Genomic DNA, 72,089 nt, shown 5'->3' on the forward strand with positions numbered 1-72,089 from the left:
CGTCAAAGGCAAAGGCAGAGGCAGAGAACCACTCGCAAATGGCAACGTCATGCAGCTGTCCCGCCACAGCACAGCATCCATTGCCACTACCCCATGGATGCCACCCAGTAGTAACTTCATTTGCAATGCAAACAGCAAAGCTCCCACTCAGAAAGCGGCAGGGCAAGACAGAAGGTGGGACGTTGGCTAGCGCTGCTTGTGTAATCAAGTAATTACAACAGCCACCAATGTTGGCGCCATTAAGGCAACATCAACTCACGAAGGCCCCCAACTCATTTATCTAATGTTAAAGTGACTTTTAAGACCCAACCTCATCGCATCTCACCTCAGAGACAATTGAGTGGCTCTCCGACAGACCTCTCTGCCACTCAAATCAATCAATGTGCCGTCCCCCAATACCAGAACCAGAACCAGATCCAGACACCCCCTTCCATGACTGAGGAAACTTTACCGTTCTCATAACTTATGCCTCCTCTGTCGGTCCGCACTCGCTCGTTTAGCAATTCGCACAGTTATTATTCCTATTTCCGGTTCAGGATTTTCGTTGATTTTTATACCCGATACTCAAAATGAGTATTGGGGTATATTAGATTTGTAGTAAAAGTGGATGTGTGTAACGTCCAGAAGGAATCGTTTCCGACCCCATAAAGTATATACATATATTCTTGATCAGCATCAATAGCCGAGTCGATTGAGCCATGTCTGTCTGTCCGTCTGTCCGTCCGTTCGTCCGTCCGTCTGTCCGCTCAAAGACTATAAGAGCTAGAGCAACGATGTTTTGGATCCAGACTTCTGTGATATGTCACTGCTACAAAAATATTTCAAAACTTCGCCCCGCCCACTTCCGCCCCCACAAAGGACGAAAATCTGTGGCATCCACAATTTTAAAGATACGAGAAAACCAAATTCGCAGAATCGTAGAGAATGACCATATCTTTTAGACTGCAGAATTTGAATAAGATCGTATTATTATTATAGCCAGCATCAAGAAAACAATTTCATTTTTTCTCGCCCTGTCTCTCTCTAAAACACACGTAACACACCGCTTATTTTGTTTGTTACTTATGTCTATGTCACTCATTTGTTTGTTAAAGCTTTGGGCTTGCTTGCCCTGCTAAACGCTCTCTGCCAGCTCGCTCTTCGCTATCTCCGCTTTGCGTCTGCCTACCGACGTCGGCCGAGCGAAGCTGCGCTTAGCGATCGGAGCGGCAATGTAAAGGGCAGGCAAGCCACACTTGCAATTTGGATGTCACGCATTAAAGAACATATCGTAATTTTATTTCTGCGCCGAGTTTTATTTAATTCGAAATAATTAGTCGGCCGATTGGGGATAAAAAACATTATCTCCACATACAATTTGGTGCCCCCGACGTGATCTCTGAGTTGCAGTGTCAATTAATAATCATTCGCGATCGACATTTGTTAGCCCTAGCAAATTTTCGGCGGTTAAGCACAATTCGGTGCTAAAACACACTTACATACACCTACATACACGCATTGCTGGCTATTAATTTCTCTGTCGCGACAATTCGGTCAGTGCAGTGCGGTAGGCAGTGCAGCGATCTCACTAATACACACAAGCGGAGTACAAAGCGGAATCGGACAGCTCGCACAGCCGCACAGCTAAAGGCATTAGCTGTAATCCCTTTGCTTTCGGTTCCCACGTTTATACGTATACAGGGTGTCTTTTTCGGTCGTGCTGAGTGACTCTTTTAAAACCTCAACATGGCAGCACCTGAGCCTACCAATGTCGCGAACGCAGCAATGCCGAGTGATGTAGATTTCTACAAGCACAAGGCCGAGTCCATCGCGCGCCAACTAAAGGCCATGGATCGCTTTCTCACCAAGGAAGAGCTTGCCGAGTTAGATGAGGCAGAACTTCAAGCTCGCTTAGAGCAAATCGAGCGAATGAATGCGGATTTCGATGCCGCTCAAACGAGCCTTGAAAGGCTGGATTTCCTGCAGTTAGCCCATGATGCCCGACTGGACTTTTCGAATGTTTATGTGAAGGTTAGGTCCAGGCTGTCGCGGGAGTTGATGGCTGCTCGCACGGTAAATGTTGCCAATTCAACGGCTCGGCATACTCTCGAGGGGAATTCGTCGTTGTTCGCCTATAAAAGTATAGGCCGTTCTCGAATGCCCGAGTTGCAGCTTCCGCGATTCGGGGGGAACTACATGGATTGGCCAGAATTCCACTCGATGTTCTCGACAATGGTGCACAAAGACCATCGTATACCAATCATCGAAAAATTCCAATATCTTCGTGGATGTCTAGATGTTGCTGAGCTGGATACGATTCGTTCCTTGGAACTTTCTGAGGAGAATTACGACAAGGCGTTGAATTTACTAATGTTGCGATTCGATAATAAACTGTTACATTTTCAGGCACACGTCAAGGCTATTTTCGGGCTGCAAGGGGTGGAGAAGGGCTCGGCTATCGGCTTGCGCGCGCTCAGCGACAAAATCAATTCGCACTTGCGTGCACTTCAGACCTTGGCGACCCCGCAGGAGATATCCGATGGGTTGCTGATCTTCATCATAGGCACGAAACTGGACCACAAAACAAAGGAGAAATGGGAAGAGAACTTGCCGACGTCAGGATTGCCTCGGTGGTCAAGCATGGCCTCATTTCTGGAAGCGAGATGTCGGATGCTGGAGAATTTTGGATCAGCCATGGCAACAAGTCCTAGTCAACAGGTGGGAGAAGACAAACCTGTCACCCTTATCACCTCCAGTAACGACCATCCTAACCCCATATGTAACCATTGTAATTCCTCCGAGCATTACATATCTAGATGTCAGGCATTCCTGAATCTCTCTGCGTTTGAACGATACAAAGAAGCAAAGAAGAGCCGCTTGTGTTTGAACTGCCTCAACAAAGGCCATGAATTGCAGAGGTGCAGGTCAGGACTTTGCAGGCATTGCCAGGCCAAACATCACACGCTACTCCACTTTCCATCGGGAACTGGTGCTTCATCTTCCTCTTCACCGGCCGAGGAATCGATCCAGCAAGAGGCCGAGACTGTGCTTCTAGCAAGCGGGTGTTCTAGCCCTCCCCCTCGATCCAGAAATCTCAGCCTAGCCAGAACGTGTTGCTACCTACTGCCCTCGTCCATGTAACAGATCGTTATGGAGCACTTATCCCATGTCGTGCCATTTTGGATTCTGCATCACAGGCAAACTTTGTAACATCTAGACTTGCTGATCAGTTGCAGTTGGATCATCGCTCGTCTTATGTTCACATCTCTGGAATCGGAGATTCCATTCTACCTTCGAGCAAGTCTGTACATATAGTTGTACAATCCCAGGACGCAAGCTATCGAGCTTCCTTCGCTGCAATTGTCACCAACTCAATTGCGGAAATGCAGCCTAACTTCGGCGTAGACGCAAAGGATTGGCCATTGCCGAATAATCTAAAACTAGCTGATCCTAATTTCTCCAAGCCCCAACGTATCGATCTGTTGATAGGTTCTGGTTTGTTCTTCGATTTAATGTGCGGCGGACAGATTCGACTATCAGCCCAATTGCCAACATTGCAGGAGACTAAACTTGGTTGGATAGTATCAGGAAGCATTGATAGCTCGGAGAATAAGCGTGCAGCTTTAGCCGCTTTTGAAAATTCCTCGTGCATCTCTATTGACGATTTTCGACCCACAACGCTGGAGTACCAAAACTTAGAGCAGCATTGCAGGAAGCAGCTGCTCGAGTGCCAGGTGAAAGTGGAAAAACTGCGATCGGAGAATCAGGAACTGCAGCGCGAACTTTTCCATATATTAAAAACCTACATATCCACGCTAAATGAAATTCAACTTTCAACAATTTCTACATTGCCAAATTTCCTGCCATTCTATGCAATTACAGAGGTTCCCGATGATCAAGACGTAATCACGACAAGCCGCCTTCGTAAAGAAGCGCCGATTGCTGCGTTCGACGATCATCCCAGCGTAGCCGCCAGCTGCGCCCAAGCAAGCATCTTCAAGAGGGCCGTTGGAAAAATAGCGGTTCTGCCCCTTCAGGATGGATCTGTTGAAAGCCTTTGCCTTCCAACGGGGGGTGAATGTTCGGAGCAGAACCCAGCCGATTAGCTGCTTGCCAAATAGCACCTAATTCTTGGCCCTCAGCCGCTTATTTTGTTTGTTACTTATGTCTATGTCACTCATTTGTTTGTTAAAGCTTTGGGCTTGCTTGCCCTGCTAAACGCTCTCTGCCAGCTCGCTCTTCGCTATCTCCGCTTTGCGTCTGCCTACCGACGTCGGCCGAGCGAAGCTGCGCTTAGCGATCGGAGCGGCAATGTAAAGAGCAGGCAAGCCACACTTGCAATTTGGATGTCACGCATTAAAGAACATATCGTAATTTTATTTCTGCGCCGAGTTTTATTTAATTCGAAATAATTAGTCGGCCGATTGGGGATAAAAAACATTATCTCCACACCTCCTTCCGCCCCCGCAAAGGATGAAAATCTGGGGATATTATCAAATCTCAGAGACTATTAAGGCTAGAATAACCAAATTTGGTATCCGCACTCCTGTTAGATCTCACTTTAAAACGTATATCTCAAAATTTCGCCCCACCCCCTTCCGCCCCCACAAAAGACGAAAATCTGTTGCATCCACAATATTGCACATTCGAGAAAACTAAAAACGCAGAATCATAGATAATGACCATATCTATCCGATTGCTGAATCTGGATCAGATCAGATCATTTTTATAGCCAAAAGGAACAAATCAATTTGCACTGTCTACGCAGCCCCCGACGTTACGCTCAGACTGATTTTCTGTCTCTCTCGCACGCACTCTTTGTCGTTTCGTTCAATATTAGCGGCGTCTGCCGGAGGAGAGACATACTGACTTAGTATCGGGTATAACTGTAGAATTGCGGTGTCCTCTGCAACTCACAACATTCCCCCTCGTTCCTCTTGTGTTTGGGTCCAGTCCAAGCCCAGAACTCTGGCGTCTCTCTGACGCACCGCAACCTCTACCGATCCCTCCTCTACCGATCCCTCCTCTACCGTACCGTTCTCGGCATCAGTAAACAGTCTACCAAACCATTCTCCTGCGCTGGTAAATTGATACTTTTTATACCCGATACTCAAAATGAGTATTGGGGTATATTAGATTTGTGGTAAAAGTGGATGTGTGTAACGTCCAGAAGGAATCGTTTCCGACCCCATAAAGTATATATATTCTTGATGAGCATCAATAGCCGAGTCGATTGAGCTATGTCTGTCTGTCCGTCTGTCCGTCTGTCCGTCCGTCCGTCTGTCCGTCTGTCCGTCCCCTTCAGCGCCTAGTGCTCAAAGACTATAAGAGCTAGAGCAACGATGTTTTGTATCCAGACTTCTGTGATATGTCACTGCTACAAAAACATTTCAAAACTTCGCCCCGCCCACTTCCGCCCCCACAAAGGACGAAAATCTGTGGCATCCACATTTTTAAAGATAGGATAAAACCAAAAACGCAGAATCGTAGAGGATGGCTATATGTTTCAGAATGTAAGATCTCAACCAGATCGTATAATTATTATAGCCAGAATCAAGAAAACAATTTCATTCTTTCTCGCTCTGTCTCTCTCTAACACACAGGTTTCATGGTCGGTTTTGCCAATTGCAAAATATGAGTTCAAGGATCTCAGAACCTATAAGAGCCAGAGCAACCAAATTCGGTATCCACACTCCTGTGATATCGGACCTTGACCGTTTCGTGTCCAAATTTCGCCACACCCCCTTCCGCCCCGCAAAGGACGAAAATCTGGGGCATCCACAAATCTCAGAGACTATTAAGGCTAGAGTAACCAAATTTGGTATCCGCACTTCTGTTAGATCTCACTATAAAACGTATATCTCAGAATTTTCTCGAATGTGCAATATTGTGGATGCAACAGATTTTCGTCCTTTGTGTGGGCGGAAGAGGGTGGGGCGAAATTTTGAGATACACGTTTTATAGAAAGATCTAACAGGAGTGCGGATTCCAAATTTGGTTACTCTAGCCTTAATAGTCTCTGAGATTTTTGAATATCCCCAGATTTTCGTCCTTCGCGGGGCGGAAGGGGGTGTGGCGAAATTTTGAAACAAACTCGTCTCGGTCCGATATATTTGGAGTGTGGATACCAAATTTGGTTGCTCTAGCTTTTATAGTCTCTGAGATCTAGGCGCTAATGTTTTACTCTAAGCAAAGCCGCCTATGCTACGTGTGTGTTAGAGAGATACAGGGCGAGAAAAAATGAAATTGTTTTCTTGATGCTGGCTATAATAATAATACGATCCAATTCAGATTCCGCAGTCTTAAAGAAATGGTCATTCTCTACAATTCTACGTTTTTGGTTTTCTCATATCTTTAAAATTGTGGATGCCACAGATTTTCGTCCTTTGTGGGGGCGGAAGTGGGCGGGGCGAAGTTTTGAAATATTTTTGTAGCAGTGACATATCACAGAAGTCTGGATCCAAAACATCGTTGCTCTAGCTCTTATAGTCTTTGAGCACTAAGCGCTGAAGGGGACGGACAGACGGACAGACGGACGGACGGACAGACAGACAGGGCTCAATCGACTCGGCTATTGATGCTGATCAAGAATATATATACCTTATGGGGTCGAAAACGATTCCTTCTGGACGTTACACACATCCATTTTTACCACAAATCTAATATACCCCAATACTCATTTTGAGTATCGGGTATAAAAACGCAGAATCATAGATAACAACCGTTGTGAGTTGCTGCGGACACCGCAACTCTACGGTTATAACCGATACTTAGTCAGTATGGCTCTCCTCCGGCAGACGCCGCTAATATTAAACGACACGACAAAGAGTGCGTGCGAGAGAGACAGAAAATCAGTCTGAGCGTGATGTCGGGCGCTTCGTAGCCACTGCAAATTGATTTGTTCCTATTGGCTATAAAAATGATCTGATCTGATCCAGATTCAGCAATCGGATAGATATGGTCATTATCTATGATTCTGCGTTTTTAGTTTTCTCGAATGTGCAATATTGTGGATGCAACAGATTTTCGTCCTTTGTGTGGGCGGAAGAGGGTGGGGCGAAATTTTGAAATATATTTGTAGCAGTGACATATCACAGAAGTCTGGATCCAAAACATCGTTGCTCTAGCTCTTATAGTCTTTGAGCACTAGGCGCTGAAGGGGACGGACAGACGGACAGACGGACGGACGGACAGACGGACAGACAGACATGGCTCAATCGACTCGGCTATTGATGCTGATCAAGAATATATATACTTTATGGGGTCGGAAACGATTCCTTCTGGACGTTACACAAATCCACTTTTACCACAAATCTAATATACCCCAATACTCATTTTGAATATCGGGTATAATAACATGGGAAAACGCTCTACAAAACAGCTCGCCCCCTGCATCAAGCCCCCTCAACGGCTCACATGGCGACATACGGACAAAGTTGCCAACAACAGCAGCAGCAGAAAGCGACTTTAATTGATTTGGTAACAAAAGTTGACTCTCCTGGCAAAATTTTTGATGGCCAGCTACAAGGGCGCCCGACCAGGTCCTTCTAATTGCAATTTGTTCTGTCGCCCATGAGGGCTCTTCAATAACGATTTATGTGCCTAACATTTGTTACATAATGTCGATAAATTAAGGCAACGACTTTTCCGACAGCGACAGGTTGAATCGTTCATCAAATGAAATTTAATTAGCAATCACACGGCTGTCTGTCGATTATATGCTCTACAAGTTGACTTGACTGATGGATGAATGATCGATGTGGTAGCGCTGAGAATAATAACTGCATGTTTCATAAACATTACAGAAAGGACTCTCCTGCTATGTATCTACCTGTCGGGAAATGCTATTTCTGGCCCAATATCTGATTGGCTAACCTGTAGACCGATTCCCCTTACAGATTACTTTTATTTTATACCGATTTGGGTCCAATTTGATGTCAATAGCTGCTCTGTCACTACAAGCTAGCGTTCAACCGATCAATACTATCCCATATGCATTATAGGGCTTTTCCAACTGGCGCTATCCCATTTGAAAGCAGTAAAGGAAGCATTAAACTAAGATGCAAGCTGCAATATAAACATTTATCTGATATTACTACAACAAATGGTATTAAGTTCAATTTATCAAACCATCTGACCTCGAGCGAAAACAACTAAGTAACAGCGATGCCCCACAAAGGAAGGAAACTTCAATGAGTTGCGAATTTTCCCGGAAGTTAGTGGCGATTCCAGTACGACACTTTAAATGCCACCGACTGACTGAACTGGATTAATTCATTAAAATACTTGTGTGGCGAAGGGAGATCTTGGTTTGATGCGTCGGAGAGCTGGTGTCTGTTTGATTTATCGACAGTCTTTAAGTGCTTGCTAACAGAATGGATTATTTTCCAGTTTTTCAGCGTAGAACGGATAAGAACTGTCAATGTAACAAAGAAGTGCACATGGAATGGTCTTTTCTTTCATTTTTGCGACTAAGTCAGCAAAAAGAGCACTAATAATCTTCTTGGTTCGGCAACTTGATTTTTAAAGCACCTGTAAATACTTTGCCGATTATGCTGCCAGCAAAGTTGTGTTTTTACTTTTCTATAGTTTGGAATTGTTTTAGTTCTAGAGTTTGCGCACATTTCCTTAACCGACAACCCGAAAGTTTTACGCTCAGGATTGTGATGTAACGATAATCCAAAGAACAACCCTGTAAACTACAAAACTTTCATAACTTCAGGAAAAGCGTTTTGTGGAAAGTGACTGGAAAGATGCCCCTGCCTTTGAGCACGTTTTATATATAATGTACTTGAAGAAACTGAAAAGCTTATGAGGATATTATAAACACTATTTGCATAGTGTCTATCCTCTAGTATTCCTCGTCGTCGAGGAGCGTCGGTAGATACCACTAATATTTTCTGCACGTTAATTTTGGAAAAATCACTGTCCATCGATTGTATATTCTTCCCGTAATTTCTTGACAAACCGCGTTTCATCGAGGGTTTTTTTGTTGCTAGGACAATCGAGGCGCGACTCGCTCCCTAGTGTATAATTATAAGACATTTTAATCTGGGTGTGGTCTCATTATTTCATTGCGAATAATGTGAGACTATCAGCTGAATGATATCTATCTAGAATCTAGATTCTGGAAGCTAACTGCTATGGAGGAATATTCAAAGCAGCCAAGCTTACAGTTTCAGAGCAGCCAGCTTCAATAGTTTTAGAGCAACATGTTTCATTAGCCATAGTTTTCATAGTTGTATTACTCTCAGGAGAAGTAGACTTGTTGGAAAAGCATATAACTGAAATATTTGTTGTAATGCATCAAAGGGCAATAGTATAGTGTATTATCTATTATACTAGCTATCAAATTTCTTGTGTCATAAGCTGTAAGTCCTGTCAAATCAATATCCTTCCAATGCGAACCAAACACGAATAGATTTCGAACGGTTATGGGCATATCAAGCATATGGTAAGAATCCCACGATACACGTACACTCTCTACCTGAGGGTAAGTAATTTAGCATTTGCTATTATGCTTACATGGCAGCAATATGTGTGCCTGTGTACTCTGCACTCGCATCTTGTACTTACCGAAACGATTTATAAATGCCGACGTAATGCGCTAAAAGCCAAGCATATTAAACCAGTTTTCAGATGTGGCCTGCCTGCCACATCGTGGCACTGCCAGTGGAAGTGGCAGAAGAACTGAGAGGTACGTACGGTAAGACCATATATCTGCGAGGTTTTTGGCACTTTTGGGGCAAGGCAAGAAAAGTTGAGCTTTGCGAAAAGGGTTTATTTATTCTAATTGGAGTTTTCGGCTTAGGCCGCAAAATCGCATAAATTATTAAAGCCAGATGAGATGAGTGTTGGCCAGAGATGGAATCAGATGTTAATTGTTTTGTGGAGCCACATGGCAGTTCTCCCAGTAGCCGTAGCCCCCATATGACATACATCTCTTCTGTGGAGGCAATTCTCACCTAATCAACCCCTGTGCGGCACTATCTCACCTCTCATCCCCTGTCCTGGGCGCCGTGTCCGTGTCTCTCTTATCTGGAAGCATATTCATTATACGAATTATGTTCATGTCTCGGATTGGCATTCTTTTGGGACACATTCGAGAAAAATTGGCAATTTTTGAAATCGGAAACTCTGCAAAAAGTGCCAGAAAATAGGGGAAAAAGAAGGAAAACATCAAAGAAAAAGGGAAACAACAACAAAAGGCCACAGGATTTCCAATCGTTTTTATTGAATGTTTCCGAGCGAAAAGAAAACCCAACGTTGGACGAACGAAGGGACGGACAGACTGGCGATGGCGATGCTGCAATCCCGTAGTGGCCGTCGCGTCGTGTCCGTCGCATCCGTATCAGCGAGAAACCCAATATAATCTTTTATTTCTTTGTCTCTCCAAGGGTCGTCGATGGGATGCCTGGGTCTGAGTCTGTGTCTGGGCCTGGTCTGCGATGCCGAGGATTTTTCATTTTAAAGACTTTGACATTTTTTTCTCTGGCAGAAAAACGGTGCGACGGAATTGGCAGATTAGAAATGCTCGAAACGCAGCGTGCGACTCTCTGTGTGTGTGTGTGTTCCGTTTCCACAGTGGGAAAAACAGGAAGAAAGCCAATGTTTTTTTTTTTTTGGTATAAATTAGATTTTTATTTTTCTGCTTAGTTTTTGAGTAAAAAGGATTATATAAAATCGTATTTAATGGATGGTATTTACACTTAGGATTAGCTCAACTTTTGCCGGAGCACTTAAATATATATTTATATGATTATCGCATCTGCATAAATCGATTCTGAATCGCTGTCTTTTTTTCTGTATACATCTGTTCGATGATAAAATTATCAATATTTAAATAGGTCTATAGCCTAGGGGCTCGGATGGATGTGGCATGAGCCAGCTACCCCGTTCTGGGGTGGCATGGTGGTTGCTTCTAACAATAATTAGGGCGGGGAATTGGTTCTGGATCTGGTACTGGTTCTGACTGGAGAACGGGGTGGCGTACAACTAAAAACAAAGTCTTTAAATAATAATTAGAGCTTTCCAGGAGGCACTGCTGCTACTGCTGGTGCTTCTGATGTTGCCTCTCCTTTAATAATGGCCATCTCACACCTCGCTCGGACTCCCTTCAGCTTCCGCCTCAACGGAAACGAGGGGTATGGACGGGTGGCGGCTGCGGTTCACTTTCTCTTGGTGGCAGACGCGAGGGGTGCGGCGGGGGTGGCCGCCGTCTGCTGACGTGGACTAGCCCCACTGCCGGCCTTGGCTAGCGATGATGGCGTGTGGCTGGATGGGGCTGTAGCCGCTGCAGTCAGCTTTCCGTTGGGCAGGGCTGAGGTCTTGGGGCTGGCTGCCGATGTAGCCGAGGAGGGGCTGGGCAGGTTGACGGTGGGCAGCATGGGCATGATCGGCTTGTGGTCCCCATCGCCTGCCTGGCCATTGGTCGCATTCTTCAGCTTCTGAAGGTAGTCGTTGAACGCCTCGTTGCCCGCCCGCTGCATCCGCGTGAGCTGTTCCATGAGAACCGCCTGTTGGTAGTTGTACATCGCCGGGGAAATGTGCCCGATCTGGGCAAAGTTGTACAGCATATTCGACTGATTGGCGGCCGCTTGGGCAGCCTGGGCCACCTGAGCCCGGATCAGGTTCTCCTTGATGAAGTTGTTCAGATCCATTTGACCGGCAGCGGCCGCGGCACTGGAGGCGATGCTCAGCGGGGCGTTTAAGCCCGGCAAACCGGGATGAGGCATAAGTTTTCCCATTTTCCCTTGGACACCACCCCCCAAAGCGGCGGACGAGGACGGGGGCGGTGTGGAATTCTTGTTTGCCTTCTTGCCACCCGCCTGTTGGCTCTTCAGCGGAGGACTCGGCTTCTGCGCCGGGTGACTGCCGTTGGGAAGCTTCTGGGGGGGCGGCAGAAAGACTGCTGCTCCTCCGTTGGGGGACTTCTTGCTGGTAGGCAACTTCTTGGCGCCGGTGTGGACCTTGCTTTGGGGCTGGCTGAAGTTGAATGCGGGCCCCAGGCTGGGCAGCTTGGCGGCCATGTCTGGGATCTGTGCGTTCTGGCGAGGCAGAATGGGTCGGAACTTCTTGGCCGCCGGATCACCGTTGGGATTGGTTGATCCTGGTGCCGACTGTCCTGCCAACTTTGGTGACTTGTTCTCGCTGGCGGTGGGCGAGTGGCTTCCCATCTGGGCACTGCGCTTCTCCGGACTGGGCGTCTTCTCGCTATACGCCTGCGAGGGCGTCAGCACGGTCTTTAGAGGCGTGCCCTTGCCGCTGGCGGGGGGCGATATCTTGGGGGTGTGATCCCTCGGGGAGCGGTGGAAGGCGAAGAGGGTGGCGGGGCTGTTTGCGGCAACTGTGGCGGCGTCATACGCGACATCAGTGGTGGAGTGCGTCCGGGTGCGGATGCTGGCGGCGACTGCCGTTTCTGGGCCTCCGTGACGCTGGCGGCTGACTTCTGTCCCTGGTCCTGCGGCTGGTCCGGCAGTTTTACGATCTCGATGTAGTTGTTGACGGGACTCGTGTGCTTCGGATGCGATCCGTTGCTGGCCGACGAGGAGTCGCCGTTGTCCCTGGAGATTGTGATCGACAGCGAGGAGGGAATGTTGATGTTGCACGAGTTGAGCAACGACTTGACCTTCACCTGTTGCTTCTCGGGCGCGTCCTCGTGGCTGGGACTGGCGCCACGCTGGAAGGCATGGCCGGAGGACGGAGCTGCTCCCGCCGGATTGGTGTTCTGGTCGGCCTTCGTGGGCGGTGATGGGAACAGCGACCCCGACAGCAATACCCCGCCGCTGCCGCTGCCGCCAACACCACCACCGAGCATGCTCTGCAGGTAGCCTCCGGCGGTGGCCTGGCTCGGCTTGGTACTTGCTCGCCGCGTGTACTTGTAGGTGGGCATCGTGGGGATGTTGTAGTTGGGCACGTACTGCGGCGAGCTGGGCGAGTAAATGGGCGAGTTGGGCGTGTACATGGGCGTGCGGCATCCGTGCGGCGCCTCCCGGCCCTTGGACTTGCTGGCATTGAACAGGGCCAAATTGAGGTAGTTGTTGGCCGCCTTGTTCTGGCTGCCATTGGAGCTGGGAGCCGGATGGGGTTGCGGTTGATTGTTGAATCCCGTCTTGACGTGGCCTCCGCTGGTGTGGCGTGCTGCGTGGGGAGCTGCAGCACCTGCCGGTGGCGGCGGTGGTCCCATCTTGGAGTCAGCCTTGGGCCCGTACACATGCGACTTGGCCGAGGTGGTGCTTGTGCTGCCTCCAATCGACTTGATCTCGGTGCCAGCGTCTTTCAGCAGACGGTTGACATCGTTGGGAATGTTGGCGAACGGATTGGGTCGCGCCGCCTTGGGCAGAATAGGGTGGTAGCGCTTGGCGATGGGCGTGCGGTTGCCCGGAGCCGCCATCTGCATGACCGGGTGGTGGGGCGAAGGCGGAGCGAATTGTGCCGCGAGCTGGGGCTTGCGTGACGCCAGCATAGGGGGCTTTGGCGGTGGCGGCATGAGCTTCTCCAAGCTGCCGACAAAAGGTGGCGGCGTGGTCGGAGTTGGCGGATGCGAATGAGAATTGGTGGCGGGCAGACGAATCTTGAAGTCCTCGCGAGGCAGGGGCGGCGAGAGCTTCGGCTTCTTGGAGACGGCCTTGACGGGTTCCTTGATCTTGCGATTTGAGGAGGCGATCGACTTGGGTGCCATTCCGGCGGGCGGCCTCCTCAGCTCCCTGTCCTCCAGGGTGCACTTGGACCCGCCGCTGTGATGCGAGTGGGACGCGGACCCAGAGCCAGAAGCAGTCGTTTTCGGAGGGGTAAGCGCTCTGTGGCTGATGGGGGACCTCTCCGGGGACTCCACCTTCACCTTGATGGGCGTCAGGGCAAAGGACTTGAGGAACTCCGACTTGGGATCCTCGTGGAAGGAGCTGCTGGCCACGCAGCGTGGACTCAAGGTGCTGACACCGCTGGGACTGAGGATGCGCTCGGTGCGTATGGTCAGCGGAGGCACCGTCAGCGGGCTGGGACTCTTACGCCTCCGATCGCTGCTGCTGCTCGAGGACTTGGGACTGCCGTCCTTGTCCTTGCTGCGGTTCTTGGAGCGCGACTCCTTCTCCGGTTTCAGCGGCTTCACGATCTCCTTGCGCTCCGGGTCGGACATGTTGATGATGGTCACGCTGTTGTGCTTGGACAGATCGATCTTCAGCTTGATATTGAGCTCCCCGCTGGGCGATGGACAGGAGGAGGAGGAGAATGGAGTGGTGGGCGTGTGATGATTGCTCTTGGCGCTCGACTTGGAGGACTGCGGCGAGTGGCTCTTCTCGCGCTTCTCCAGCATATTCCGGTTGATGATCAGCTTGAGGGGCTGCTCGCTGGGCACACGGATCTCCTCCTGCAGCTCCTGCTTTATGCTAGCAGGCGGCGATACCGGAGCTGCTGTGGGCGAGGTTTGCTCTACCTTCGGCGCTTCTGGCACCGGCGTCGGCTCCTGCTTCACCAACTTCAGGGGAGCTGGGAGCATGCGGCGTGGCGGGGGCTTCACCTGTCGCTGCAGCGACTCGTACACCCTGAAGTAGAAGCGCATGGGCGCGTCCCGCTTCCACGTGTAGATGTACGCAATGTCCATGAGGGTGTAGTAGTCCAGCAGGACGATCGTCTTCACCTTGTACATAATGTCGATGCTGAAGCGCTGCACGTCGATGTCGAACTTGTCGTAGACGAACTTCTTGAGGTGGCTCACCCGACACATGGCCGGACACTGGAGGTACCTCGGACGCAGGGACTCCACTTCTGATTCGGTGCTAAGTTCACTGTTGGGCCAGAGAGGGATGAAAGAGAGTGGCAGAAACCATAGATTAGTGGATGAACGGGAGGGGGATGCGGATCTGGCGCTATATATAGGACCATATTGGTGCTGATGAAACCTACCCCAACTTCGCGTATTCCAGGGACAAGGACATGTTATCCGTGGGGCCGAATATCAAGTGCTCCGTATCATCGCCCCGCTGCTCGGGCGTGGCCAGGGCTGCCTCCTGCGGCCGATCCTTGTAGAAGGCCCGCTTCCGCATCAGCTCCCGCTCGTAGAGGCCCGGCACGAGCTTGTAGACGATCGCCTGGAGCGTGGTGTCCGATCTGCAAGGATAGGGATTAAGAAGACAACGGTTACAACTCGGTTTGGTTCACTTCGATTCATCCTGGTGCGTGCTCATTGGAATGGAAAGGACTGTGCGACAAAGACATAGGAGAAGGAGAAGGAGTAGGGGCAGGGGCAGAAACCAAAGTCGAAAAAGTCGAAACAGAGGCACTTCCTTGGCGCGGAAATGAGAACACACAAAGGGAGGAAGGAAGAGAGACAGGACAAGAAGCGCCCGTACAAATTAGGCGGCAGATGCAATTTTCTATTGCTTCAATGGCACGCAACAAAAACGCTAAACGAGGGGGAACGTTGTGAGTAGCTGCGGACACCGCAACTCTACAGTTATACCCGATACTAAGTCAGTATGGCTCTCCTCCGGCAGACGCCGCTAATATTAAACGACACGACAAAGAGTGCGTGCGAGAGAGACAGAAAATCAGTCTGAGCGTGACGTCGGGCGCTGCGTAGCCAGTGCAAATTGATTTGTTCCTTTTGGCTATACAAATTATCTGATCTGGTCCAGATTCAGCAATCTGATAGATATGGTCGTTATCTATGATTCTGCGTTTTTAGTTTTCTCGAATGTGCAATATTGTGGATGCAACAGATTTTCGTCCTTTGTGGGGGCGGAAGGGGGTGGGGCGAAATTCTGAGATATACGTTTTATAGTGAGATCTAACAGAAGTGCGGATACCAAATTTGGTTACTCTAGCCTTAATAGTCTCTGAGATTTGTGGATGCCCCAGATTTTCGTCCTTTGTGGGGGCAGAAGGGGGTGTGGCGAAATTTGGACACGAAACGGTCAAGGTCCGATATCACAGGAGTGTGGATACCAAATTTGGTTGCTCTGGCTCTTATAGGTTCTGAGATCCTTGAACTCATATTTTGCAATTGGCAAAACCGACCATGAAACCTGTGTGTTAGAGAGAGACAGAGCGAGAAAGAATGAAATTGTTTTCTTGATTCTGGCTATAATAATTATACGATCTGGTTGAGATCTTACATTCTAAAACATATAGTCATCCTCTACGATTCTGCGTTTTTGGTTTTATCGTATCTTTAAAAATGTGGATGCCACAGATTTTCGTCCTTTGTGGGGGCGGAAGTGGGCGAGGCGAAATTTTGAAATATTTTTGTAGCAGTGACATATCACAGAAGTCTGGATACAAAACATCGTTGCTCTAGCTCTTATAGTCTTTGAGCACTAGGCGCTGAAGGGGACGGACAGACGGACGGACGGACAGACGGACAGACATACATGGCTCAATCGACTCGGCTATTGATGCTGATCAAGAATATATATACTTTATGGGGTCGGAAACGATTCCTTCTGGACGTTACACACATCCACTTTTACCACAAATCTAATATACCCCAATACTCATTTTGAGTATCGGGTATAACAAGGAGAGGCAGCGCCGCAGCAGAGAGGAGGGGGATGGAGAAAAAAAAAAAGGGGAAGGAGGATAAGGAAACTACAGCTATTGCTCCTTGGCATGTGCTGCTGCTCGACGATGGTGACGATGGTGATAGAGCGATGTGGTGTGGCATGTTGGTGGTGCGGCGGTGTGGCGGTGGTGGAACACAGGAACTCTCGCATTAAGTCGCCTTTCAAACAGCTCTGCTCGCTCTCCTCTTCTCTCCGGCCCATGCAGGCGCTCACTTCAATCATTCCTCACACACACACACACACACACATGCAACCAACGAAAAGAAAAAGAATGAAGGAGAGTGGAGAAACCCAAAAAGGTCTTAAATGGAATAGAAAGATGAAGAGATGGAATAAGAAGATGAACGCGAGGGAAAGGTGAGCTACGGCGCAGATGATAAAGGGAGGGACAGGCAGGCGCTACGGAAGGGAAGGTAAGGGATCTAACCATTGAAGGGCACCGATCTGCCAGACTGCTCTCTCATTATCTTATTCGTAGACCTCGGAAATGTGATATCTCTGCAATCAATCTATCAGTATTTATTAACCTCCGAAATTGGATTGGATTTAAGCCAGCGATAGACATCAGTGAATGATCAAACAAATTAGAGATACCAAAACTTTTACCTCTCTGCCCCTCCCAGGGGCAGCTCAACTTCTTTTTCTTCTTTTTGTCTTTTTTTTTGTATCGCACTCAATCATTTCAATTCCCATGCCACCCACTGTCAGGCGACTTCTTCAACTTGAAATAAAGTTTGAGCTCTTTCAACTTTTATTTACTCTCTCCCACACTCTAGCTCTCCCGCTCTTGCTCACTTTCAGTTTTAGCTTCTTTCGGAAATCGCTCTTTCACAAAAAGAATACCAATGCACGCAAGAGCAACAACAACGAAACAGAAGCCGCAACTCTTCGTGCTCCCTCTCTCACTCACACGCGCTCTCTTCCCCTGCTTGTTGTTTTTCAGCTGTCCTGTCCCTTCGTCGGTGTCGGCGCTGCGTGGACGTCAACGTCATTGTCGTTTGCCGTCGGCGAAAACTGAGCGCAAGACCCGCCCGTTAATTATCTTTGCCGTATTTCGATTTGTTTTCTTGGAAATGCGAGTCGTCTTGCGCCGCCAGTTGTCGTTGTTGTTGTTGTTGTTGTTGTTGCTTTTTCTGCTGCTGGAAGTTCTGCGTCTATTTTCCTTTCTTTCTTTCTCTTACTTCTTCCTCGTTTTGGCAGTTTATATCAGATGATTCTGCTGGCATTGTCTCTCTTCGTCAGTGCCTAAAGGTAGTCTACGGCGGCGGAGACAGCTATGAAAACATGGCCGAGGCCTGACACAAATACGGTGAAACCACAGTGGAGGGGAAAAACGTATAATCTTGGTACTACGGAGTATATGTATAATTTTATTTACAGAAGAAATTTGTAGAAGAATTGCAGTAAGGCTTTCTATGAATTAGTGCATCTTCCGTCTACACAGATTCCTGTAGAGATCCTCGAAACCTCTCCAAAGCCTAGAAGATCTAAGAGCGGTTCTATTACTATGAGATCTATGAGATCTATAGCACCCAAAATGAGTGGAAAAGAAGCATGGAATTCAGTTGAAGTAATGCCTTATTCAGAAGACGCTTATTCCCGCCATTTGGTGGAAATCTAGTTTAGAGTGACAAATATTTGTCCCCCACCTTTGTACAGTGAACGTTCGATAATAAGCAACAACAACAAATAACCCAAAATTGTTCTGAAACTATCTAGCGATAACCGAGTGCTGTTTATCTATCTTAGCCGCTAAGAAACACTACCTATCCTCGTACGCGTAGAGACGTAGAGAGTCTTCGAGTATCGTCTGAAATGTCAGACACTACAACTCGTATTATTTTGACCGTTGCTGTTGTTGTGCCCCCCTTCCCACAGTGCAAGCTTTATTTGCTTTTACAGCAAAAGGCGAGCTTTATTTTGTTGTTGTTTATCTTTTCAATGACAAACTGAGTTCGAGTGAAACTGACTTTTCTTTTGTGTTTCGCTGCTTCTGCTGCTGTTTCTTTTTATACCCGATACTCAAAATGAGTATTGGGGTATATTAGATTTGTGGTAAAAGTGGATGTGTGTAACGTCCAGAAGGAATCGTTTCCGACCCCATAAAGTATATATATTCTTGATCAGCATCAATAGCCGAGTTGATTGGGCCCTGTCTGTCTGTCCGTCTGTCCGTCCGTCCGTCTGTCCGTCCCCTTCAGCGCGTAGTGCTCAAAGACTATAAGAGCTAGAGCAACGATGTTTTGGATCCAGACTTCTGTGATATGTCACTGCTACAAAAATATTTCAAAACTTCGCCCCGCCCACTTCCGCCCCCACAAAGGACGAAAGTCTGTGGCACAATTTTAAAGATATGAGAAAACCAAAAACGTAGAATTGTAGAGAATGACCATATCTTTAAGACTGCGGAATCTGAATTGGATCGTATTATTATTATAGCCAGCATCAAGAAAAGAATTTCATTTTTTCTCGCCCTGTCTCTCTCTAACACACACGTAGCATAGCCGGCTTTGCTTAGAGTAAAACAATAGCGCCTAGATCTCAGAGACTATAAAAGCTAGAGCAACCAAATTTGGTATCCACACTCCTAATATATCGGACCGAGACGAGTTTGTTTCAAAATTTCGCCACACCCCCTTCCGCCCCCGCAAAGGATGAAAATCTGGGGATATTCACAAATCTCAGAGACTATTAAGGCTAGAGTAACCAAATTTGGTATGCAAATAAATTTGCACTGGCTACGCAGCGCCCGACGTCACGCTCAGACTGATTTTCTGTCTCTCTCGCACGCACTCTTTGTCGTGTCGTTCAATATTAGCGGCGTCTGCCGGAGGAGAGCCATACTGACTAAGTATCGGGTATAACTGTAGAGTTGCGGTGTCCGCAGCAACTCACAACGTTCCCCCTCGTTTCCTTTCCCTTTCCGTTTCCCCTTCCTATGCCCCTTTTTTGGGTTAAACAATAAACTTTCGCAATAAATTTAATTGGAGACTTGAGACTGCCTGAATACTGCGCGACTACTACTTCTACCAATATGACTGGGGCCACTAAAAATTCATGGAAAGCAGAGTCAACCAGCCAGCCAGCCAGCCAGCCAGCCAGCAGCATCCACGGGGCACAAAAGACACTTGTTTGCAGTCAACCTTGCCTCCTCCCCTACCCGTAAGGCACTTCACACCATTTGGCCAGGGACTCAGTGCCAGGCAAAGCAACGAAAAGGTTCATCCATTCACCTGTTCTTCATTTCGTCTGCCCCCAAAATATCGCCTCGCTTTGAATTTGTATTCATTATCTTTTTGTGTGTTTGTGTGTGTGTGTGCAACGGGAGAGATTACAACGTGCGGCGCTGGAGGCAGGCGGCAGCATTGCTTGGATTGGGGGGAAACGTGAGCGTGCCACCAGCGGGTGGTTTTCTGTACAGATTCCCATTAAAGTTGGTGCTGCAGCTTAAATAGATTCTGCCACATCTCCGCCTGGTTGCCTGCCTTCTACACGAAACGTGTTTTTCATTACGCAGCCACATTCCCGAGTAATAAAGTTAACCACAGCCAAAAGTTTCCACAAAGGTGGGGGATTCCGAGAAGTGTCTTGTCTTAGTTTATGCCCCACTTTGGGGCCAAAGGTTTTTTGATAAACTTTTCTGCTTGGCCACCGCTTCTCAACCACAATTACCTACCACGCCCCCCACGCCACGCACCAACAGGCAACCCGTCAAACGATACGGAAAGTTGTGGGGTTCGAAGAAACTACTACTCCGATTCCACAATCCACCCACTGGCAGTGGTTTTCCCCGGGGAAAATCAATCTCTAAGTGAACTAAAACGGAAATGTTCCCCCAAACCCCCCCCCCCCCCCCCCCCCCCCCCCCCCCTCCAGACACTTTTAGGGAGGTCCCGCATGACAATGAGTGGAAGTACTTTGCCAGGAGTCAAAAGCTAATCAGTGAAGCTAACGGAACGGAACCAATGGAAAACTGGAAACAAAGATAACATGTCAAAACTCAACTTGACGCAGCTTTTCCATGAGATATTGGATTCTATCAACTGAATTAAAAACACCAATGTATGTTCATGTGTACTTCCCACAAAGCTCCAGAGGAGTCTATACAGTATACAAGATGCAGATCTATATATATAAAGCAGATTTCAAAGAGTTTTGCCAATGCCTGAGCTTCCTTTTACATTCCCCCATGCCTCATTCCCTCGTCAAGTGGCAGACATTGGCTGGCATCTTCCAGGCATCTTCCAGGCACCCACCAGGCTCCTTCTCCATCTCCTATCCATTCCATTCCATTATTGTATCTATCATCTAATCGGTGTTGTCAAAGACAGACAACACGACGAACGACTCTATCTGGGCACGCTGAAGAGTCTACTCACTTGATATTCGGCTTGGCGTTGTTGATGACCATCTCGCACCGTGGACAGAAGCGATCCTTGCGCAGGTGATTAATGAGGCAACTGTGGCAGACTGCAAACAGAAAGAGAAAAAGTACATTAGTAGGGCTCTCAAATAGTGCCATTGAAAGAGGCAAATTAGGATGGGGGTCTGTGAATCGGCATAAATAAATTGTACAGATTTCTGTTTCCCAACTCCAAGTCGTCCTCCCCCCAAATTGAAACGATTCCAATTTATGTAAAAACATTTCTGCTGCTCCGCTTGCTCCGCCACTCTTCGCCCAAGCGCCCGAGCACTCTACCTTCTGGGCAAAGGAAACGCAATCAAGGCTCGCTCCCACCCACTCACACACCCACCCACAGTCATGTAGCCAAAAGGAAAAGCAGGGAACACACACAGAATATACAGAGGCAGAAACGAGCCAAGAAAAAATTACTGCAAAAAAAGTTGTTTTGACTTTAATGCCAATGCCAGGGTCCTGCACGCTACAACTGTCACCCAAGAACCAGAGACCAGCATGGAACAGGGGTCTCTATCTCTTTCTCCCTCTCCCAGTCTCTCTCGCTCTCTTTCTTTTGGCTTGTTACGCTTGTCCGTCAGTTTTGGTCCAATACCGAAAATGTAATGCAGGAAGGAAATTCGCAACAGTCCGTCTTTTGGTGGGGTGGCAGGCAACAAAAAGAAAGCAGAAAAAAAACAGAGAGGAAAAAAAAAGGAACTCTGGTCATGTTGCTGCCCCGAGTGAGATATGCTGCTACTGCTGCTGCTGCTGTTGCCACAGCGACTGTGAGACTGCAGCAACGAAGGCAGCTGTTGCCTGCCGCCACACACGGTCCACAGTACACACAGTACACAAGTCTAGAGTCCAGGTTTGCCCTCTGGGCCGAGAATCCAGTCCATGTCCAGTCCAGTCCAGTCCGGGGCGTTTGACAGTTAGATGGGACTCCCGGGTGCTCTATATATCCGTCTGTCTGTTTCTCTTGTTGGCTGCTCCATTTCGTTTGAGTCTCCCTCTCATTCCCTCCGCAACTCTCTGGCTGTCTGACCAACAGATTTAAATGAGCCTGACCAAATGTATCCACGGCCACTGTGTGTCCATTATCAACACATTGGTTTCCTAGATTTACGAACATCAAAAGGAGGAAGAGGCGGAATAAAACGGGGAGGAGTTGCAAAATTAACCTTACGTCGCTAAAAGGGGGCCACATTTAATGGCTGAGAGAGAGAGAGAGAAAGAGTGTGTGTGATTTATGGTTATATTCTTTAGTTTTATTGGTTTAATTCCTTTCTGGGAACGCCAATGTCTTGGATTATTGGTGATTTCGGTAACTTATAGTCTCAGAAAGAATTACTGGGAGGAAAAGGATCCCCCAATCTGTTCCAAGAACTAAACCATCTTCAAAAATAAATCTTTTAAATAATATTCTTCTTTCCCGAAATAATGTCATTTTTTTTGTTGATAATTCTTGAAAAATCCTTCAAATATTTGTATATATTTTTGGGTTATTCGCGGTTTTGAAGGTACATTTTAAGAATGTGTTAGCCATGTTTAAACGGGATGGATCCTCCTCTCTCCTCATCGAATGTCCCACCACAACAGTTGCCTGCAACGGTTTCCCAATCAAGAGTCAAGTACTTAGCCCTACTCCCTGTTTCCCTCCTTGCATGACTCGAGCCGTTAATGGGCCCACAAACTTATCGCCCGACAACATCTGCGTGTCGTCTGTGGCACGACACCACCCCGCGTTCACCCCCCTTTCGGCAAACATAACTCATCGCGGCGAAGAAATTTGCCGAGTTTCCAGACAGTTACAGGAGACAGGGCAGTGGGAGATGTGTGAGTGGAACGGGCTTATACTCATTCTAATCAAGGCAGAGCGATTAGGCGATGCAGCACGACTAAGCTGAGAGGGAATTCTGCTTCATGGAGGGACAGAGGGGGGGTTGGGGGATGGGGATACTTACAGGAGTGCAGACACTCGACAATTGTCGTGGCATTGATCAGGTAGCCCTGGCACAGGTGACAGATGATGTGCGGATTAACGGCAGTCAGCAGGACTGGTCGTGGCGTTGTTGCTGTTCCCAGATCGGTGTACCCCGGTGCTGCCAAATCGGAAGTATCTGCTGCCTCCTCGTCAGCGGAGGCGCCACCATTGCTGCTGGCATCCTCTGATGTGGCCGTTGTCGTCGACCAGGCCGACGATGAGCAGCATGAGGCGGAGGAGGAGGCGGCCTCGACTGATTCGACGACATTAGGAGTAGTTGCCGGTGGCGTTGATTCCTTCTTGATGTTCTTTTCTAACATGCTTTTTGCTGATGCTACTGTTGCTGTTGCTGCTGCTGGCGTTGCTGCTGGTGTTGCATTGGTTGTTGTTGTTGGTGTTGCAACTGTTGCTGTTACTGCTGCTAATGTGTTTTCACTTTTTACTTTAATGCTGCTGACAGCAAAAACTTGCTGCTGCTGCTGTTGCTGCTGCTTCTGCTGTTGTTGCTGCTGCTGCTGTTGCTGCTGCTGCTGTTTCTGTTGCTGTAGCTGCTGCTTCTGCTGGCATTGCTTCATTTGCATTTGCATTTTATCAGCACTTGTCGACGTCACATTTGTTGCAGTGGCAGTGGCAGTGGCTGTTGCTGCAGTTGTCGTTGTTGTTGGCGCTTTCAGAGACAAAGCCAGCTTTTTGCTGCTATTGCTGACAGTGCTGCTTTTGGCTGCTGCTTTCGCCGCTGGCGCTGGAGCTGGCTTTTGTGTGTGTGCCATTGTTGTAGTTGCAGTTGCAGTTGTTGTTGCCGCTTTCGACTCAGGCGTCATCATAATCATAATACTCGTTGCCTCGAATTCGCTCGTGTGTGTTGCACAAGCGTCAATCTGGAAAATAGACAAAGCAGAAAGTTGAAATTAAATGTGAAATGCGAAATGGAAATTTGTTAAGCGAGCGAGGAGCTTTCATGCAGATTGTAAACAAAACCAACGCCATGGCAAGAGCTTTAAGCTTTAAGGACGGACCCAGAACTCTCTACGATCGGATTTCGTGCTCTGTTTTCCTAGGAGATTGGAACCCAGAAACGGCTGTTAATCGGAATAGCTGGAAATCGAAGCCAACTGTGAGTCAACAGCTGATCGAATGAAGAAAAGCGATATCAGGGCATTCTGTTATCTTTGTTGGCCCACAAAACAGATCCAAAACCAGACATCCAAAGCGGTATTTATGCAACATTTAAAGTCAAAACAATGGCCTCAAAGGTCCAAAGAGGCACTAAAGAAATAGCTTTAAGGCAGCAGAGGAGGGGAGGGCAGGGCACAAGCGGGGGAGGGATTTTAGAGGTAGACGAGGTGGTGTGGTTCCTTGTTCTGCCGCCCCTGACATTAAACAATATGTAAGCCATTATATGCAATCAGTCGATGGATGCGGGGCCTCCGATAATGGATGTGTTGCTGTTTGGGCGCCTGCATAGCAGTGTTGCCATGGGAATGTTTTCAAATATTGAAATCCACAGCACTCGGGGGAGCATTGAGCGCGCACAGACTCCGACTCCGACCACCACCGAAAGGGGTGAAGGGATGGTCGAGTGGTGGGAGTGAATGGCTGCCCAGACACCCGGAGTGGCAAATGGCAGTGGCAAGTACATGGAAAATGTATTCCAAACAATTTCAAGCTGTTTTTGCATTAACGCCCCGTTAAAAAGTCAAGGTACGAACACGAAAACTTTTCCCAAAAACTTTTTCAGTCAACGAACCGAATGCGAAAATCATACCCGAATGGGAAATTGGAATGGGAATAAAACTGGGAATGGAAATGGAAATGGAATATGAATGAGAATAAGGAAGCGCAGAGTGGAGGAGAATAATAGACCTTGTGTCCGGGCGAAGCCTCTTTAAATCCTTTTTACAGCAAAATTTAAGAGGCTGGCTGCCGACACAAGACTTTAACCCTTCCTTCCCATTCCCATGTTCTGGTCCCATTCCCACAATATATACAGGCGGCTTTTTGTTGGCGGAGGGGAGAAGAAACGCGCGAGTTACCAGTTCGTCCTTCTTCTTTTTGTAGATGGTCCTGGTCGTTCGTGTATGGGTTTATATTTCTGTCTTTTCCAAAGATTGGTGTTTGAGTTTGAATAAAGTATGACTGTTCGGGTTTGAGTTCCAAATTGAAGTGTTCTGAGTTTATTAATTATGTTCTTAGGAAGCCTTCGCAGAGGCTTTGAGTTTAGTACATAAGGCATACATAAGTATAAAATGTTGCAACGGGCTAGCGTATGTGAAACCGCCGAGTCGGCATTATGCCGGATGTCGGGTTCCAGTTTCGATGTTGTTCATGTTAAGATGTGTAGGCGGTTGTTTGTGCCGCGGTATGTAGAATGTTGCAACAGTCAAAGTGGTCAAAGTGTTGAGCTGGACATTACAATGTCCGGGTTGAATGACATAGTCGTTCAGTGGAACATTGCCATGGCCCGAGGGGGTTTAGGTGGGGGTGTCGCGGTACCGTTATCGGTAACTCCTCCCCCCTTAACTTGGAACGATGGCCACAATGAGGGTATTGCCAACGAAGCCGTGGCAGGAGTTACAACGGAGTCCAGGCTGGCGGGTGTGAAAGTTATTGTTCTGCGTTTGAAGATCCATACGAGGGTTGTGGCTATGAGCAGGATTACGATGAGCACATAAACGGCTGTCAAGTGTGCAGTTGCTTGGTCTCTTAGTCGGATAACCTCCAGGCTGTTCTCCAGATCGTTTAGGTGTAAGTCTTGAAGGCTCAATTCCTTATTTGAGGTTAATGTCGTTAAGTTTTGAATATGTGGCATGTTGATCTTAATTTTGTCTGCTATGGTGGTGGCAGCGTCGACATATTTGATGCCGTCCGCGGAGATTGAGCAGTTCTCGTAGTGGATGACCATGGAGCCGCTGAACGTCTTGTCTGACATGCAATCGGACGTAATATTTACATTCTTGGCGTTGAAGATTAGTAGTAGACCCTTTATTGGTACGAATATTCGCGGTTGGTTTCCGCCGTTGACGATATTGCAAGTCGCTTTGTTATTGTTGAGTAGGTTGATTAGACAGTCTGGATTTGTCGGTGCTGTCGGGGTTTCACATACATGCAATTTGCCCAGTTTAATACAAGGTGAATTTAAAATCTTAATTTCTAGCTTATTTCTAATAATGTATTGTGGGAGAATTACAAATTTTGTGTTGTTGAACGGTAAGGGTATTAATCGGTACAATTGGTATTGTTCCTGTGATAGCATGGGTATTTTAATTTTAAAAGTTAGAGTTTTGTTTACTGTTGTTGATTCCAGTGAAAGTATGTTATACATTTCATGGTCTAATTCTATTGTAATATTTTGTTGTGACAGTAATTGTTTAATTATACCCGATACTCAAAATGAGTATTGGGGTATATTAGATTTGTGGTAAAAGTGGATGTGTGTAACGTCCAGAAGGAATCGTTTCCGACCCCATAAAGTATATATGTAGTAGTTTAAGTTGCTTGATGGCAACGAGTAACATTTATTTGATAAGTATGTTGGACTTAAAATTATAACAGCGCCAAGTTTTACAAGTATGTTTGTGACTAATTATATGCGTGTACGTCTGATGCGTGGCTGAACTGACAACTGACTGATCTCTCTCTCTTGCTATCGGCTCTCTCAGAGCCGATTACTGCTCTATCCCGACGACACGACGAAAACACGACCGCTTCGTGTCTCTCTCTTTCGTTCGTTTCCTACATTCGGCTGTCCTGACGGACCATTCGCCTCGGATGGGTCTAGCCAAGGTTTCATATATTCTGAAACTGTAGAGGTCTTATAGGGACCCTCAGTATCCCCAATCTTCTCGACTTCGTACCTTCCATGATTCTTTACCCTAACCACCTTATACGGCCCTAGATACTTTCCTTTTAGCTTTAATCCAGTACCATACTGAGTACGCTTGATAGCTACTAGCTCATTAACCTCATACTGTCTATCTAGTTTCCTTTTTAAGTCAAAACTCTTCTTGTTTTCCTGCTGTAACCGTGCAATGTTTTCAACTACTTCCTTTCTAATTTTTTCGCGGTCCTTGTTCAACTCTTCGATAAGTGATTCTTCCAATATTTCTTTTATTTTTGGATCCATTCCTATACGCATGTCTAGCCCAGTCAATATCTTGAAAGGTGTTACCTTGGTACGTCGCGGCTCAACACTGTTGATCATTTGCTGTACTTTTCCTAGATGCTTATACCAACTACCGGAATTACCCTGACACAGTTTCGACAACATAGGCACCACTATCTTGTGCATCCTTTCGACTTGACCATTCCCACGTGGATCGCCTGTGGCAATCATTAAATGCTGTATTTTCTCTCTCTCACAATATTCACGAAACAAATTGGACATAAACGCTGCACCCCTATCCGTCACTATTCTCTTCGGATTACCAAAACTAGTCCCCTGAATTTCCAAACACTTAACGACCTCTTCAACACCTGTACTACGTGTAGAATATAACCAAACAAACTTAGAAAATCCATCAACGACAACCAGTATATAATTGTACTGTTTTTTAGTCATTTCCATTTGTCCAACGTGATCAATGTGATACGTTTGTAACGGCCTATCACCTTTGTCTATTGGTTGCAAATAACCCTCACGTTTTCCTGTCTTTTCATTGACAATGATACACTCGACACAACTATTTATTACGCGCCATACTTTGTCTTTTAACTTCGGAATATAATACGACTTTTCAATGATATCTTGTGTCTTTTTAACTGAAAAATGTCCTTGCTTATGTGCTATTGATATAATCTCATTTTCCAACTGAGCTGGTACTACGATAAGTTCCTTATCCGGATCCTTAAACAAAATCTGATTCTGAATATAATAATCCTCATATTCCTTGTCCTCCACAATACTTTTAACAGCCTTAACCCAATCGGCGGTTAGCTGAGCTTCTTTCAAACGATTAGCTATACTTTCGGTCACCATAAAACAAGATACACGACTCAACGCGTCAACGTGCCTCATCTTCGTTCCTGAGCGATGTTCTATAACATAATTAAAATCTTGTAGGTACATGGCCCAACGTGCTACTCTCAAAGGAACCTCTTTCTTTTTGATCGTCATTGTAAATGCATTACAATCTGTGACAATTTTGAACTTTATACCCAAAACGTATACACGCCATTTCGCTAAAGCTTCGATAATTGCCAGAACCTCAAGGTCATAAGCAGGATATTTCTCTTCACATGGCTTAGTCCTACGGCTCATATATTGAACTGGATGGAATTGGCTGTCTTCCAAACTCTTTTGCAGTAACACGGCTCCATACCCCCATTTTGATGCATCAGTATGGATTTCTGTCTCCAACTTAGGGTTGTACATTTCTAAAACAGGTCTACTAATCAATGCTACCTTTAGTTTTTCAAACGCAAACTGATGTTTCTCCCTAAATTCAAATTTAACATCCTTCCGCAGCAGAGCTGTCCATGGTTTTGCAATAACAGCTTAACCCTCAATAAACTTTCGGAAATAAGAAGTCAATCCTATGAAACGCTGCACTGCTTTTTTATCAACTGGCACTGGGAACTTTTCGACTGCCCTCGTCTTCTCATCACTTGGTCTTATCGTATTCTTTTCTATTATACACCCCAGAAAATTACCCTTCTGTCGTAACAGCTGACACTTTCTCCAATTTATACGTAGCCCATTCATTTCCGCTATCTTCAGTACTTTTCTCAACTTTAACAAACTCTCTTCTACATCTTGACTACAAATAATAACGTCATCCATATAGACTGCTGCTTCATTATTCTTTACCAAATCTCTCAACACAGCCATTATAAATCTGGTAAACACCGCTGGCGAATTTGAAATTCCAAATGGTAAATATAAAAATTCTAACTGACCATTCTGAGTCACAAAAGACGTATATTTTTGAGACTCGACTTCTACAGGCACATGGAAAAAACCATTCGTTAAATACAACGTGGTGAAATACTTTGCACCCTGCAGTTTCTCCAACACTGTATCCATATGTGACATTGGAAAGTTATCGCGAACTATTTTCTCATTCAGCTTTCGGTAATCACAGCATAGTCTCTTGCTACCGTTCTTTTTGGGTACCAACACTACTGGTGATGCATACTCCGATGTACTTGGCTTTATAATCTTCTGAGCCAGCCACTGTTCCACTTGCTTGTCCACGATTTCCTGTTCACACAATGGTAATCGTCTCGGATGCTGGAAAACTGGTATCTCATCCACTAATACAATTTTCATTTTTATCGGCGCTTCTACATTTCTCTGAGGTTGGTACTTTCCTACCATACCCCTAACCTCTCTAGCATGTACTTCACTGAGATGACCAACATCAATTGAAAACTCCTTCTCAACTTCGTCAATACTTGACATGCAAATGCCTTTATATTCATTAAACTATTCCACGCATGAGGACGATGCTACCTGATCAAGTTTCTTATCTTTATCCTCGCCACAAACTCTACGAACAAATCTTGTTCCTGTCTTAGAAACTTGCATGTCAACATGATCCAGAATAGTCCTTCCTAAAATGGCTTTAAAACCAATATCCTCGTCTGGAATGACATGAAATTCTACCTCCATTTCAATCTCATCGATTTTCACTGGTATCGAAAAGCTACCAAAAGTTACAACTTGACTATCTCCAATACCTGTTAAACATTTCTCCTGGCCGATCAGTTCAAGATTTCCAAATTTCAAAAATACCCTCCTGCGAATTAAACACAAATCTGCTCCAGTATCAATCAAACCTTGGAATACCAAATTCGCGTACTTAATATCCTTTAATTCCAAACCTGATGGAGTGAAAATACCTGTCTGCTTATCAACGACTTCCTTATCTCGAATAATGTTCGTATTCGATCTCTTTTCTTGTCTGGTTTCGACCTTGACATTACAGCTTGCAGCACGGTGTCCTGGTTGGCCACATTTGAAACAACAAAAATCATTTTTGGGACAATCTTTCCTCAAATGCGATTTGTCTCCACACTTAAAACATTTCCTAAAATTCTCTGCCATCGACCCTTTCACCGAACTCTCACTTTTATTACTCAGCGGCCAATTCTTACTCATCGGCTTGGATCCGCCTCTAGCTTTCTGGTAAACATCGATCTGAAATTTAAACTCCTTTAAGTTTCTAGCTTGGTACAGCATTGCCTTACTTGCCCTAGCGTCTGGTATACCATTCACAAAATATTCGATTAAACTCTCTTCATCTAGTTTAATTGGCTTGGCTATCTCCATTAACGCATACAAAAACTCATGCAACGACTCTCCTTTTTTCTGCTGGCGCTTTTGCAACATTCTATGTACTTCTACGGACGACAGTTTAGCACTAAACTCATCCAACAGAGCTGCCTTCAACGAATTCCAGTTACGAATATCACGCAAACTACGAGCGAAAGATTTTGCTGCACCATCTAACAACTGCTTGGCATAAATGAATAATTGTAATTGACTCCATTGAACAGTAGCTGCGCATTCTTCTAATTCCTCTATCCATTGATTGATGTCGGGGTTATTAGAACCAGAAAATTGTGACACACTACCTTCCACGTCTTTTAGCGTAAACCAAGATTTATACTCTGCCTGTCGCGTACCTGGTTGAACTGCTACGGTATCATCCACTGCTGTTACTACGGACTCATCCTCTGACTCTTCTTCATCCGTCGTCTGCAACGCAAGCTCTCTTAACTTCTCTCGCAAATCTGCGACTCTCAGTGTCATTATCTCTTCAACATGCATCGTGACGATTTAAATACAAAATAATTGATATTAGCTTATATCTAAGAAAATGTAATTAAATCAACTTAAACAACCTTATTACTGCTGGCCTGTTAACAATTTTCTAGTTAACATCGACTCCGAAAACGCCTTTAAAGTCGTCACTGTTAGCGAATCGTCGGTGCTTCTGCTGTTACAAAATGGTCGTCTCCTTGCTGCTTGTCTCCTTGTAGCTCTACCCTCTCAGACGCAATGCACAACAACAACAACGAAGGTTTTGATTCTTGCTGTGTTTGCTGCCGTCTGCCGTCGTTTTGTCGCTTCTGCTCTCTTTGGAACGAACGCGCTCAGATTGTCGTCTCTGTGCCGCTTGTCTCCTTGAAGCTCTAGCCTCTCAGACGCAATGCACAACAACAACAACGAAGGTTTTGATTCTTGCTGTGTTTGCTGCCGTCTGCCGTCGTTTTGTCGCTTCTGCTCTCTTTGGAACGAACACGCTCAGATTGTCGTCTCTGTGCCGCTTGTCTCCTTGTAGCTCTAGCCTCTCAGACGCAATGCACAACAACAACAACGAAGGTTTTGATTCTTGCTGTGTTTGCTGCCGTCTGCCGTCGTTTTGTCGCTCCAGCTCTCTTGAATGTCTGCTCACACTAATGCGCCTTCTTCGACAAGTGTCTCTCTCGCACTTATAGGCCAGACTGCAATTCAATTTCGCACCGCGACCGATCTCTTGTGTCACCAGTCTCGTGTTCGCCAAAATTTCCAAATACACGCACAAATCTCAATTGCAAATGTTGTTGTCTTGGGCTTATTTTCGGACGAGCCCCCAATTTGTAGTAGTTTAAGTTGCTTGATGGCAAGGAGTAACATTTATTTGATAAGTATGTTGGACTTAAAATTAAAACAGCGCCAAGTTTTACAAGTATGTTTGTGACTAATTATATGCGTGTACGTCTGATGCGTGGCTGAACTGACAACTGACTGATCTCTCTCTCTTGCTATCGGTTCTCTCAGAGCCGATTACTGCTCTATCCCGACGACACGACGAAAACACGACCGCTTCGTGTCTCTCTCTTTCCTTCGTTTCCTACATATATATTCTTGATCAGCATCAATAGCCGAGTCGATTGAGCCATGTCTGTCTGTCCGTCTGTCCGTCCGTCCGTCTGTCCGTCTGTCCGTCCCTATTAGCGTCTAGTGCTCAAAGACTATAAGAGCTAGAGCAACGATGTTTTGGATCCAGACTTCTGTGATATGTCACTGCGTTAAAAATATTTCAAAACTTCGCCCCGCCCACTTCCGCCCCACAAAGGACGAAAATCTGTGGCATCCACAATTTTAAAGATATGAGAAAACCAAAAACGTAGAATTGTAGAGAATGACCATATCTTTAAGACTGCGGAATCTGAATTGGATCGTATTATTATTATAGCCAGCATCAAGAAAACAATTTCATTTTTTCTCGCCCTGTCTCTCTCTAACACACACGTAGCATAGGCGGCTTTGCTTAGAGTAAAACATTAGCGCCTAGATCTCAGAGACTACAAAAGCTAGAGCAACCAAATTTGGTATCCACACTCCTAATATATCGGACCGAGACGAGTTTGTTTCAAAATTTCGCCACACCCCCTTCCGCCCCCGCAAAAGACGAAAATCTGGGGATATTCAAAAATCTCAGAGACTATTAAGGCTAGAGTAACCAAATTTGGTATCCGCACTCCTGTTAGATCTTACTATAAAATGTGTATCTCAAAATTTCGCCCCACCCCCTTCCGCCCACACAAAGGACGAAAATCTGTTGCATCCACAATATTGCACATTGGAGAAAACTAAAAACGCAGAATCATAGATAATGTCCATATCTATCAGATTGCTGAATCTAGATCAGATCAGATCATTTTTATAGCCAATAGGAACAAATCAATTTGCAGTGGCTACGCAGCGCCCGACGTCACGCTCAGACTGATTTTCTGTCTCTCTCGCACGCACTCTTTGTCGTGTCGTTTAATATTAGCGGCGTCTGCCGGAGGAGAGCCATACTGACTTAGTATCGGGTATAACCGTAGAGTTGCGGTGTCCGCAGCAACTCACAACGTTCCCCCTCGTTTCCTCCTCTTTTCCTTCTCTTTTTTTTATTATTAGCAGTTTTGTTTATTCGTTCATTTGTTGGTCTTTATTGTGGCGGCTGTGGAGGAACGTGTAACTTGATCCCTCCACTATGTACTTTAAAAATAGGAAAAAGAAAAAAATTAGTGGTGGATATTTTGTACATATGGGACGGACGCTGGGGTTGACTTCAACTGAAACTTCACTTGAAGTCTCTTATTTCATATATTGCGCCGCTCTGGCTGTGTTTGTAGATTCTTTTTAATTGTTATTATAACTATACACAGCGACACTTGTATATATATGTATATATTTTGTTGCATATAGATTCCTCTTCTCCTTTTCTCTTTTTTTTTTTACTTGCGGTGATCGCACTCGATGTCCGCATAATAACACTCTTTATTTAATGTTTTAGTTAGTATAACGGCAATGATCTACGCTAGATTTTTTGCACAGTGGTACGTATATATGTATATAGTTAAATATGCGACACTTCAGTTTAAGTTTTAAAAAAGGTTTTATTCTTTCACTTAAACTTAGCGTACATTGGTTAGTTATTTCCCCGACGATGACTGAGGTCTGATGTCTTGAACGGAATTAACTTTGGTTGAATTCTCCGACGGTGTCGCGATTGACGTTTGTCTTGAACAGAACTGAGTTGGCTTCTTAGATGCAGACTATTTATATTATGATGCTCGGTTTGGGATTCGGATTTGGATTCGGAGGCGTTGGCTTCGACTTCGGCTTCGGAGATGGAGTACGTGACTCGATCGATATGTGGGAAAGGCGGCTTTTGATGAAAGGCTTCCGCTGCGTATGATCGGTGTTGCATTACTTGGGGGTGGCTGAGAATAGGGCCTCTGATTGGTCAGCTAGGATGGTGTGATTCTTGAGAATCGATTAGTAATTGGTCTCTGAAGAGTGGCGTGATTCTGGTGCGGCTGGATTCTAGTGCGGCTGGATTCTAGTGCGGCATCTATTGTTTTATGTTCAACGTCCTGTTTAGGGTGTTTGTTTACATTGCCTGCAATCAGCTACGCGTGGTCCATTTCGAGCGTGAGATTGTTTATGAGGGTTCGAAGCTGAGGGTGTCGTATTGTTTATAGTATTGTGGGTGCAGGGTAATAGACATAGACAAGGGTATGCGGAGCATGGACTATAGATATGTCACTCCCCCATTGTTAGATTTAAGCCTGTCCTCAGGCGATTATCCTTGGATATAGTTCAGGTGCGTCTAAAACTGTGCCTGCTGGGGATTCCTCGTCTTCGTCTAAGGGTGTTTCTATGTGCGGGCGGTTTTAGGCTTATTGCTTTTACTTAGATTAAACAATTTGTAGCTTAATCCTATTATGATTATGACAAATAGTAGTATTAAGCTTACATGTAATACATTATTTAATCGCGTATTTTCTATTACGATTTCTTTGGTTTATTGTTGATGTAGATGCTTTGTGCAAATTCTGGTATGGAGTTGGATATTAAGAATTCATTTAACTGTATACTGCAATTATGTATTTTTATTAATGCGTTACCTTCTACTTTTATTTCTTGGTTTAGGCAATCTTGGTTTAATATAGTTTTTGGTAATTTCCAAGTTAACAATATATTGGGTTCTATGAAACTTATTTGAAAGTTTTGGTGTGCTTTGGTGTATGGACATTTTGTTTCTAATTGTTTGACTATTCCTGAAATACATTCGTCATTTATTTTTCGTTTTGATTCTTTTTCATATACCTCGTTTTCTAGAACGTAATAATTGTTTTGCGTTAGGTCATTGAGGATGTTATTATCTTCATCTGGATATGGGACAATTTTAAGTATAGGAATATTTCTGATCTCTCGTGGGATGTTGGAAATTATTAGTATTTCGTTAGTGTCTGATTTCAACCAGGTAGATGTTTTGATATTTAATAATTTCTCTGAATCGATGTGTTTCAGGCAATCCTGCCTCAATAATTTTGGATTAAAGATCCCTAATCTTGTTAGCTGCATGCCTAATTCAATATCCTCTATGTACTCTGTAAAATGTTGAAGGTTTAATATTAATATCTCTAGTTGCTTATTTTTATCATTATCCTTGTTTAATTTATTGACAACTTCTATGCCAGAATTTACTGCTTGAATTACTAAGTTTCATTCGTTAGCTTGAACACTGTGGCTAGCCAGATTGTTTATTTTCCCTTCTAATTCGACTTTATCATCTTGGTCTAATGTTCCAAATATATATTTATATGCCTACATATTTATATGTGCCTACTGCATTTATAAGGCCTCTTTTGTTTCTTTTGGCTATTTTGATGCCGTTGAATTCACGTTGCAATTTCTCGATTAAATATTGAACTTGGATTACGTTATTAAATTGGGTTGCCTGTTCTAGTAAACTCTGATATGTTTCATCTGTTCTTGTTATATTAATTGTTAGATAATTGTATTCATAATTAATGGGTATGTTAATGGTATTTGTTTTGAATATGAGATATCCATTCCTTGAGTTGATGGGATCTATCTCTATATTCTGTCCGGAAGACTGTAGGACGGTGAACATTAGTAAGATTATAATCTTAATCATGTTGTAGCTCCGGATTCCCAGTACTCTCTTCGGGTACTCTTCAATTATCGTATTTACTTTTATTAGATTTTTTCTTTCTTTTGAATTTCGTTTTATAGTGGGTGATTTTCCTCCCTCTATTTTTCTCTTCAAAGTGCTTTTCGTCTACCTGCCTAATTTCCCCTGTTCTTTTGAACGGGTTGGTTGTTTTTGTTTTAACTAGGGGTGCATTCTTGTAGCGTGGGTCTACTTCAAAGTCGATTCTATCGTTATTCAAATGATTGATCTTCCCAACTTTATTCAGTTGGGTGTTATAATCTGGTAGTCCGGCGTACAGGAAGATATCGGCTTTTTGTAGTATTATGAACCGTTTTATGGTTATAAGTGTATAGAATTAACTCGAATTTGGTGAGCTTGTTTTATATGTTATCCTCACTTGAAATGATTCTTAATTTTTCATTGATCGTTTTATGTAGTCGTTCTACATCAGAAACTCCGTTTTTACTGGTAGTGATTTCGATTTTCACATTTCCCGCGTTCAACCATGCTTGCAATGCTGCGCACATAAAGGCTGAATCTTAGTCGGCTTTAATTCCCTGTGGCTTGCCCATTTCGTTAAAGACTTTTATGATGGCTCTCTTGGTTTCTAACCAGTCACGACTCTTAACTTCTACAAGGGTAGCGAATTTAGAATATACATCAATGCATGATAGGAATTGTTGATTGCCTACCAAATAGAAATCCATGACATACTTTTCTCTTATATTTTGTATTTCAGGGGTGATTTCGAAGGTTAGATTGGTGTTACGATGCTCTGTTTTAGCAACGTTGCACGTAGGACATTCATTGATAATATTTTGGATTAACTTTTGATAATCGGGGTAGTAGAATTTTCCTTTAAACCAATTAGTGGTCTTTTCGATACCTGGGTGAAGTAGCTCTTTATGATTCTTCAATATTTGTTCTTTGAATTCGGAGTAGTTCGGAATATTTATGAGTTTGGTACTGGATTTAATCAGTTTAGTGAAGTGATTTGGACTGATTATCTCCAGGAATGCCCTTTGGAAGTCTACTTCGTTATGGAAATATAGTGCACTCTTTTTGGTACACACATATTCCTTTATTATATCTTTTGCTAATGATTCTGTCATTTCGGTATATGTGATTTTTATCAGTATCTTGTGGAAATAGTGGGATTTTTCTACCTTATCCTCATTACCTTTAATCAGTTTTATTTGCCTATTATAGTAATTGATTGGTCTCTCTGTAAGTGGAATATAATTTGTATTATCTTCTTGCGCGCTATGGACCGTTGCACAATCACTATTAATGGTTTCCCCGAGTAGGTTTTCGTTAATCTTTACTCTTGATAGCGCATCGGCTACATGGTTCTCTTTTCCGGGTAAATATTTTATTTTGAAGTCAAATTCATTTAATTTGATCTTCCATCGTTGTAGCTTCATATTTGGTTCCTTGAGGTTATTCAACCAAATCAAGGGTTTGTGATCACTCAATATCTCAAACGTTCTACCAAACAGGTATGATCTGAAATACTTAGTTGCCCAAACTATAGCTAGTAATTCCTTTTCTATTGCTGAATAATTGATTTCGTGTTCGTTTAAGGTTCTACTTGCATAGCAGATTGTTTGTGGTCTTGCGACAACACTGCTCCTAATGCAATGTTACTTGCATCGGTTGTTACCGTGAACATTCTGTTGAAATCTGGGAATTCGAGGATGTGGTCTGAGGTGATAGGTACTTTCAATTTTTCGAAGGCCTCGACGTATTTTTCCTCTGTTGGGTCTATGACTGCTCGTTTCTTTAATTTGAGTGTCATAGGTTTTGCTATATTAGCGAAGTTGGGAATGAATTTCCTATAGAATCCACATAAACCTATGAATGATTTTATTTTTGTGGTTGTATTGGGTATTGGGAAGTTTATTATGGCAGATATTTTCTTTGGATTGGGAACTATGCCGTTAGTTGTTACTACATGGCCTAGGAATTCCGTTTCTTTCTTCAGGAATTCACACTTATCCATTTGTAGCTTTAACTTTCAACTTTCCAAATACTCTCCTTAGTGACAACAGGTGTTCTTCCAATGAAGTGGAATATATAATGATGTCGTCTAAGTATACGAGGCAATCTTTGAAGATTAACTCTTCTAGCAGATTGTTCATACATCTTTGGAAGGTAGCGGGGGCAGTGGTTAGCCCAAAGGGCATACGAGTGAACTCGTAATGACCATGCTTCGTGGAGAAAGCTGGTTTTGGGATTGAGTTAGGTTCCATAGGAATTTGATGGAATCCCTTAGCTAAATCGATTGTTGTGAAATATTGGCACCTACCTAGTTTATCTAGTATTTCGTCCATTCTGGGTGTAGGAAATTTATCCTTTATTGTCTCCTCGTTTAGACTTCTATAATCTACTACCATACGATATTTCTGCTTTCCTGAAGCATCTATTTTCTTTGGTATCATAGCGATGGGTGCACAATAGGGAGAGTTCGACTTACGAATGATTCCCTGTCTAATCATATCTTTGATTTGTTGAGTCACTTCTTGATCGTGTATTTGAGCATTTTTATATGGTCGACGATATACAGGATCTTCGTGATGGGTTTTAATTTCGTGCTTTATAGTACTAGTGAAGGTCAAAATGTCACCTTCTTTATACTGCACGTCCTTAAATTCATAGAGAACTTTCTTTAGTTTCTCCTTTTCTTCGTCATTTAAATGTTCCAACCTTAGCTGGTTGCATTCCCTTAATTCATTCTCTAATGCGGAAGCGAAGTATTGCTCTCCTTCAGGAGATGGGTCAAGGCACTTAGGTGTAGTTATATCTTCCTTTGAAGATGGCTTATCACCTTTGTGTGCGGTCTTGCCGACGGAAATTGCTTCTCCACTTTGGATGATTGGGAATGACCTTTCTCCTAACGTTACCGTTTCATTTCGATAATCGATGACGGCTTTGCTGGCCATCAAATATTCTCTGCCTAAGAGTATGTCATAATTTTCAGAAAAATTATGAATATAAAATTTTTGTTTTGTCGGACAGTTTTTGGTTGCATTACGTGTAATGCTCTGAGTCAGACGGACGGGTCCATTGATGGTATGGACGGTGAGGTTGTCGCTATCGACTTTGGAATCTGTATAGTTTTCTTTTATTATATTTATTGACGATCCCGAGTCCGCGATACCTCTAACTTTTTTATTATTTACGATTATTTCTATATATGGTCTTCCTCGATTTCTTCCGAGGCACTCTGCTGAAAATTTACATCCATTTTCATTTGTCCGCTTTGGCTTTCCCTAGATCGTTTGACTGGCTGATTTGGTGCACTGTTACCTGCCTGAGTCTGATTGATTTGATAGTTTGTGGGATTCTGTACTCTGCCCTGGTTTAAGAAATTTCTAAATTCGTTAAATAATCCTTTATTATTTACGGCATTATTTCCTGAATTATTTCGATTCGATCCATGAATATTTCTGGAAGTACTTGGGTTTTGATTGTTATAATCGTTACTATTACGAGGGTAATAAGTTCCAACATTCCTACGATTGTTATTTCCGTTTCTTGAGTGTTCGAGATTCTTGTTATCAGTTACGAAATTTTCGTAGATTCCTAACTCTTGAGCTGATTTTTCTAGATTAGCCATAGTAGAAATGTCTTTCTTTGCTAAAATGATGAACAGTTTATTGGGTAGAGCATCTTCTATGGTATGTCTGGTGGCATTTGCCAGAGCGTTTTTAAAGATTATCTTCTTTTCTGGGCTAGTCTCCAGATTTAGTTTACTTACTATAACATTTGACTTAATTTCTAGTTCCTCTACGAACTTACGAATATTCCCATTGAATTTGGTGTCGTGTAATTGTTGTAGCAGCGTTTCGTATGGAGTGTGGTTGTTGAATTTGCTGATTAGGGCTGCTTTTAGATCGGTCCAGGTGTTGGGTTGAAGGCTTTGTGATAAAAGTTGTGCTCGTTCGCACAGTTGACCCTCAGTGTCTCCGTACATGATGATTTGTTGCCGGATGTCTTCTGTTGGGTACAATTCGGAGATGTACTCGATCCTGCTTATGAACGAGCTTAGGCGTTCTTGCCATCCGTCGTGTGGTGGAATTTGCCTGATTGACTTCAAGGCTTGGTTCAGGTGTATTTCTGTTAGCGGCATGTTGATTTCTTTTTATTTATTTATTTTTTCCTAATATTAATTGAGTTCGTGTGGATTCTTTGGCGGATCTCTTTAGTATTAGCGTTACTTTTTCTCTGATCACTGTAGGTTATTACGCACTGTAACTGTCACTACGCCAATTGATCGTCTTAAAAAAAGGATTCACTTTTAACTGAGATCCTACCGACTGCGCCAGTTAAATATGCGACACTTCAGTTTAAGTTTTAAAAAAGGTTTTATTCTTTCACTTAAACTTAGCGTACATTGGTTAGTTATTTCCCCGACGATGACTGAGGTCTGATGTCTTGAACGGAATTAACTTTGGTTGAATTCTCCGACGGTGTCGCGATTGACGTTTGTCTTGAACAGAACTGAGTTGGCTTCTTAGATGCATACTATTTATATTATGATGCTCGGTTTGGGATTCGGATTTGGATTCGGAGGCGTTGGCTTCGACTTCGGCTTCGGAGATGGAGTACGTGACTCGATCGATATGTGGGAAAGGCGGCTTTTGATGAAAGGCTTCCGCTGCGTATGATCGGTGTTGCATTACTTGGGGGTGGCTGAGAATAGGGACTCTGATTGGTCAGCTAGGATGGTGTGATTCTTGAGAATCGATTAGTAATTGATCTCTGAAGAGTGGCGTGATTCTGGTGCGGCTGGATTCTAGTGTAGTGTTGGGTAAACATCGTTCAATTTACTGAATAAGTTCGTTCGTTCATTTTTATGCAGTGAACTAAGTCGTTCTTTTAGTTCGTTCCTTTTTGTTCATCTTATTCTTTCTTTTTCGTTCATCGTTCTTTTTTGTTCATCGTTCTTTTCCGTTCGTTCTTTTTTGTTCATCGTTCTTTTTTTTCATTGTCCCTTTAGTTCGTTCTTTTTTGTTCTTTGGCCTGTTTTGTTTATCGGTCTTTTTGTTCTTAGTTCAATTTTAAAGTCTCATATCTAGTTTTAAGCTTATATGTAAATAATGCACTACAATTCATTGACGTTTTAACTTCTTTAATTTATTTTAATTCGTACTTAGTACTTGATATCGTTAGGACACAACCAACAGTTTCAATTAAGTACATATCTCGTTTTCCATTTTTTATGTTTTAGAAGTCGGGGCTGAAAAACAATAATCAATTTTACTTATGTTGTCCATTATAATTTTAAAACCTATAAAATACACACCATTTTTAAGTATTTCACATATTATTATGTAAAAACATAAGGCTTTCAACCTTATTTGGCGTCAAAAGCGTTCGTCTTTTGCGGACTATTTCTCCTGCTGCAGAAAATAGGCGCTCACATGGCACCGACGTGGCCACCAAACAAAGACGTTTCAACGCATATTCGTGGATATACATTTTTTCGCTGCGTCCACCAGATCAAAGGGTCCTGCTTTCTGTTGATGTTCTCTTCTGCTAGGTATTTATCTACCTCTCTAATGGCAGCAGCCGTGTTACAGCTTGGCTTTGTTATTTGGTTATACTGCTTGTCATACTCGTCCCAAATGCCACTTTTGGTTGGCGACATTTTGACGGTTTCGATTTGTGAAGACAGATCATCAGCAACATTATCAACCAATCCCGGTTGAGCGATCTTACATTGTAGAGCTGCAACTGTTTTTTCATAGCATTCATCGGACCTAAAACCCCGTTTTTTAAATCTTGGGTCTAGTATGGTGCTCTCTGCATACAAAATATTATTTTCCAAATCCCCAAAACGTACGGTCAACTGCTCTTTGAGTTTTTCTACGACTGCCCGTAGAAAATCATCTTTTGGAATAGCTTTGGCTATGGATTGATGCAGCAATGTGGCCATTATAATAACATTTGATAAGGTGACATTTTTCTCTGCTGAAATTTCAGTTGTTATTTCAGAAAATGGCTTCAGCACTGGCAATACACCATCAATAATTTCCCATTCTGCCTGGGTCAGTACTAGTTCAGGGCGTAGAAGGGAAATGACCACCATAACTCCATCTTTTAAAATAGACAAGCGCTGAAACATTTTGTATGTTGAGTTCCAACGTGTAGGCACATCTTGTGTCAGCTTAAGGTCGGGAAGATTTAATTGGCTATTAATTTCTTTGAGCTTCTTGAATCCGGATGAGCTGCGATTGAAAAATTCTACAATTGCCTTTTCTTTGACCCTTACACTGTCAATTGGTCCCAGTGCTTTCTGTACAATGATGTTCAAAGTGTGGGCAAAGCATGGAATATGGCGCCAATTTCCCAATTTTATTGCTGATACGATATTGGCAGCATTGTCTGATGCAATTGCAGTAATTTTATCTAAAATTTTCCAATCAGCTGCAACACTCTGAAGAAAAGAGCAAAGATTGAGGCTTGTGTGCCTCTCACCGAACGCTTCACAAACTAGCATATGCGAAGATAGTTCCATATTCGTCTTGTCTATGAAGTGTGCGGTTACAGCTATGTAACTCTCATTGGTGAGCGATGTCCATCCATCAGTTGTGAGACAAACTCCAGATGCAGATGCTATCTTCTCTTTCACATTGGCAATTAACTCACTGTGTATATTTGGAAGTAGCACATTAGACAGCGTTTTACGTGTGGGCAACTTATATCCAGGGCAATTTGAAACGTCCTCTATCATCTTCTTAAAATCCGGCTCCTCCACGATCCGGAGAGCATGATGGCCTTTGGAAATCATTCGCACTAACTGTTTGTCTAATTGCTCACTTTTACGCGCTGTCGGTGGCTTCTGAACAAATGCAGTTATTTCTTGCTGCGATGTTGTGGCGGCAGAATAACTGGCTTCAGTACCTCCTTGTCGTTCAATTTCATCGAGAGAAGCTGGGTGTTTCAACTTCAAATGCCGTGTTAAATTGCTCTGTGAACCTCCGGCTATACTCAAATCCGACTTGCAGTACTTGCACTTTGCCTTTTTGTCATCTATGGCATCGAAGTGATTCCATAAAGCACTAAATTTACGTTTAAGCGACATTTCAAAACAGCTTAAATTTCTTTTCAACTTTCTTGCCAGAGTCCGCCACAACAAAATGTGAAAAGAGCTGCCATACCAACTCAAAAATAGCTAACAAAACGAAATGAGCAAAACAAAAAGAGCTGCCATACCAGCTCAAACATAGCGAACATGAGGAACAAAAACGAACTAAAACGAACGATGAACAAAAAAGAACGACAGATGAACAAAAAAGAACGATGAACAAAAAAGAACGAACGGAAAAGAACGATGAACAAAAAAGAACGATGAACGAAAAAGAACGAATAAGATGAACTTATTCAGTTCGTTCACTTCCATGAATAGTTCATATTTGTTCGTTCGTTCATGAACGACCCAACACTATTCTAGTGCGGCTGGATTCTAGTGCGGCATCTATTGTTTTATGTTCAACTTCCAGTTTAGGGTGTTTGTTTACATTGCCTGCAATCGGCTACGTTTTTATGAGGGTTCGAAGCTGAGGGTGTCGTATTGTTTATAGTATTGTGGGTGCAGGGTAATAGACATAGACAAGGGTTTTACTTAGTATAACGGCAATGATCTGCACTAGATTTTGTTTGCACAGTTACACAGAGTAGTTAATTTTTTCTCGGTACACACGGCAATGATCTGCACTAGATTTTTTGCACAGTGGTACGTGTATATGTGTATGAATGTATATATTTTGTTGCATACTATTTAACGAATTAATTAGTATAACGGCAATGATCTGCACTAGATTTGTTGCACAGTTACACAGATTAGTTAAAGAACAATTTTTTTTCCGGTACACACGGCAATGATCTGCACTAGATTTTTGCACAGTGGTCCTTGTATATGTGGATGTATGTATATGTTTTGTTGCATATTATTTAACGTATTAATTAGTATAACGGCAATGATCTGCACTAGATTTGTTGCACAGTTACACAGAGTAGTTAATTTTTCCTCGGTACACACGGCAATGATCTGCACTAGATTTTTGCACAGTGGTACGTGTATATGTGTATGTATGTATATATTTTGTTGCATACTATTTAACGTATTAATTAGTATAACGGCAATGATCTGCACTAGATTTGTTGCACACTTACACAGATTAGTTAAAGAAAAAATTTTTTCCGGTACACACGGCAATGATCTGCACTAGATTTTTGCACAGTGGTCCTTGTATATGTGGATGTATGTATATGTTTTGTTGCATATTATTTAATGTATTAATTAGTATAACGGCAATGATCTGCACTAGATTTGTTGCACAGTTACACAGATTAGTTAATTTCTTCCGGTACCCACGGCAATGATCTGCACTAGATTTTGTTTTGCACGGGGGTACGTGTATATGTATATATGTATATATTTAAGTTTTTCTGCACAACAGCGGTGCTCGGCATTTGCCTTTCGGATAGTGCCGCCACATTTGTATATTATTTTTCTTTCTTTTATTGTCACACACCACTTTATGCATTATAAGATTTATTATTTGTCTTTTAAATTTCTTTATAGTTTCCTTTTCTTTCACTCATAACGTTGCCACTGGGTGCTCACCTGCTTTACATTGCTAATATTAATCCAATGTAGGAGATCATCCTGCGATCCTCGGTTCTTAGTCCGGCTGCGCCAGTTACCAGTTCGTCCTTCTTCTTTTTGTAGATGGTCCTGGTCGTTCTTGTATGGGTTTATATTTCTGTCTTTTCCAAAGATTGGTGTTTGAGTTTGAATAAAGTATGACTGTTCGGGTTTGAGTTCCAAATTGAAGTGTTCTGAGTTTATTAATTATGTTCTTAGGAAGCCTTCGCAGAGGCTTTGAGTTTAGTACATAAGGCATACATAAGTATAAAATGCTGCAACGGGCTAGCGTATGTGAAACCACCGAGTCGGCATTATGCCGGATGTCGGGTTCCAGTTTCGATGTTGTTCATGTTAAGATGTGTAGGCGGTTGTTTGTGCCGCGGTATGTAGAATGTTGCAACAGTCAAAGTCATGTTGAGCTGGACATTACAATGTCCGGGTTGAATGACATAGTCGTTCAGTGGAACATTGCCATGGCCCGAGGGGTTTTAGGTGGGGGTGTCGCGGTACCGTTATCGGTAGCCCGCGCGCTAAAAAAAATGTGAGTACCAACATGAAAAGAATAAAAAGCAGCGGAATTTCTCATGTCTATGTGTGTGTGGGTCTACGAGTGTGTGTGTGTGCGTGCAGGAGTGTTGAAAGAAAGGAAAGGAAAAGGCAAAGGGATGGAATGGTAAGGACTGTGCCTGAAGAGAGCGCGGAGCGGGGAGGGATGCAGAGCGCAGACTGTAGCAATGCACGGAAACTCGACGGACGACAGCGAACGCAATTCGGAGAATGCAGGGCAGAGTGCTCCGAAAGCCGAGACTGCGGCTTTTTCCAAGCACTCTTCCAAGCGCACTCTTCCAAGCGCCGACCGACCGTCCGCTTTCATTCAGTAAAAAGATGAAGCAGGCAGCAAAACAGAATGCCAGATAATCAGAGGTTGGAACCCGCACACACACACAAACAGACACACGCACGTCACCTCCAGCTCATCGCCGGAGTTGTCACCTCTATAATCCTATATGGATCGGTTGTGTGGGCACCAGCAATGAGGGTGCCGTCATACAGCAGGGACAGCAGAGGCGCATACAGACGCTGCGCCCTCAGGGTTGCATGCTGCTTCCGGACGGTGTGCAGAGGACGCCGCACTTGTGGTGGCAGGCATGGTCCCGCTGGACCTCCTGGCGGACGAGCGGCAGAGCGGCATGGCAGTCGGTAGCGAACGCCGCGAGGGCACTATAGCACGCTGGCAACGGCGATGGGATCAAGCCTAAAATGGAAGATGGACGAGACGGCTAATCCCCCAGCTGAGGCCATGGATGCAGCGGAAGAGAGGCCAGATTGACCACTACCTCGGACAACTGCTAACGGGTCATGGCTGCTTCAAGAAATACCTATACCGCTTCAAGCACGCCGATGACCCGTACTGCAGCTACTGCGGGCCAGCAGTAGATGAAGACGCGGAGCACGTCTTCTTTTCCTGTCCCCGCTTTCGTCGGGAACGAGAGATGCTAGGAGAGGCGAGCCCAGGAGTAAGCGCAGACACCCTCACCGAGCGGATGGTAGCCGACGAGCAGACGTGGCACGCGGCTGCCAATATGGCAGCAAGCGTCATAAGGGAGCTGCGTAGGCTGGAGCGATGCCGAACCAACTAGAGCCATAGAAGACACCAAGCTCCGCACCGCGAAGTAATGCCTAGCGGCAGTCCCGCGGGAGCGGACCTACCCTCAACATTCCCATTCCAACAACCCATCCCCCCCACCACCCACTATTGTTAATATTGTTTTACCAACAAAAAAAAAAAAAAACGCACGTTGGACTGCGGTTCTTGGGGAGACTTTCAATTGTGCCCATAGCTCGAAAATAACTGTTGACACTTTCGGCGTGTCTGATAAAAACCTCTCATTGACGGACACATTGAGAAAATGGACTGAAAAGACCCGATCAAATCTGTTTTTGCTCAACTCGCTGTTCGCTCAAGCAAAGACCGATTTTTTCACTTCTCTTTTGTTCCTGTTTTTCACTGAGCATCTTGTCGCGAGAGAACGAACAAAGTGTCTTTTGCGTATGTATGCGTGCTTGTACGTGTGATGCTTATGGCAACTATCAATTTTTGTGAATTCTATACGGTTTGACTATTGGAGCTTAAAATTAATCGTGAAAAGCAAAACGAAAATGTTCGTTTGCCAATTTTGCAAATAAATATACATATTACAATACAATAGCCCAAAAGATGCGGAAAACATGAATAAATAAACATATACACGAAAAAAAAACTAAAAACACTTTACTCAGACACTTTTTTGGTTCTGCTCATCTAAAGACACTTTTGCTGTGAGCGCTTGACCAAAGTGTCTTTCTAAGTTGTTATTGTGAGACACGATCGTGTGTCGGGCTCACCCGAAAACCCGAAACACATAACACAAGCGAAGAGACAAAAAGTGTTCTGCTCAGTGAGAGACCGTGTCTTCGTGGTCTTTTTCGGTTTTGTCAGTGACGAGACAGCAAAGGGAAAAAGTGTTGACCGTCGTTTGCGAGCTATGATTGTGCCCAATCGAAATTCTCACTTTGGGGCAAGTTGTTGTTGCTTCTGCTGTCTAGGTGTGTCGCCAGATAAGGGGCTCACAGCTGTGGGTGGGGAGAAAGAGAGAGAGAGAGAGAGAGAGAGAGTGGTGGAGCAGAGCAAGCAACAGCTGTGCTTGAACAGTGTTGAGCAACGCAACGGCTCTTTTCATTAGATATATTTACCTTTTGGTTGGTTGTATGCTGCTAATCCAGCCAGTTAATTGGCATCGTGAGGCGGCGGGTATGGGAACTGTATCCAATTGCAGGGTATTTGTTTGTAATCCACAGTGTATGCTAACGCTCAGCTTTAACACAGCGTTTCATTTCTTTTACTTCTCTTCTTTCTTTACTCCACAAACAAACATGAACACACACACTCACACTTTGCGCTCATCGGCGCCCCGCTTTCGTAAGCACCTTTATTGTGTATTCCGCTTTGCTCTATGTTTTCTGCGCGCACACAAACACACACGCACACGAACAAGAGTGAACCGAACCGTTTATATGGACGGGTATATAAGGCCGAGTGAGTGCTGCTGCCGCTGTTGCTGCGGCATTTGTCACACAAGAACGAGACACAAAGGAAATTTCGAGTATGCAACCGATAGTTGCCTTTGCATTTAATAAAAATTAATATTTCTTAATTTTTTTTTTATAATTTTAAATTATTTTAGCTTTATAGAAAACTTAAGCCGTTTACACTTGTGCACTTGCTTACAGTAATTTTAGAGCGCACTTTGGTAGCGATATTGTGGAGCACCCTACGTCCGTTTCAACTGCGAGCTGCGACCAGGCTGTTTCTGTTTCTGCCGCTCGCTGCTATGTACAGCAACCTCTGCCGCGACTCTGCCGACTATTTACTCACTCACACACACTCGCGCGCACACGAACTCAGGTAGACAGCCAACTAACGGCCTGCTGCTGTTCCGCCACTGCAGCTATCTCGCTCGCTCTGGACGCTCACTGGACGGCTGTTTCTTTTTGCTTCCTTCGGTTTCTTTTTTCTGCGCTCTCTCTGCTTCGCGTTGGTCTCTCCCACGGGGCGTTTTATTCGTTTCCTTTCTTTGTTCCGTACTCTCACTGTGTCGTCCGCTACGAACCGTTCTCGCTTGCGTTTGCTTTGCATCTGAATCGCTCGCCTGCTTTTGCTTTGTATCTGACTCGCTGTTTCGGTCGCTGCGCTGCTGCTACGCTGACTGCGGCGTTGGCTTTGCTTTTGCGTTTGGTGTTGGTTGCCTTTTGGTTCTTTTGCTTTGCCTGCTGTTTCTTTGTTCGTCGACTCGGAGTGTTTTCATGTACAGAGCTGCGCTGCTCTGTAGATACTATTTGGCTATGTACAGCAGAATCTATGTATCTTCTTCTTCAGATCTTCGTTTCGTACGGCCGTCTGTTATGTACATTTTTCCTTTCAGTCGCACTCTTTCCCTTTTTATGACTCTTCAACTTCTGATCCATATGCAAACAGTATGTACGTAATCCCATGTGCAAACACTTTGTAAAATGGTTCTGTACATAAGAGTATTACCTTACCTACTGGCCACATTTGCAGTGCACTCATATTTCGCCAATTTCCGTAGACGGAAAATTGCATATTCGCACGTAGGCGTACAGTACAGCGCAGCACAGGGCCTCTATCCCCTCTCTCTCGCTCGCACAGTCTAGGCCCCAAATTGGAATATCGGCAACAATCAGCAGGCATGGCACTCGAGTCCAAGTCCCAGCAACAAAAGCTCTCTCTCTCTCTCTGTCTGTCCAATCAGTGGCAGCCACAAGAGCAGCAACTCCGTTCGTTTCCGTTTCTGCGATCGCGAATGTACCGTTGGATTACGTAACAGTGTAGATCTAACAGATAACAAAGAGTCCCAGTCCCAGACCCAATCTCAGGCCACGACGAGCAAGATGTTGCGGCACTTTCTATGCGAAAAAAATGGAATGTTTTTCGCGTAGGTTGCAGGTTTCCTCAACCGAGTATTTGATGTTCATTTTCTGTGGAGATGAGATGCTTTATAAGGAAAGAAAGCCAATCATTACCAGATATAAGCTATATGTATGTGTCTTTCAAATTGGAGAAACAACTGGCGAAATTCACAAGGTTTCGTCCACTTATGCGGAAAAGTATCTAGTTTCAATCAATCTTGCTGAAGGTATCATTCGCTATTAGCCTTTTAAAATCTTAATGTTCTATTTGAATTTTATTCAATCGGAGTAAGGGTTTCCCTGAAATGAATGGAGAAAATGGAAAGTAGAAGCTATGGTTAGACGATTTGGAAGAAACTACGAGAATAGGGAATCCTTTTCTTATCAACCTCTTTGTTTCTATAGTACTCCAGCATGGGGAAAATGGGTGATCCCTGGCAAAGAGCAGATAAAGTACGGTCTCAAAAACTGATGGATTACAGGAAGCTTTAGCTGCAGGGATTACACGTAGATCTGATTCGAAGTATAATGAGGAAATATAAAGTCTCACAGCCTCGAAAACCTTGAAATGTTTACTTACATCTGATATTGATAAGACAACAAAAAGCTCAGGACAAAATCTTTCGAAAACAGCTGAAATATCGCAGTGCAACGGGCACAACAAACAAAGGGACTCAATAGAAAATAACAGCATCTTAAATAGAATATATAACTCAATTATTTAAGCCTACTTTAAAAATGTCTGAAACTGCACCTTGGGCCACTTTTATTTAGAGTTTCAGCTCTTGTTTTACTTTTAAGAGTGTATTATTCGTTGGAATTCTCTCTCATTATTCAGAAAGATTTAAGAGCGCAATTTAGATGATGAACGATTGTACTGCATAAAAAACAATATAGTTTTTGGTTTAAGGATTCAATAAAATCCAATGTTTGATTACAAATTCTTTGCCAATTTCTTTTACTAGAAATTGAGACATTTACTCTTCTGCGGTATGGAGAATATTGAACATTTTCGGTAAGACTCAAATTTATAATAGCGGTTACATACATACGTATTTAGTAGAGCTGATCCCAATAATCGATGTAAATATCTATAGAATCGATTGTTAAGTTTTTTGTAAAGCATCGATTCTATTCTTGCGCGAGTTTTTTCCTTGTTTTATTATGGCGACCTTTTAAATTTTTTTTTTTCCCTGCTTGAAAGCCTCCAATACAGGTTGCAAAACAAAGCCGGCTTTCTTTTCTTGTATGAAGACAAAAAATTGCCAACAATGTTAGTTAGTTTAGTTAATTAAATTAATTTTTTTAAATCTAAATATTTAGGATAATATTTTAGGATAATCTGTACATACACTGAAATCAATTCAAATGAAGCTTGAATTGTCTTAAAGTTTTGGTTTCATGATGCAACCACTTCTCGAAGGTTCTGAAACTCGCACTTATCTAACCATGAATCAGAATATATGTAATTTAAATAAAGCAAATGAGTAATTATACTCTAGGGATGTAGGCAGTTTAATCAAGCGAATGTAATATTACGTGATAAACAAAAAATATAATTTCCAAGAATTATCTTTAATACATTATGGAATAATCGGTTGGAATTCTTAGGAAACGGATGACCAAAATCAGTACACAAGTAGGAGAAGATTAGTGAAAGACTGACGTCCAAGGTTGTAGTACTTTTAGATTGAATATAAATGAATTGTAAAGCGAATCAAATCGTATAATTATTATACAATTTCATTCTTTCTCGCTCTGTCTCTCTCTAACACACAGGTTTCATGGTCGGATTTGCCAATTGCAAAATATGAGTTCAAGGATCTCAGAACCTATAAGAGCCAGAGCAACCAAATTTGGTATCCACACTCCTGTGATATCGGACCTTGACCATTTCGTGTCAAAATTTCGCCACACCCCCTTCCGCCCCCGCAAAGGACGAAAATCTGGGGCATCCACAAATCTCTCTCATTAATGCTAGAGTAACCAAATTTGGTATCCGCACTTCTGTTAGATCTCACTATAAAACGTGTATCTCAAAATTTCGCCCCACCCCCTTCCGCCCCCACAAAAGACGAAAATCTGTTGCATCCACAATATTGCACATTTGAGAAAACTAAAAACGCAGAATCATAGATAATGATCATATCTATCAGATTGCTGAATCTGGATCAGATCGGATCATTTTTGTAGCCATAAGCAAGAAATCAATTTGCAGTGGCTACGCAGCGCCCGACGTCACGCTCAGACTGATTTTCTGTCTCTCTCGCACGCACTCTTTGTAGTATCGTTTAATATTAGCGGCGTCTGCCGGAGGAGAGCCATACTGACTTAGTATCGGGTATAACTGTAGAGTTGCGGTGTCCGCTGCAACGTTCCCCCTCGTTTTTGGCTTAAATCATCGCTTATTAAATGCATGATTTTTGGCTAAAATCATCGCTTATTAAATGCATGATTTTTGCCTAAATATCATGCACATAATAAGCTATGATTTTTACCTAAAAATCATGCATTTTATAAGTGATGATTTTTCACGAAAAACAATTCATTTAATATAAAAAGTAATACATTGTAATTGTTTATTTTTCCAATTATTTTTATTTATTATTATTCATTATTGTCTACTTTGAATTTTGTTTCCCTTGAGGTCTTCTGAAAATGACTATTCTTAATGTTGTGAATAGCCTTCCGAATCACTTTGTCTGCTGGCTCGTCGGGTATTTTCATCTTCACCGCCGCTGAAATAATATGAATAAATTAATTAATTAGTTATTATGTTTTTTTTAAGTTCTTTTTAGACCTACATTCCAGGACATTGTAAAATTCTTTACAATTTTTTAGCGAGCTCTTCCCCGAAGTACCGTCTATGTTGTATTCTAAAATGAGCTTCGCGTCCAGCACATTTTTTAAGCTGCATGCCATCGATGTGCTCGTCCCCATTAAGTTCCGTAATTTGTTGATCTAATAAAAGAAAATAATGAAAAAAAATAACAACTAGCTGTCATAGAAGGATAGGCTACCACTCACATAAAAATCGGTCAGCTCTGGAGTTATAATAGAGTTTAAATGCTCCAACTCCATCGTCGACTGTATCGGAAATTTTACGAAATTGTCTACGTCAGGCTCTTTTTTGATCTGAAGCATCATGATGCAGACAACAACAAAATTATAACGAGGGGGAACGTTGTGAGTTGCTGCGGACACCGCAACTCTACGGTTATACCCGATACTAAGTCAGTATGGCTCTACTCCGGCAGACGCCGCTAATATTAAACGACACGACAAAGAGTGCGTGCGAGAGAGACAAAAAATCAGTCTGAGCGTGACGTCGGGCGCTGCGTAGCCACGGCAAATTGATTTGTTCCTATTGGCTATAAAAATTATGATCCAGATTCAGCAATCTGATAGATATGGTCATTATCTATGATTCTGCGTTTTTAGTTTTCTCGAATGTGCAATATTGTGGATGCAACAGATTTTCGTCCTTTGTGTGGGCGGAAGGGGGTGTGGCGAAATTTTGAGATACACGTTTTATAGTGAGATCTAACAGGAGTGCGGATACCAAATTTGGATACTCTAGCCTTAATAGTCTCTGAGATTTTTGAATATCCCCAGATTTTCGTCCTTTGCGGGGCGGAAGGGGGTGTGGCGAAATTTTGAAACAAACTCGTCTCGGTCCGATATATTAGGAGTGTGGATACAAAATTTGGTTGCTCTAGCTTTTGTAGTCTCTGAGATCTAGGCGCTAATGTTTTACTCTAAGCAAAGCCGCCTATGCTACGTGTGTGTTAGAGAGAGACAGGGCGAGAAAAAATTAAATTGTTTTCTTCATGCTGGCTATAATAATGATACGATCCAATTCAGATTCTGCAGTCTTAAAGATATGGTCATTCTCTACAATTCTACGTTTTTGGTTTTCTCATATCTTTAAAATTGTGGATGCCACAGATTTTCGTCCTTTGTGGGGGCGGAAGTGGGCGGTGACATATCACAGAAGTCTGGATCCAAAACATCGTTGCTCTAGCTCTTATAGTCTTTGAGCACTAGGCGCTGAAGGGGACGGACAGACGGACAGACGGACGGACGGACAGACAGACAGGGCTCAATCGACTCGGCTATTGATGCTGATCGAGAATATATATACTTTATGGGGTCGGAAACGATTCCTTCTGGACGTTACACACATCCACTTTTACCACAAATCTAATATACCCCAGTACTCATTTTGAGTATCGGGTATAAAAAGCATATAAAAAAAATACCACAGAATTAGAAGTAATCTTTATATATTATGTAAAAGAACATTTTAATACAACAAAAAATGTTGAAGAAAAATTATTAATGGCTGCATAAAATTTAAATATTAATATATCAGTAAAATCATTTTATTTTAAAATTTTAAAACCCACGGGCCTGTTAAGGGTTAATCAACATCAACATATACCGTCTCACTCACACTCACTATACTACATACATATGTGCCCTTCACTCGCACTTATTGCTAGCATACGTTAAGGGACTAACTTTTGCCGACGAGACCACCTTGTATAATTGCATCATGTAATTGCATCATGGGTTGGGCAACGTCGGCAGAGACGCTGGCAGAGCCCAGCATGATACCGCACCAGCCTTGAGAAGAACGAACCGAACGCCTCATGTGGTTGAGTTGACGTTGGCGCTGCTGCTGCTGACGCTGCCGCTGGGTTTGTTTGTGTGGTACGCTGCTCTTGTTGCTATTCTTGCACAGCTCCTCATAATTAATTAAAAATATTTTAGTTTCAATTAAACGTAGGCCTTGCCGACCCCTTTGAGCTCATTATAAATTAGTTTATTAACTTAGCCCAACAGACAGCTGACTTTCACTCTTCCAGCAATTCCGGGCATTGGCATTCCATCTATTTCAGTGTTTATTTTCCTTAAAGTCCTTTCAGCCATTCCTAGTGCTGGCCCTCCCACAATTCCAGTCCTTCTAGTCCTTTCCAGTCCTTTCCTGACTTTCCAGGGCGACAAGATACGAAAAAGCTCAAATGTCAGTCTCTCCCATTCCCTCTGTATCCCTTTTTATACGAAACGAGAACATGATATAGGTGAGGGAGAGTGCTTGATAGAAGGAGGGTTGGGCGGATTGGTAGGGAGGGAATGGAGGAGGTAGACTTAACAGAAAAGTTACCCAAAAGTTCACTCCAAGTCGTGGAACTTTTTTTATGTTCACGCCACTTTTATGCGATGTCTCTGGCAGGGGGCTGGGGGCCAGGGGAAGCGCAACACGTAAAGGAAATCCGGGAGCGGATCAATGCGTTGTTTGGCACGGGACGGCAATAAAGTGGTGAGGGTCTCTCCCAGCCTCTGAAGTCCTTAGCAAAGTTGAAAGATGACAGACGATGGCGAAAACCAGCCCATTTCACAGTTGAAAGCGGATTTGACGCACTCAAAGGTGCAAAATCAATTTTCCCGGGACAGATTCACGTCGAAGTGCGGACCAACCTGATAAACTCCCGAGTTGCGGGGATCCCTCATCCATATTATTGAATTACGTTGGATACTTCCTTTCGATTGATTTATACGAGTAAATATGCGAGTGATTATCGCTGATTATCTTTCGTAGTGATCAGACGTGTTTTTGTTTTGCGCTCCGCATTTTTTCCTTTTGTTTTGAATAAACAGCCGGTGTTTTCCTAACTAAATTCTAATTATACTTTCTAACCAGACAACAATCTGGAAACCTATTCATTTACACGAGTGCATGCCTTTTGATTTGTGTTAAAACATTATTTAACTTTTTATTTTTCGGCGTCGGCTTGTGTTTGTGTTGTTGCAGTGAGTGAGTATTGCATTGCAGTCCGCTCTCGTCTGGTATCTTTTGTTGTTTTATCACTCTCTCGCTATCACCTCAACTTCAATAACTGTTCTTTCTCTCTCGCTCTTTAAACTTTCTGAGCAATAGCGCTCTCTGTTTAGTAGCTCTCGCTATAACCGCTCTACACTCTGCTCTCTTTTTTTTACCAATTCCGCTTTGAGCGTTGTCTGGCACATTGGACTGATACCAATTTGTTTTGCAGATAATTGTAAATTGTAATTGTGTCATTGGACTGATACCAGTTTGTTTTGCAAGTAATTGTAAATAAATAATAATAAAATGGAATACGCTGTGGTCTGTGCCAAAAAAACCTGCAAGAAGCAGATCACCCACGATCAGCCGAATGTCCCCTGCTGGCTCTGCGACAGCGTAGTGCACGCAAAATGCGCTGGATTTTCTGGCCTCGTGAGTGATGCTACAGCCATACGTAATGGCTTGCATTACAGTTGCGAGGCATGCCGTGCGGTGGAGAAGGACATGGTATCTTTCATGAGGCAGACGCGGAGTGGCTTTAAGGAGCTGACCGTTGGTTTTAAAAACCAATACGATCGGCTCCTAGCCATGGAGGCTCAGTTTAGCGGTTTAAAACTGCTCCGAGGCGCAAAAAGGTAACTCCGCGGGATCTGCAATTGCCAACCGTAACTCAGCCGTGCGCCGCCGAAAAACTGACTCCGACCACTCCAAGTGTGCAGCAGTTGATCTCGTTTGCCACTCCAAGGGCAACGACAGCTGCTGGCGATGCAGATTCGGTAGCCAAATTCATCGCCTCGGAGAATGTGCAGCCAAGTACGTCTGCAGCGTCCGTGTCCGTGGTGTCCGCAAGTTCGCTAGTTGTCCCGTCTATCCCGATCCCACCAGTAAATAGACGTTCCGGACCTCCGGATATTGCCACCACAGGTACTAGGCCGGGGGTGACTAACCCACTGGTGGGAAAACCACAAAACGACAAGTTTTTGTTTCACGGCTGGCCCCTGACCTCACATCTAATGATGTAGTTGCTTTTATTCAAAGCAAAATAAAAGCCGTGGGTTTAAAGGTGGAGAAATTTAACTTCTCTTATGCCAGGGAGATAGCCTCGTTTAAGATAAGCATCTCCCCAACTCAATTTGACACCATTTGCTCCGCCAAATTTTGGCCGGAGCATTTGGTGGTGAAGGAGTTTAAGGCTAAGAAGAAGAATAGGCCCCCCATATCCCTTCCAAATTTTCCAGTGTGCCACCCTCAACCTCAACTTCCTCTTCCTCAACTTCCCGTCTTGCTTCCACCTTTCCAAAAAACTAACTTCTCTTTTAGTAACCTATCAGAATGTAAGAGGCTTGCGTAGTAAGCTCAGCATTCTTTTCCGGGATAGTGTTGCATTTGCTTCCCACGTTATTGTGTTTACTGAAACCTGGTTAAAGCCGGACATTCTTAGTTCCGAGGTTTTGGCAGGTCGGTACACAACTTTTAGAAAGGACCGTACGTCTCGACGTGCAGGGGGGGTTCTAATTGCAGTGGACTCTTACTTCACGTCGGAACACTTCACAGTCCAAGTTCAACAGGAACTGGAATTCCTGTGTGTAAAACTGATTCTTCCCGCTTTCGCTATATTCATTACTTGCTCGTATATCCCACCTTCTTCGGATATTTCAATTTATGAGCAGCACTTGTCCGCTTTTACCGCTGTTTCTTCCTCGCTATCTGATAAAGATCGTATGATAGTTCTTGGTGACTTCAACTTGCCAGGAACTGTTTGGTCTTCGGTAAACGAGTCTAGTATCCTAGTGCCCATGTCACGACATGACTTTGTTGACGGCTTGCTTGACCTATCCCTGTCTCAAGTCAACCATGTGAAAAATTCCTTGGGTCGATTGCTTGATCTGTGCTTTGTATCGGATCCGACCATAGTGTTGTTAACCCGAGCCCTTCCGCTCACTATACCAGAAGACGCCTACCACCCTACTTTCGAGGTGTCGCTAGATATAGGACCAACTGTATTGGATCGGTCGAGTAGGCTGGCCGAACGTGTCCGCTGCTTTGGTAAAGCCGAGTTTGCGAAGCTTAATAACCTCATTAGGGATTTTGATTGGTCCGCTTTGTACTTGTGCACTGATATCATAAAAGGCACAAACATTTTTTACAATGCTCTTGGCACATTTTGGATTCTTGTGTCCCGCTTTCTTGTTCGACTAGATCTGGAAAACCCCCTTGGTTTACCAAAGAGTTATCCAGTCTAAAAAACTTAAAATCAAGACTTTATAAAAAATTTCAAGAAGTGGGTTCACCTACTTCTCACTCTCGCTATGTATATTAGCTCGGTCAAACTTTTCAGTTCTTAATGCTCAATGCTATAAGAACTACCTATCTCGATGCAGGATACGTTTTTCTCAGGACCCTAAACAGTTTTACAGCTTCGTAAACAGTAAGCGTAGAACGTCCGCACACCCGTCCTCGCTATCATTTTGTAATACGTCGGCAAATAATGATCAGGCAATTGCCGATCTTTTTGCCCAATTCTTCCAAACCACCTATTCTGAGGAAAGCTACTCTGGTCATCCGTACCCATACGGTTTACCGCGGTCGAACGGCATTTTCAGTCCCTTGTTAAATGAATGTTCCCTACTTCATGATCTTCGACTAGTTAAGCCGGTGTTTTCACCGGGTCCAGACGGGGTTCCAGGTTGTGTACTCAGGTACTGCGCCGAGGTTCTGTGTGGACCTTTGCTTAAACTATTCAACCTGTCCATTGATTATTCTTGCTTCCCCTCGATCTCGAAGGAATCGTTTATAATTCCTCTCCATAAAAAAGGTAGCAAGTCTGATGCAAAAATTTATAGAGGTATAGGAAAGTTATCCGCTATTCCTAAAATGTTTGAGAAGGTTCCAACCGAGCACTTGCAACATCTCTGCAAGTCACTTATATCTCCAACTCAGCATGGATTTATAAGGCGGCGATCAACCACCACGAACTTGTTAGAGCTTACCTCTTTCATTATTAAAGGATTTCAATGTAACTTACAGACGGATGTTATTTACATCGACTTTAGTAAAGCATTCGACTCTGTAAACCATTCCCTTTTAGAGCATAAACTTGACCTTTTAGGGTTTCCGCCCAACCTCCTGAGATGGATTTCTAGCTATCTTTGTTCTAGGTCTCAAAGAGTCCTCTTCAAAAACTCCCTCTCTTTACCAGTAAATGTTACTTCGGGAGTACCACAAGGCAGCCATCTAGGCCCCTTACTCTTCACACTCTTTATTAACGACTTACCTTCAGTATTAACATACTCTCGAGTACTTATGTATGTATGATGTTAAACTCTGTGTCCAGTACAAGGACATTTCATTTCATTCTCGCTTGCCATCCGATCTCAATAACTTTCAGTCATGGTGCTGTGCAAACTTGTTACACCTTAATGCCTCGAAATGCAAAGTTATGACATTTCATCGTTCTAGCCCTTTGTTGGCTCCCTACCCCCTATTTTGTGGTTCTCTTGAGAGAATTACCCTGGTGGATGATCTGGGTGTTATGTTAGACCCCAAGTTAAAGTTTTCCGAACACATTTCTACCATGGTAAATAAGGCCATGGGCGTGCTTGGGTTTATAAAGAGGTGGTCAAGGGAATTTGACGACCCCTATATAACAAAGACTCTCTATACCTCGCTTGTTCGTCCGATCTTAGAATACGGCTCCTGTGTATGGTGCCCTCAGTACAAAGTACACCAGGACCGTATAGAATCAGTACAGAAAAACTTTTTACTCTTTGCTCTGCGGGGCCTTAACTGGGATGCGGGTGTAAGACTCCCATCTTACTCTAGTAGACTACTATTAGTAAACCTCACATCCTTAGTTAACCGTAGAAAAATGCTTGGTGTGATATTTATGCACAACTTGATCAGGGGTGACATAGACAGCCCTGATCTGTTGAGCCGCATAAACTTCACGATTCCTATTAGACTGACTAGAAATTTTATACCGTTGTTCCTTCCACTTTGTAGATCGAATTATTCCTTGCATGAACCGTTTAGGGTCTTTTTACAATGCTCTTGGCACATTTTGGATTCTTGTGTCCCGCTTTCTTGTTCGACTAGATCTGGAAAACCCCCTTGGTTTACCAAAGAGTTATCCAGTCTAAAAAACTTAAAATCAAGACTTTATAAAAAATTTCAAGAAGTGGGTTCACCTACTTCTCACTCTCGCTATGTATATTAGCTCGGTCAAACTTTTCAGTTCTTAATGCTCAATGCTATAAGAACTACCTATCTCGATGCAGGATACGTTTTTCTCAGGACCCTAAACAGTTTTACAGCTTCGTAAACAGTAAGCGTAGAACGTCCGCACACCCGTCCTCGCTATCATTTTGTAATACGTCGGCAAATAATGATCAGGCAATTGCCGATCTTTTTGCCCAATTCTTCCAAACCACCTATTCTGAGGAAAGCTACTCTGGTCATCCGTACCCATACGGTTTACCGCGGTCGAACGGCATTTTCAGTCCCTTGTTAAATGAATGTTCCCTACTTCATGATCTTCGACTAGTTAAGCCGGTGTTTTCACCGGGTCCAGACGGGGTTCCAGGTTGTGTACTCAGGTACTGCGCCGAGGTTCTGTGTGGACCTTTGCTTAAACTATTCAACCTGTCCATTGATTATTCTTGCTTCCCCTCGATCTCGAAGGAATCGTTTATAATTCCTCTCCATAAAAAAGGTAGCAAGTCTGATGCAAAAATTTATAGAGGTATAGCAAAGTTATCCGCTATTCCTAAAATGTTTGAGAAGGTTTTAACTCCGCACTTGCAACATCTCTGCAAGTCACTTATATCTCCAACTCAGCATGGATTTATAAGGCGGCGATCAACCACCACGAACTTGTTAGAGCTTACCTCTTTCATTATTAAAGGATTTCAATGTAACTTACAGACGGATGTTATTTACATCGACTTTAGTAAAGCATTCGACTCTGTAAACCATTCCCTTTTAGAGCATAAACTTGACCTTTTAGGGTTTCCGCCCAACCTCCTGAGATGGATTTCTAGCTATCTTTGTTCTAGGTCTCAAAGAGTCCTCTTCAAAAACTCCCTCTCTTTACCAGTAAATGTTACTTCGGGAGTACCACAAGGCAGCCATCTAGGCCCCTTACTCTTCACACTCTTTATTAACGACTTACCTTCAGTATTAACATACTCTCGAGTACTTATGTATGTATGATGTTAAACTCTGTGTCCAGTACAAGGACATTTCATTTCATTCTCGCTTGCCATCCGATCTCAATAACTTTCAGTCATGGTGCTGTGCAAACTTGTTACACCTTAATGCCTCGAAATGCAAAGTTATGACATTTCATCGTTCTAGCCCTTTGTTGGCTCCCTACACCCTATTTTGTGGTTCTCTTGAGAGAATTACCCTGGTGGATGATCTGGGTGTTATGTTAGACCCCAAGTTAAAGTTTTCCGAACACATTTCTACCATGGTAAATAAGGCCATGGGCGTGCTTGGGTTTATAAAGAGGTGGTCAAGGGAATTTGACGACCCCTATATAACAAAGACTCTCTATACCTCGCTTGTTCGTCCGATCTTAGAATACGGCTCCTGTGTATGGTGCCCTCAGTACAAAGTACACCAGGACCGTATAGAATCAGTACAGAAAAACTTTTTACTCTTTGCTCTGCGGGGCCTTAACTGGGATGCGGGTGTAAGACTCCCATCTTACTCTAGTAGACTACTATTAGTAAACCTCACATCCTTAGTTAACCGTAGAAAAATGCTTGGTGTGATATTTATGCACAACTTGATCAGGGGTGACATAGACAGCCCTGATCTGTTGAGCCGCATAAACTTCACGATTCCTATTAGACTGACTAGAAATTTTATACCGTTGTTCCTTCCACTTTGTAGATCGAATTATTCCTTGCATGAACCGTTTAGGGTCTTTTTACAATGCTCTTGGCACATTTTGGATTCTTGTGTCCCGCTTTCTTGTTCGACTAGATCTGGAAAACCCCCTTGGTTTACCAAAGAGTTATCCAGTCTAAAAAACTTAAAATCAAGACTTTATAAAAAATTTCAAGAAGTGGGTTCACCTACTTCTCACTCTCGCTATGTATATTAGCTCGGTCAAACTTTTCAGTTCTTAATGCTCAATGCTATAAGAACTACCTATCTCGATGCAGGATACGTTTTTCTCAGGACCCTAAACAGTTTTACAGCTTCGTAAACAGTAAGCGTAGAACGTCCGCACACCCGTCCTCGCTATCATTTTGTAATACGTCGGCAAATAATGATCAGGCAATTGCCGATCTTTTTGCCCAATTCTTCCAAACCACCTATTCTGAGGAAAGCTACTCTGGTCATCCGTACCCATACGGTTTACCGCGGTCGAACGGCATTTTCAGTCCCTTGTTAAATGAATGTTCCCTACTTCATGATCTTCGACTAGTTAAGCCGGTGTTTTCACCGGGTCCAGACGGGGTTCCAGGTTGTGTACTCAGGTACTGCGCCGAGGTTCTGTGTGGACCTTTGCTTAAACTATTCAACCTGTCCATTGATTATTCTTGCTTCCCCTCGATCTCGAAGGAATCGTTTATAATTCCTCTCCATAAAAAAGGTAGCAAGTCTGATGCAAAAATTTATAGAGGTATAGCAAAGTTATCCGCTATTCCTAAAATGTTTGAGAAGGTTTTAACTCCGCACTTGCAACATCTCTGCAAGTCACTTATATCTCCAACTCAGCATGGATTTATAAGGCGGCGATCAACCACCACGAACTTGTTAGAGCTTACCTCTTTCATTATTAAAGGATTTCAATGTAACTTACAGACGGATGTTATTTACATCGACTTTAGTAAAGCATTCGACTCTGTAAACCATTCCCTTTTAGAGCATAAACTTGACCTTTTAGGGTTTCCGCCCAACCTCCTGAGATGGATTTCTAGCTATCTTTGTTCTAGGTCTCAAAGAGTCCTCTTCAAAAACTCCCTCTCTTTACCAGTAAATGTTACTTCGGGAGTACCACAAGGCAGCCATCTAGGCCCCTTACTCTTCACACTCTTTATTAACGACTTACCTTCAGTATTAACATACTCTCGAGTACTTATGTATGTATGATGTTAAACTCTGTGTCCAGTACAAGGACATTTCATTTCATTCTCGCTTGCCATCCGATCTCAATAACTTTCAGTCATGGTGCTGTGCAAACGTGTTAGAACTTAATGCCTCGAAATGCAAAGTTATGACATTTCATCGTTCTAGCCCTTTGTTGGCTCCCTACACCCTATTTTGTGGTTCTCTTGAGAGAATTACCCTGGTGGATGATCTGGGTGTTATGTTAGACCCCAAGTTAAAGTTTTCCGAACACATTTCTACCATGGTAAATAAGGCCATGGGCGTGCTTGGGTTTATAAAGAGGGGGTCAAGGGAATTTGACGACCCCTATATAACAAAGACTCTCTATACCTCGCTTGTTCGTCCGATCTTAGAATACGGCTCCTGTGTATGGTGCCCTCAGTACAAAGTACACCAGGACCGTATAGAATCAGTACAGAAAAACTTTTTACTCTTTGCTCTGCGGGGCCTTAACTGGGATGCGGGTGTAAGACTCCCATCTTACTCTAGAAGAGTACTATTAGTAAACCTCACATCCTTAGTTAACCGTAGAAAAATGCTTGGTGTGATATTTATGCACAACTTGATCAGGGGTGACATAGACAGCCCTGATCTGTTGAGCCGCATAAACTTCACGATTCCTATTAGACTGACTAGAAATTTTATACCGTTGTTCCTTCCACTTTGTAGATCGAATTATTCCTTGCATGAACCGTTTAGGGTCTTATGCTCGGATTATAATTCCCTCGTCCATATTATAATCCTTACACACCTTTCTATTAATTAGTAACTGTAGTGGTATTTGTATTTTGATTGCATGCTTAGTTTCTTAGTAAGTTTAGTACTAATTTTCCTCGAATGTTAGTCTAATAGCTATCTTTCTTGCATGTTCGCGTTTGGTTCGGCTACGCACCGCGCGTCATGCGGCAGCGCCCCTCGGTCGGTTGGGCGGGAGGAGGGCTGCGTTTTGCCTGGGATCCGCGCGTAACAGCCTTCTGCTGGTGTCACACGGGCCACTTGACGGTGCAGTAACTGCATCACCTCTTGAAAGATGCAGTCATTGCATGTCAACGTCCAAAGAGAAGAGATACATCAAAGGGGAGTCTCGAAATAAACAAATCATAATTTTTTGCTCATTTTCTCCATAGGAACTTGTGCGAATTTTTTCCGTGTTGGCAGTTGATACTATTTACCATTCTGTTTGTTATACCCGATACTCAAAATGAGTATTGGGGTATATTAGATTTGTGGTAAAAGTGAATGTGTGTAACGTCCAGAAGGAATCGTTTCCGACCCCATAAAGTATATATATTCTTGATCAGCATCAATAGCCGAGTCGATTGAGCCCTGTCTGTCTGTCCGTCTGTCCGTCCGTCCGTCCGTCCGTCCGTCCGTCCGTCCCCTTCAGCGCCTAGTGCTCAAAGACTATAAGAGCTAGAGCAACGATGTTTTGGATCCACACATCTGTGATATGTCACTGCTACAAAAATATTTCAAAACTTTGCCCCGCCCACTTCCGCCCCCACAAAGGACGAAAATCTGTGGCATCTACATTTTCAAAGATACGATAAAACCAAAAACGCAGAATCGTAGAGGATGACTATATGTTCTAGAGTGTAAAATCTCAACCAGATCGTATAATTATTATAGCCAGAATCAAGAAAACAATTTCATTCTTTCTCGCTCTGTCTCTCTCTCTCTAACACACAGGTTTCATAGTCGGTTTTGCCAATTGCAAAATATGAGTTCAAGGATCTCAGAAACTATAAGAGCCAGAGCAACCAAATTTGGTATCCACACTCCTGTGATATCGGACCTTGACCGTTTCGTGTCCAAATTTCGCCACACCCCCTTCCGCCCCCGCAAAGGACGAAAATCTGGGGCATCCACAAATCTCAGAGACTATTAAGGCTAGAGTAACCAAATTTAATATCCGCACTTCTGTTAGATCTCACTACAAAACGTATATCTCAGAATTTCGCCCCACCCCCTTCCGCCACCACAAAGGACGAAAATCTGTTGCATCCACAATATTGCACATTCGAGAAAACTAAAAACGCAGAATCATAGATAATGACCATATCTATCAGATTGCTGAATCTGGATCAGATCGAATCATTTTTGTAGCCAAAAGGAACAAATCAATTTGCAGTGGCTACGCAGCGCCCGACGTCACGCTCAGACTGATTTTCTGTCTCTCTCGCACGCACTCTTTGTCGTGTCGTTCAATATTAGCGGCGTCTGCCGGAGAGAGCCATACTGACTTAGTATCGGGTATAACTGTAGAGTTGCGGTGTCCGCAGCAACTCACAACGTTCCACCTCGTTTTTATATACGTTTTTGAATCGTCTACAATTACCGCAATGTTTACAGAATTCTCACTAATCAGCAAATCACCCGTCAATATTTGAGTGGCATTATCAGCTATAGTTTCTTATAATCGATGGGCTATTACCAAATTTGTTGTTTAGATTGACTTAAAAGAAGTCGGAAACCGGTCAAATGGTGCGTGCAGTTGGCACATCTTTGTTTTTATACCCGATACTCAAAATGAGTATTGGGGTATATTAGATTTGTGGTAAAAGTGGATGTGTGTAACGTCCAGAAGGAATTGTTTCCGACCCCATAAAGTATATATATTCTTGATCAGCATCAATAGCCGAGTCGATTGAGCCATGTCTGTCTGTCCGTCTGTCAGTCTGTCCGTCCCCTTCAGCGCCTAGTGCTCAAAGACTATAAGAGCGAGAGCAACGATGTTTTGGATCCAGACTTCTGTGATATGTCACTGCTACAAGAATATTTCAAAACTTTGCCCCGCCCACTTCCGCCCCCACAAAGGGCGAAAATCTGTGGCATCCACAATTTCGACGATACGAGAAAACTAAAAACGAGAATCGTAGAAGATGACTATATCTTCTAGAGTGCAAAATCTCAACCAGATCGTATAATTAATATAGCCAGAATCAAGAAAACAATTTCATTCTTTCTCGCTCTGTCTCTCTCTAACACACAGGTTTCATGGTCGGTTTTGCCAATTGCAAAATATGAGTTCAAGGATCTCAGAACCTATAAGAGCCAGAGCAACCAAATTTGGTATCCACACTCCTGTGATATCGGACCTTGACCATTTTGTGTCAAAATTTCGCAACACCCCCTTCCGCCCACGCAAAGGACGAAAATCTGAGGCATCCACAAATCTCAGAGACTATTAAGGCTAGAGTAACCAAATTTGGTACACACACTCCTTTAAGATGTCACTATAAAACGTATATCTCAAAATTTCGCTCCACCCCCTTCCGCCCCCACAAAGGACGAAAATCTGTTGCATCCACAATATTGCAGATTCAAGAAAACTAAAAACGCAGAATAATAGATAATGACCATATCTATCAGATTGCTGAATCTGGATCAGATCAGATCATTTTTATAGCCAAAAGGAACAAATCAATTTGCACTGGTTACGCAGCGCCCGACGTCACGCTCAGACTGATTTTCTGTCTCTCTCGCACGCACTCTTTGTCGTGTCGTTTAATTTTAGCGGCGTCTGCCGGAGGAGAGCCATACTGACTTAGAATCGGGTATAACTGTAGAGTTGCGGTGTCCGCAGCAACTCACAACTTTCCCCCTCGTTTTTATAAGCTATTTCTATTCTTTTATATCTCGCTCACTCCGGTAGGGGCGCCACTAAACTATAATAAATATAAATGTGTCTACATAGTGAGCGGGCTCGTGGCTCTTCTGACTAAAATAAAGAAGAAAGAAAGAAAATTCAAAATGTATTGCCATCTGGTAGATTAAATAGTTCTTTATGATCACAGGAGTGTATCACAGGAGACACACAGGCACACAAACTCTGATTGCTGTAGATTTGATAGTCTTTGAGAACTATGAAGTAAACAAGGCGTACGGACAGACAGACGGACAGTCAGACATGGCTATATCGACTGAGCTATTGATGCCGAATATACATGTACATGTGTATATACTTTACGGGGTCTGAAAAGCTTCCTTCTGGATCCTTCCTTCATGTATATTTTAATTAGCTTCGCACTGTTATACCCAATATTCTCTATCATCTCTAAATACTTATGTATGTTGTGACCAAAAAATTCATTCAGACAGAATTTAGAAATATATGTAATTTTCATTAATCGGAAATCTAACCTTCTAAAGTAACTAAAACATTTTAATATCATTGGAAACTCTCTGAAACTATTGCAGAATGATGGATTAAGTTTTATCTACGTATGGCACACGTATGAAGAAAATAACCCATAAACAAAAGGACATTCAGAGACCACGCCCTCATGTGACAAACGATTGCAACATCGGGAAGCTTAACGCCCAATCCTTCTCAGTGACAACTACAGATACTGGACCAGGATCAAACGGCATCACATATAAGAGGATTATCTCAATTATATATTTTCAACCAGGGCCAACGGACACACGCTTCCCAGTAGGAAGTAAAAATTGAGGGAGTAACCGAACTTCCTCGGGGATAAGGACAAGGGTGGCTAGAGGCCTTGTTCAAAAGATGTCTTATTTTAATCATTGGTACACTTGTAAATCGACGCGCACACTTTGCGAGTGGATATCGAGAGCATCTGATTTGGGGAATCGATACCTGAACCAATGACCCAAACCTCCAGATCAAAAATATACAGAGACACGTCCATATTACTCTTGGGTGATAAGCAGTAGTCCACTTTATAAAAAAAAAAAAAAAAAAAAAAAAAAAAAAACATTCTATATAATTATAGCCCATTATTACCCATAATCCAGAGAGTAAAACCCTATAGTTGTTTTTACTGCCCACTGTACCTCATTGTATGCCGTTTGCCGTTCTTTCGCGTTTTTCTTTCTTTCTTTTGTCTTCGCTATCGCTCTCTCTATCTGTCCAGCTCTCGCTTGCATTTTCCCTAGCTGCTTAAAAGCTAACAGGTTGAGGTTATGTTATAAACCACTATTATCGAGGTGCATATTAAATTTTGCACTGTTTCCGAGGTCGCCCGCCCTTGAATTTAGTCTTGATCTAACAATCATTTCTGGCACCTCGTCTATTTGCGAATAGTTCTTCACCCTGACCCCGTCTTGAATTGACCCCCTGTGTCTTCAATCTGGCCCCGTCTTGAACCGAAGTAAATATCCAACGGACTCATCGTGCTCTCGTTGTAAACCTATCCTTTCCCTATCCCTTCGACTCTGTATCTCATTATACTTTATCCCCACAGTTTAAACCTAAAAAATTTTCGATTAAGTACTAAATATATCGCAAACTACTACGTCCTTCCTCCGGCATATCCTCCAAGACGTCTTGGACCATACCCTTAATGACTACGCCTGACATCTCCAGGTCTCTGCTGTTCAGCCTGTTCAGTGTTTTAAAAGGTGTTCCCCGATAGGAGTGCACTCGTCTAATCAGCAACTTCAGCTGTGCCACCTCCGTAGCGATCCAGCCCTTATAATCCACTAGCACGGCTGGGTACTCCGTGTACCGCCAATTTTTTGGCCAAGATCTTGCGGAGATGTTCAATATCCCACATAACTGGGACTACTCTGTTAGCTTGTAATTTCGACAGCAAATTGGCGGGGCACCCATCCGATATGACGCACATCAGACGGTGTATGGCGTCCAGCACCGTCATTAATCCTTCCTTCATTTCGATGTTTCCCATCACCCTATCCGTGACCATGCTCTGTGGGAAAATGGTTAATAAAATGTATTAATATATTTATAAAACAGAATTGGGTGTATGTATGAATATGTATGAACACTTACCAATTTCATATGGTATTTAAGCCCATACATATTGAAGCCCGCGATAACCAGCACCTTCCATACTCCGTGCCAACCCCAATGCAAATGAAACTCGTCCAGAATAACTACGAAAGGACTCGTAAACAATTGCAGGTTGTGCAGCATGTTCACTTCACCGGAATTTAATTCTGCGGAGCGACTGTCCCGCGTTACGTGTTCTATCGCGTTCTGAAGCTGCTCCTCGGACAGAGTGCGGACGTAGGGCAAAATCAAATTCTCCATGATTTGTTTGGGTATAAAGTCTCAGAGGCGTCTCAGGTCAAGTCGGATGAGGTCAAATAATTCTTTGCAGTATTGCCAATTCTGCAGTTTGAACGTTCAGCATGAACGCAAACCTAACTGTTCTTTCAAATGTACACACACACAGATTTTAACGCTTTTGTTTTGCTCTTACTTCGCTTGTATGTGTGCCGTTACAGAGGACACGCCCGGGACGGGCAGTGCCGTACGCAACATCAAGATCTGCTCGCCCAATGGCAAGGTTTTCCTGCAGCCGGGGAAACTCCTCCCCATAATAAATTGAATAATTTTCGATTAAATACTAAATATATCACAAACTACGCTACTGAAAAAACTTCATATGGAATATATGTACATGGAAAAACATAGTTATCCCAAGATTTAAGAATGAAATTAAAGAGGTTTGGGCATTGTTTTATGGCATACAAGTTCCGCCTTGCCATATCCAACTGTAAAAATGTTTTTGGGGCCATAGTTACTTATGCTAATGTTCTATACAGCCTACCAATTTCCAATTCCCTTCGGTTTTATATGCGCCATTCTTTCGGAACTTCGCCCAAAATAACAAAAACAAGTTTCCAAAGCCGCACCCATTCATTCTCAAACTAATCATTAGGGGACCACAGCCGGAGCCGACTCGAACTGAATTCTGATCAAGTTTAAACCGACTTTAGAGAGCATTTTATAGAGCTCTATATTGAAAGTCGGGACCATAATTATGCAAATTTTAGTGTTCTGAGACGGCGGCAGGCAGCGAGGTCTGGCTCGGACCATTTCAATCCACTTTAATGGGGAATTTTAAAGTTAACTGCGACGGAGATTAAACAGCAACAACAAACAATAATTTGATCTCTTAAATTTGCAAATTTCGCAATATCCTCAGGGAAAAGAGCGAGTGCCAGGGCCAGTGCAGGACGGGCCAGAACCAAGCCGGCCGGGCGTCGACACAGTGTTCACCCTGTCTCATCCTGTTGCACGCACTTTGGTATTTCAATTTCCACCCTACCCCCATGGCCAACACCCAGCGCTACCTCCTGAATGTTGCCAGCATAAACTAATTAGTGATATAATTTCAAAAGTCGCGACTGGTCTGGTTTATGGCTCGGGTTTTGGGGTTTGGTGTGACAAATCCCGCAGGTTGTCAAAAGCGAAGCAATTTCTATTACATAATAATTATGAAAAATTGCTGTGTCATTACACGGACCTGAGGAACCACAGCCATACGACGGAGAGGCTATGGAGCAGCTGCCTCAAGATGTGAAATATTTTCGAAAATAAATTGAAACTTTATAGACTTTATGGTACCTTTTGACAATTTAATAAATTTAACAATGAATCGGAATCTTGAGGGATCCAGCTACCACTAAAATTAAGTGATGTAAGAATGGAACAAACAGCAATACAAGTTAACAGTTCTTATATGTTAAATATAGTTAAAGAATATATTGAATGTTCCTTCATATTATCTATCTATCTATCTATCCATCGTTATGCCAATGATTTATCAAAATGGATGTTGATTGATCCAAACCAATGATACTTCCAGCAACCTTTCTAAATTTATTCGGCTTTATACACATATGTATGTATTCGTAGAAATATAAAATAATTTAACTATCCAATGGAAACTGTAGGATACTGAGTCTTAAGAATAGAGAGAATATCCGATATCAGTTAAAATGAAACCATTTGATATTCCTAAAGGGTCGAAAAGCTATTATATCCAGTTACTACATTACGGAGAATGATAAATGAAGAAGTCTGATAAAAAGGAGGACTTTTGATCGGATATGCAGAAAATTTCACTTAGATAATTATTAAAAGAGATAAAATTATCGAACCAAAGAACATTTCAGGGATACAGCAATTTTAGCGCCCCGTGATTTCTCTCTGTTATTCAAAATACCCAAGGTAAATCTGCATATTTCAATAACATCGTATTGAGAAATTTTCTACTATAAATTATACATATTAAAACGATATTAAAAGATCTCGAATTCATTGACAAAGCTAGCTTTATGTCCATATACCCCCCCCCCCCCCCCCCCCCCCCCCCCCACGGCATACCATATCCATTTGGGGAAATATTTCGAATAACTCAATTCTGTATAATAAATTGTGTTTCTATTGTTTAGAGATTAGCGTTTCTGTGGAGCCTCGATTAATTAATCATGCTTCAGGTATCATTCTTCTTGCCGCTGTTCTTGTCTCAATATAAAAGCACCGTGTGATAAATCGAAACAAATTATAATTGGACAAAAGTGGATAGCAATGACAGCAGCGCCCCCAAAACGGAGACACGCACACCGGCAGCCAGCACGCTCGCACACCAGCGAGAGATACATGCATATGATTTGTTATGTGCTCGTAAACGAAAAAGGAGGAAAAAACAAGCAAAAAGAAAAACGAAACAACGACAACAACAGAATGCCAAACTATGTACACCCAAATGTAGCCGTAAAATGAGTCTCGGTCGGCGGCAGTTTCCCAATCAAAATGTAAATCCTCACAGCCCGTTGGACAAGGTAACTGGAGTGGGTGGTTTGTGCCGGGGAAGTGGAGGGGGTTTTGTTGGGCTGCAATTTAAGAATATTGTGCTGTGTCTTTCCTTCTGTGGACAAATAATGCAAAAGCAAAAGCAACGCCATGTTTGCGCACGACATCAACATCAGGCAGCGGCTGAAGCAGAAGCAGAGGCAGAGCACTAACATCGCTGTCGCCGTCGACGCTGGCAGCGGCTGGCAATGTCGACAGCAGTCCCAGTTGGAAATTTGAGGCGAGCAATAGCAGATAATATATTAAAAATAATAGCAAGTGATTATGATTCATACATTGTGTTTACATATATGTAGCTATGGATAAATACAGGTTTAATTTGATTATTAGAGGATAAGCATAACTATGCTATGCGTGGAAGTAACTCAAAATTACAAGACGTACAAACAAAATTTTACCATCGCCAGCGAATTGGGCACTGGGGTGCCTTGGCATGCTTGTTTGTGCCGTAAATGGAACGATGAACGAGAACGAAGCAAATGCAACAACAGCAAACACAAGCATGTGCTTGGCTGTGTGTGGCGGAGAGAGAGAGAGCGAGAGAGAGAGAATGAGAGAGTGGCGGGCAACGTTCGTTTGCTGTTTCGTCGTTGCTTTTGGCTTTCGGTTCGGTATCTTGAATGCGTTGAAATAATACCCCGCATTATCTGTGTACCGCAAGTTCTCATTACGGGCTCTCACACACACAGACAGACTGTGTGGTATTTTTTTCGAGGGTTAATATGAAATGATATTTCATTGCGCCGCACAGATTTGTTTTGCAGCAATCCCAATGCAAATCTTTCATCTTTTCGTACCCTGAAATAAAAGGTCGACGCATTTTTTTTCGCTGCCGCCACTGTGTTGCTCTCTCGCTCCCACCCACCGGCGATCTGGTTAATAAATTACATTTTCGACTAATTGCGGGTGTGTGTGGTGGCGAGGGGAGTCGACAGCGGTGGTAGTGGGCGGGCAGTACGTAATTGCTAGAAAGCACCGTAATAAGTGCACCTGTCAAAATTATTTTCCAGCTGAATAATGGCTTTTCGGGTTAGATTTGGAATGTATTGTGGGGATATCATACCCTGAATGGTACCATGCTTATGTAGATCATATAGTATACACAGAAAAAGCTCTCTTTCGGAAAGCCCTTTTGGGCAGTTCCAGTCAATGTGAATCTTTCTACAAGTTGTCATACCTTCTCAACCTCCACCATTTCTCCCTGGAAAGGGCATAAGGTACTCTCTTCAGCGGAAATCTCCGTGCATGAGTACGTAGGCATCCATTTGACGGTACTCTTCTCTAGAAGTGCCCCAAATTATGATAGAGGTGGTCAAAGGAATTGGATGATTCCTATATAGCGAAGATTCTATATGGTGCCCATAACTTATTACAAAACACACCAGGACTATATAGAATCAGTCCCTGACTTGTTGTGCCGCATAATCTTGACGAATCCTATAATAGCCACTAGATATGTACCTTTATTCCTTATGCTTTATAGATCGAATTATTACTTCCCTGAACCGTTTAGGGTCTTATTCTCGGTTTATTATTCCCTCTGACATAACTCATAATTTCTACTACTAATTCCCTCCCTTTTCTAATTCTTCTACTACTATACCTACCCAATGCATAATAATGTTCCAATAGCCTTTGGGCGGTCAAAAGTACGCTGCGGAATTGTTACAAATTCATGTTTCAAATATGACGAATGGCTCTCCTGCATACACATTAGAGCCCTGCATGAATCCACAGTATTCATTACGAATCATGCCTACAGTTAGGTTCGGATCACCCAGAATCATTACAAACCGAGTGTGAGCACTGATAAAAATCAACATGTCTCGTTCGGAGCATCTGAAATGAGGCAAAACGTAATACTGAGCAAAAAAGCAGTAAATTAGTGAATTACTTGCTCATGCGCCCTACAAGAAAATCAAACAGAGAGTGAGCGAGAAAAAAAACCGAACTTTCCGGACTTTACCTGCTTCGTTCTGTCCGTTTTGGGCAAGTGATTCGATGTAATGAGAAAGCTGAGACGCTAATACTAACAGACCGAACGAAGC

At 43.4% G+C, this 72,089-nt stretch overlaps 1 protein-coding gene and 1 pseudogene across 1 annotated transcript; both read right to left on the bottom strand.

Annotated features, from left to right (window-relative positions):
• Nucleotides 1–10,610: 10,610 nt before the first annotated feature.
• Nucleotides 10,611–48,433, bottom strand: LOC117190548 (annotated as a pseudogene).
• LOC117190549 (zinc finger BED domain-containing protein 1-like) lies at nt 40,325–42,621 on the bottom strand. The gene is made up of 2 exons (XM_033395608.1): nt 40,673–42,621; nt 40,325–40,606 (listed from the first exon to the last, which is right to left on the bottom strand). Exon 1 carries the CDS (start codon nt 42,452–42,454, stop codon nt 40,787–40,789), a length of 1,668 nt encoding a protein of 555 aa, XP_033251499.1. The 5' UTR covers nt 42,455–42,621; the 3' UTR covers nt 40,325–40,606; nt 40,673–40,786.
• Nucleotides 48,434–72,089: the final 23,656 nt, after the last annotated feature.

The sequence above is a fragment of the Drosophila miranda genome (assembly GCF_003369915.1).
Source record: "Drosophila miranda strain MSH22 chromosome Y unlocalized genomic scaffold, D.miranda_PacBio2.1 Contig_Y1_pilon, whole genome shotgun sequence".
NCBI lineage: Eukaryota > Metazoa > Arthropoda > Insecta > Diptera > Drosophilidae > Drosophila > Drosophila miranda.

Bases quoted from the DNA above. Each gene is read 5' to 3' on its own strand.
- LOC117190549 (XM_033395608.1), bottom strand. From the start codon at position 42,454: ATGTCGCTTAAACGTAAATTTAGTGCTTTATGGAATCACTTCGATGCC.